The 72,089-nt window shown below is 42.1% G+C and overlaps 1 protein-coding gene across 2 annotated transcripts; it reads right to left on the bottom strand.

Moving 5' to 3' along the window:
• Positions 1-6,422: 6,422 nt before the first annotated feature.
• Positions 6,423-54,995, bottom strand: LOC141119220 (lysine-specific demethylase 3A-A-like). 2 transcript variants are annotated; one of them, XM_073610973.1, is made up of 27 exons: positions 54,325-54,995; positions 51,248-51,426; positions 36,630-36,785; positions 36,246-36,356; positions 34,281-34,383; positions 33,986-34,110; positions 31,292-31,361; positions 31,102-31,184; positions 30,883-31,020; positions 28,270-28,424; positions 26,993-27,525; positions 25,725-25,926; positions 24,136-24,350; positions 23,861-24,013; positions 22,830-22,928; positions 21,061-21,188; positions 20,823-20,985; positions 20,508-20,677; positions 18,226-18,459; positions 16,446-16,617; positions 16,216-16,306; positions 13,225-13,355; positions 12,757-12,876; positions 12,509-12,648; positions 10,853-11,029; positions 10,617-10,751; positions 6,423-7,305 (listed from the first exon to the last, which is right to left on the bottom strand). In XM_073610973.1, the coding sequence occupies exons 2-27, from the start codon at positions 51,416-51,418 to the stop codon at positions 7,225-7,227; spliced, it is 4,056 nt and encodes a 1,351-aa protein (XP_073467074.1). In that variant the 5' UTR covers positions 51,419-51,426; positions 54,325-54,995; the 3' UTR covers positions 6,423-7,224. The 2 variants fall into 2 exon arrangements, with proteins under 2 accessions (XP_073467074.1, XP_073467073.1); XM_073610972.1 differs by having other exon boundaries at positions 18,226-18,462.
• Positions 54,996-72,089: the final 17,094 nt, after the last annotated feature.

Below are 72,089 nucleotides of genomic sequence, written 5' to 3' on the forward strand. Positions count from 1 at the left end.
CCCTGTCCCACTACGTTTGTTGTGGTATCACGCTATATATATTTTTTATGTTTCCCCGCATGATCCCATACATTCATTACAGAGATTATTCAAGCAACACATGGGATATCTTCTCATCAACCATCTTTACCTGTGATCATGCTGTACACCTTACAGCTGTGAGGTGAGCTGTTTGCAGCCACAGAGGTGTCATCACTGAAGATTGCACTTGGCACACGCATCCCTTTTTTGGTGGTGGAATTGTCCTTCCCTTTTTTTGTTTGTTACGGACTCTTTCATTTACATTTATTTTTATTATTTATTTTTTTTCTTTATTACCTCAGGGACTTCTTTGTTCACTAACAGTGTGTTTATATCAGCTAACATCGGACTGGCATTTATTCCATATGTACACCGCACTAATTATTTTATGTATTATGATTTAAAGTAATATTTATTCAATTGCTATGATCACTTATCCAGTTATCTCTTTACCAGCACATTTTTTTGGTAAATACTTCCCTCACCTTCCCTCCAAACACCATTACTATTCTATGGTGCTACCAGAATTACCGGCTTTCTTTCCAGCTTGATCCTGCAAAGAAGTCGTGGCAACTGAATAGGGGGGAATGCATAGATCAGTGAGAACTGATCCCACGGGGTTACCCAGAGTCCCCCATCTTTGGCAAACAGCCCAAAAAACGTCAGGGTGAAGAGACCATTCCCCCGGGAATAACTGCTGGCGACTTAAGTAGTCCGCCTGCCAATTCTCTACTCCCGGAATGAAGAGCTGATAGGCATGGAACATTCTTTTCTGCCCAAGTTAGAATATGGTTCACCTCCCTCTGAGCTGAGAGACTCTTGGTGCCCCCTTGGTGATTGATATAGGCCAAAGCCGTGGCATTGTCGGATTGGATCCTGACAGGACAATTCTTTAACCTGGAGGTGCAGGTTTTCAGAGCCAGACACACTGCCCGAATCTCTAGGATGTTGATGGGCAGGGCTCTTTCAGATCTTGACCACTGTCCCTGGACAGTCGTTTTCTCTAGTACTGCTCCTCAGCCTGAGAGGCTGGCATCTGTCGTTACTACTTTCCAGATAATTAGTCTGAAGGATTTTCCTTTCAGCAGATTCTGGGTTAACCACCAACTGAGGCTTTGGGACACTCTTGGGGACAGCCGCATTGGCAAGTCCAAAGCTTGGATCCTTTTGTTCCAAGCAGACAGGATACTGTTTTGCAACAGTCTCAAATGGAACTGGGCATAGGGGACTGCTTCGAATGAAGCCACCATCTTTCCAAACCACTTCATGCAAAGGCGATTTGAGGGATTTCTTTTCGACCTGACCATCCGCACCAGCTCTCATATGGAGCTGATCTTTGCCGGAGGCAAGAACACCATCTTCTGGGCTGTGACTATAATCAAGCCCAAATACTCCAGCTTTCTTAGCAGCTTTAAGGAAGACTTCTCTAGGTTGAGAATCCAACCCAGACTTTCCAGGTAACTGGTTGTAAAGCGTACACTTTGCTCCAAGCGAGCCACTGACTGGTCTATTAATAGATCGTCTAGGTACGCCAAGACTGTTATGCCCTTAGCCTGGCTAGAGGTGGGGCCAGTACTTTTGTGAACACCCGGGGTGCTGTAGCTAGTCCGAAGGGTAAGGCTACAAACTGAAAGTGCTGTTGTTCTACCTCAAATCGCAGAAACTTTTGGTGAGCAGGAAATATAGGGACATGCAGATATACATCCCTGATATCAATGGACGCCAGAAGTTCTCTTCCTTGTAGGATGAAAACTACTGACCTGATCGACGCCATGTGAAAGAAGTGGATCTTCAGGAACGGATTTAGATTCCTTACATCTAGAATGGGTCTGACATCCCCATTTGGTTAGGTACCATAAACAGGTTTGAATAAAACCCCAAACCTTGCTCTTCTGTGGGGATCTGTATGATTACCCCCTGAGCCAATAATCGATCTAATGCTTGAAACAGAGATTGCCTTTTCCCTGGATCTTTGGGAACGTTTGATCTCAGAAAACTAGACAGTGGACACTCCCAAAATTCTAGTTTGTATCCTAGAGACACCGTGGAGATGACCCATCTGTCCTGAATTTCCCTATGCCAGACTTCTGAGTAATGCAGAAGTCTTCCCCCCACTCTGGTGAGGGGGGACGCCTCTTCATGATAAGGCTTTAGTATTCTGTTTTGCAGATTTCTGGCCCCAGGTCTTCCTTTGAGCCTGAGGTTTTCCTCTAGAGTCTGACAAGCGGAGGCTGTCTCCACTGCCTAGAGGCGGATGCCCCTGGCGCAGGAGAAAAAGTCAGTTTAAATGAAGGACATTTATACTTTTTGACTGGCAAAAGAGTACTTTTCCCACTAGAAATCGCCTGGACGTATTTATCCAAATTATTGCTCCCCATGAAAGGCGCAACTAGCCAGAAGCTTTTTACAAGGTTAGCTTCGGCTGATCAATTTTTTAACCAAAGGGTCCTATGCATGTGTACTAGCACTTGCCATATCTGGTATCTCCGGAGAGGATGACAGTGTGGAGGCATGACTGGAGTTCCCAGCACCGGGGGTGGAACTTTTGGTGCCTTTGTGGTAACTTTGGAAGCCATAGTGCTAAGCACAAAAGGAGAGGCACTCTCAAAAATGTACTATTTGCTGAGCAATAGTAAGAAATAACAATGGCAGCATAAAGATTAGTCTGATGCTAAACAATGTATTTTCCTGTACTGGAAATGCCTGTATACACCCTTCACGTGCTCCAGCGCTCCTGTGTCCTGTGGCAGACTTTTCATTCAGCTGCTCTGTAGCATTTAGTGAAAAGAGCGTCTGCCTAATTGCCCGTGAGCCGCGTGCTTTCACGAGGACGCTGAGTCCGCACATGTTGCCGACTGCCTTAGCCATGCCCCCTCCATCGACCCACCCTCCTCCTCTTTTCAAAAAGAAAATCACAGCCCACACGCTGATGGGCACAGCATTCGGGTCTGAGACACAGACCCAAATGGAGAGAAGGCTGCAGCCGCCATGCGGCGTTTGGGATCTTTTTCTAATACATAAGAGATGGCCTCCTTGCATTAGCCTAAAAGGGCAAGTAAACACAAACATGTTTAGCTAAGAAAGCCACCCCTCGAGGGAGCGGGGGGGCAGGGGGTTCCACTGAGTCAACAGATAGGATGTAATGCACTGTACGTGTGCCCCCAGCCCTTCAGTTTCCCCAATTAGGGGGAGAGGAATAATAAAGAACACCCTCCCGCTGCACACCACGCTGTTATAGCTGGACACAGAGCTTACTCCCTCTAGAGAAGACTTTAAGGCATTACAATGTTACATATGGAAAGAAAGGCATAGGTGGACTTTGCAGTTCCTATGCTTTTCTCCTACCTTATCCTCGCTGCAAGATACTGCTGAAAACAGACAGATCCAAACTTCACCCATCACGGCGGACAGCGTTAGTAAACCTTCAAAGACCATGTCCCTATAAAAGGGGTCCCACTCCTTTGGACCTGTATAGCACCCCTCAGGACAACTTTAGGTAATGTATCAAGAAAAAAAAGAGTCCTGGGGTCCAGCCCTCAAAGAGATGCGTTACGGGCAAAACCTAGTTCTTCTATGGGAAGCCCGGGTACCATCCTGTGGCTACAGTGGTGTGAGAGCACATCTTCACTCGTGACCAACACCTTAGACACTGGCGAAAAAACTCCTGGAAGAAGGAAGGGTTATATAGGGGAGTGAACTTCCTGTATTGGGTATACCAGTGTCAAAACCTGAAGGTGGCCCATAACCCATCAAGTATTTTACTTAAGGCTCCTGGTCCCATGATGTACGATAAAGAAAATATGTTTTTTTATATATTTTTTGGATATGTATTGTAGCAGAAATTAAAAAAAAAATATATACATTTTTTTAATTGTTGGTCTTTTTATGTTTATAGTGCAAAAAAAAAACAAAACAAAAACGCAGAGGTGATCAAACACCACCAAAAGAAAGCTCTATTTGTGGGTAAAAAAGGACATCAATTTTGTTAGGGTACAGCATCCCACGACCGCGCAATTGTCAGTTGAAGTGACGCAGTGCCGTATCGCAAATAATGGCCTGGTTATTAAGGGGAACAATCCTTCTGGGGCTGAAGTGGTTAAGCCTAGGCCGAGATTTCCTGTCTTTTTTGCCAGTGTCCAATCACCTGAAGGTGGCAGCATAAACCTATTAAAATGGATATGAAAATACTGTGTCCTGGGATGTCAGATAAAGAAAAGGAATAGGGGTTTTCCATAGCAGAGCTGAGGAAAAGGTGTCCTATATTCTGAAACACTAGCAAAAAATGAAGCATGAGGGTTACGGGAGGGGCTATACAGTTACCAGCCTTTAACATTTCTTCTGTTTGTCAGTGTCCACATACTAGGCAGTTGCATTGATGCAAAACGTCAGACTTTTCTACAATAGTGTTCCTCAATGGATAATAAATAGCTAGCAACATGAATGTGTGGCTTATATATGCCTGGAGTTCAGCTGTAAGTTTTTCTGTTTTACGCTTTTCTGTCCCAATGCCCATAACAGAAAGGGTGTACCAGACAAATATAAAAACCCAGCTCAACTCACCAACCCGACTCTGCTTACCAACTCGACTAGTCCAACAGTATGCGTTAAAAACAGGGGTTTAGTTAGCACACATTTGCAATTGCATGCGTAAACTGCAAGGCCTCTTCACGGCACCCTGTGTATTGCTTGCGTCCTAACCCTTCTAAATGTTTGAGTCTCCACAATGGAAGCATATACATTCTAATGGATAGATAAGGGGCAGGTGGGTATCCGGTTGGTAAGCAAACTGGTTGGCAAGTTGAGCTGGGAATTTTCTCTCGTTTGCCCTTACATGCGCTCCTTGCTGTAAAGGCCAGATATAGGTGAAAGCAGGGGCCATCTCTTTGTTACTGGTGTAAATTTAGTCAGGGGACACACTAGGCACCTTTGCTGTCATTGTGCTATGTGTCCAATATGCCCATGTGCCTTTGAGGATTGGGTTACTTCCAGGCCCACTTGCCCCCTATCTATCCATTAGAATGCACGTGCTTCCATTGTGGAGACTCAAATTCAGAAGGGTTAGGACAGCAAACAATACAGGGTGCCGTGAAGAGACCTTGCAGCTTACACGTGTTTGCAAAAGTGTGCCAACTAATCCCCTTTTAACGCATACTATTGGACAGGTTAAACTGGTTGGTAAGTGGAATTACTGTGGATGGGCAGCCCGTACGTCTCTGCCTGCTTCCAGGTTTAGGGCACAAGCAAGTGTGCTCCCCCGTCCCGCCGGCACCCGCTGTAACTGTACACAGCAGGAGCCCATCAGCAAGTCCTGGCCAGTGATTCACTGTTAGGACCTGCTGATGGGATGAGTAGAATTACAGTCCAGAGCTTTGTTGAAAAACAACACACAGCTCTGTACAGAGAATGATCTGATTTCTCATCCCTGCAAAAACAGAGATGAGAAACTTAGATCTAGTAGTAAAAGCAGCACACTTTACACATAGTTGGGCACACATTTAACCCCTTGATCGACCTATGCAAAAATTGAACAAAAAAGGTCCGGATGGCCGCACTCAAACGAAAACAATTTCTTTATTGTTATAATAAATCCATGCAGCAAGGATAAAACTGCTAACACGTTTCACACCGTTATAGCAGGTGCCCATTCATAGCCCTTTTTCGACCTACATTGGTAGTATAGAATATTTCTTTTTCTCGCACAAATAGAGAAAAAAAAAAACATGACAAGTTTTGTTTGCGTACAGCGCAACTACCAGTTAAAATAGCGCAGTGATAAATTACCTGGTCAAGAAAGGGGTAAAAAGTTTCTAGAGGTCAAGCGGTTAAAGCAAAACCTCACCCAAAAAGGGGAAGTTCCACTTGTTTGCATCCTCCCCCGCCACATTTGGCACCTTTTTTTGGGGGGGGGGGGGGGGGGGGGGGGGAGTATTACTTTAGATGCACATTCACCTGAAACCAATTGAAGAATCAGCTCCAGTGAGGACATCACTGGATCCCTGGACAGGGGAGTGTCCTTATATTTAAAGTTAAGAGCTACAGTATTTGTAGCTGCGGACTTAATTTTTCTGGGGGAGACTTTTTAATGTGGACCTTTCTGCTGCCAAGCCAGTTCTGGCTAATGACTCCCTCCAGCCCCTTTAGCAAATGTTATCAATTCCCTGACACTTGTCATATGATCAGTTATAGGAAGAATAGGTTGTTCCTCTTCCCCCTACATATACCATTTAGGCGACATTTCCACTACTGCATCAATAGGCTGTGACCTGTCATGTGACCTAATGTGTCCAAAGTCGCATGACAAGTCGCACTAGTGGAAACAGAGCCTTAGATTTTTGAATGTAGGTAGAACCTCATGGAACAGTAAAATAGAAAGCAATTTGAAGATAAAGCAACGCAAAATGTACAAAACACGAACACAAATAACTGTTTTATTTTCCTTGTTTTTAAGTACTGAAGTAATAAAAAAAATTACAAAGTACTCCATGACCTGGTAATGGTCCAGGTCGCTTGCCCATTTCCCCACCCTTCCTTCTTCTGAATTGTCAAAGAAAATAAGCCAAAAGGAAATGTTAATTAAATTAAAAGGAATACATTTGAAAAAAAAAAAATAGGTCTAAATCAATTTAATACACAAATCCAGGCACATCAGTGCTAGTTCTAAATCAATGTAAAATTATAAGAGCCTGCTTATTTACATTTTACTTAGAACACGCATTCTAGCAGAGCGTCATGGCTACAATAGTATTCATTTAAAAAAATTGAGGGAAAAAGAAAAAAAAAAAAAAAAAAAAACCCCTTCTATAAAGTAACTTCCCTATAAGCCCGCAAAATATTAAGAGGGGAAAAAGGATATTTAAATCAAATTTACAGGGTGTCTTTGGAGCGACTCCAAAAACCAGAGGTATATTTTGTACAGTCTAAAAAAAGTGTTTTGGTTTTTCGACTTGTAGGTCTTCTGGTCTCACACCTCAGCTGAGAAGAGTTCTTATCGGCAGTAAGACAATGCAACTCCAAAAAAGTGGAACCTTTATCTAGTGTGTGTCTGTTTTGCAATCTCCAAACTATTCCAGGGATTGTAAACACTTCCTTTAAGCCCGTGCTGGGAACGTGCTGTGACGAGGTAAGCTTCATAGAACTATATATAGGCATAGGTCAGCTGCCACAGGAAGTCCATTCAATATACAGTATGGAGGCCAAAAGGTGTTAAACTTTCCCGATACTGGCTTCATTTGCTTTCAATACTGCCACTGCATCTTTCACTGCGTGGTAGATGACGTTCTTCACCTGCATATGCAAAGGATATAAATTCAATATACAGAAGTATATTTTAAGGCATCAATAATATAATACCTAGAGGGAAGGTACTTTTCTGAACACTCCCAGGTACACCCGAACCCAAGGGCGCTATGGATGTGTAAATATTTCACTTCATGGTGGTTTTGAAGGCTATGGAAATTTGTTCTTTATATACAAAATCACTTGTTTGTTCAACAGCCATGTTGCTATTATAACAATGGGGGAGAAAAAAAAAAAAAAAAAAAAAAAAGAATAGCTTGTCCCACTACATGGTCCTAGGATCTTTTATCTGTTCAACAGCTACGACAGACCTTCGGCAGAATCTATACATCAGACACTTCCTCAGGAGCCATCAAGACAGAATCACAGTGCCCAATGGGGACCAAGAATCACCTCCACATGTCAAATTTTGACGATTCTGTTGGAAGGCCAAATCTCTTTCACACAGAGGATTGAAGAATGGGAGGCAGGGAAAGTTAACACTGCTGCTTGTTTGCAGTTTTTTTTTTCAAACCGCATCAGCGCCACTAAGCGAGCCAACCTCCCCCTGCAGTTTCCTGACCCACCACCAAATAGTTGATATTCGTTGGCATGGGAAACATGTGCCATTATGCAGAACTGTCTGAAGTGTATGGACAGAGTGCTGTTAGGCGGTAAAAGGGGAAATTTGCACAGGCCTGCAAATTTAGACTGGGGAGGTGAGGGGGCACAGGGGAAGTACACATTTCAAGTCCCTCCTGTAAAATGAACCTGTTATACTTTTGGCCATTCTGGGCAAAATTTGATTTTTAAAGCGGAGTTCCACCTACAAATGTTTTTTTTTTTTTTTAATTAGATCTGTTACTATCATATGATGTTTTTGCATTGGTTTGTGTGGTAAATAGCACAGCTTTAGCTAATTTTTTATTTTAAAAAACTCACCTTATATTCCTTATGCTCGGACGTTCCCATCTTGCTTGTGGGCAGGCGAAGCCCGCAGGCATAAACTTCCGGGATTCGGTGCTGCTGAATAACCAGCATGCACCACCCGCTTATGCGCAGTAAGCTCATTTAGAAGTGCAGAAAACTTCTCAGGTTGCCATCACAACGGGTGTCGTCGGAAGTGCCCACCCCGCTGTGATGGCAACCAAGACCACTTCCGGTTTTGAAATACCGCGATTTTAGCCCTTAGCGCTGCCCAATGACTCCTGGGAAATTACACACATCTCCCAGGAGCACTAGCGAACACAGGCGCTGAGGGAAATTACGCCAGGTGCCGTGGAGAGGAAGGGAGCAGATTACAAGGGACCCTATAGCAACAGCCCTGAACATGTATGTAAAAAAAAAGAAAAAATCTCAAATGTTGTTTCTCATGCTTTTTGCAGTTGATTAATGTAAAGTTAATTTTGTGGGTGGAACTCTGCTTTAAGCATAAAAAGTCGGGATGACCACACAAGAGACCCTTCATTACTTAAAGCAGTAGTAAAGTCGGTCACTTTATGACTACCTACAGGTAAACCCAAAACAAGGCTTGCCTGTAGGTACAGTGAATATTCACATTTGTGGCAGCTAGTGACGTCACTGGTACACTGCACTCTCAATGTACAGCATGCTGGAGTATGCCACCCATTGAGAGCGCTTTGCTGTGACCATAACTCCAACGTGCATGTGCGGGAGTGACATAATCGCAGCCTGGCCATTCAATCTGCCACAGCCTCCAAATCCAGAAGGAAGACCAGGTGAGGATGGAAGCCTTGTCAACAGTGAAAGCGTGTCGCTGGAGGGCTTTGTTTTAAGGCAAGTTTGTCATAATGAGCATTACATCGCCAATATGGTCTGTGTGCCAGGGTGACTGACTCCTGTGCTGGAGTTACATCATCCCAAGCCAGCCAATGAAGATGCCTGAACTCTGGCACCCAAAAAGGAGCCACAGAGAAGATGCTGGTGAGGTATCTCTTGTGGACTTTGGACCATTAGGGAAGAGGTTAGTATACCAAGTTTAAGTTTTGAAAATCAAAGATTGACACTGATTAGTTGCCACGCACACCTGCTCCAGTTTTAATAAATTCCTCTCAATGTACATATTTTATCCTGCAACTTGTCTTGTCTTAGTTATCACAACTCAAATGTTGCTGGTATAAAAAAAAGGTAGTGGTGGATCCAATCGCGTCCTCTCCCCCGAGATCCTAAGTGAGGGGAAGATGGCCCCCACTCGGCTCCATAGCATTGACTGGCGGAAGTGACGTTCCGCCCAATGCTCTTAAAAAGGAGATATTTTTTTTTCAAATGACTTTTATTGCATTTTATTGTAAATATGAGATCTGAGGTCTTTTTGACCCCAGATCTTATATTTAAGAGGTCCTGTCATGTTTTTCTATTACAAGGGATGTTAACACATTCCTTGTAATAGGAATAAAAATAACCCAAAAATTTAATTTTTAAAAAGGACAGGGTAAGAAAAAAAATTTTTTAAAGCACCCCCATCCTGGCAAATTTGCGCACAGAAGCGAACGCATAGGTGAGTAGCGCCTGCATATGAAAACTGTGTTCAAACCACACATGTGAGGTATCGCCGTGATCGTTAGAGCAAGCGCAATAATTCTAGCTCTAGACCTCCTCTAACTCAAAACTGGTAACCTGTCGCCTATGGAAATTAAGGGTAAAAGTTGCCATTCCACGAGCGGGTGCAATTTTGAAGCGTGACATGTTGGGTATCGATTTACTCAGCGTAACATCTTTCACAGTATAAAAAAAAAAATTAAAAATTGGGCTAACTTTACAGCTGTTATATATATATTTATTTGGGGTTCTAAATTTTCTAGCAAAAAAAAAAAAAAAAAAAACTGCTTTTAACTTGTAAACGCAGTCTGAAAAAGAGGCCCGGTCCTTAAGTGGTTAACTTGTGACAAGTTTTCCAATCCCATTTTTTTTTTTTAAAGCAACACCAATAAGGCTGCATCAGTGACTTTGTTATTTAACCAGAATATCCTAAATGGCTGATATAAGTGAGCAAACCGTAACTAAAGTGACTTCAACTATCAGTAGATCTTGCAAAAACAAAACAAAAAAACAAAAAAACACCACTTATGGTGTTTCATAGTACAGATCTTCGGGACTGTCACCAGTAGTTTTCAAAAGGAGCATATTATATGGAATTTGAACAAACACTGCCCTAAAAAGTACCTGCCAGAATATGGGGAGTATGCATTAGAAAAACACATTACAAAACCGCACGCGTTTAAAAAAAATGTTTGCCGCTAATTCTAGTTTTGAGGTGTGGAAACCACCGTACAAACAAGGCAATGGAAACCCTTTCATACCTGCAGCTTGTCCTCATGGTTTGTATGTGTGTGGGAAAGATAGCGGAATTCCTGAGTGAGACAAAAACAGTGCTTAACGTGCTCCGGAGATACAAAGTCTTCTGCAACCTTTATACAGCTGTACAAGTTGTGCACCTGAAATTGAGAAAAGCAATAAAAAGGAATCAGAAATCATAATCCCAACATATCAGCATTTCACAGGCAAAGAGAATTGGACCAGCAAAAGACGACATTACCTGATGAGGGGCTCCAGCTGGAATGAAGACTGCATCTCCCAGGAACTGTACAATGGCCCAGCCCTGAACCCCGTGTTCCTGGAGAAGCCTTTTCCTCAAAGTGCTGTCTAGATACCAGCTCTGATCGTGGATTGGATCGTGATCTGGGGGGTTCTCCTGACCTTGCTCCTCTGCCACCTTTAGGAAAAACACAGGTCATCAACTTAACATGGTATCATTTAAGCTAGGAATAAAAGTCCAATTGAAGTCTTTTTTAGTTCTTAATTGTGTAGCTTTACATGCAAGTCCACTAAAATGTATTTATTTTTAATTATTTACTATGTGTTCGTGTTTAACCACTAGCCGACCAGCCACCACAGTTATACTGCGGCAGGTTAGCACGGCTACGCAAATCGGCGTAGCCGTACGCCGCTCCTTTATGATGTCACAGCGGGCGCACAATCGCTTGTGACAGAGTGAGAACCATTATCTAAATATGAACACTGATCGGTCTCCTCCCCTAGTCAGTCCCATCCCCCCTACAGTTAGAACACACATAGGGAACACAGTTAACCTCTTGATCGCCCCCTAGTTTGTAACCCCTTCACTGCCAGTGACATTTATACAGTAATCAGTGGCTATTTTTAGCTCTGATCGCTGTATAAATGTCAATGGTCCCAAAATAGTGTCAAAAGTGCCTGATCTGTCCGCCGCAATGTCGCAGTCCTGATAAAAATCGCAGATCGCCACCATTGCTAGTAAAAAAAAAATAAAAAATTTTTTAAATTACATAAATCTTTCCCCTATTTTGTAGACACTATAACTTTTGCGCAAACCAATCAATATACGCTTATTGCGATTTTTTTTAACCAAAAACATGTAGAAGAATAAATATTGGCCTAAACTGAAGAAATTTGTTTTTTTTTTTGGATATTATAGCTAAAAGTACAAAAATATTACACAATATAACACAAAAAAGTGTTATAAAAATTGGTCGGTATTTTTTTGGTTATAGCACAAAAAACAAACGCAGGGGCGATCATATACCACCAAAAGAAAGCTCTATTTGTGGAGGAAAAAAAAAAAAGGACATAAATTTTCATGGGATAGAATGTTGCACGACCGTGCAATTGTGACACAGTGCCATATTGCGAAGAATGGCCTGGTCAGGAAGGGGGCAAATCCTTCCAGGGCTGAAGTGGTTAAACCTTTCCTGCTGGCCCTATATGAAATTTTAAAACCAGAGTTATATTAGCTTCCTAATCATGCGATTGGCTGTTACAGTGGTCAGCAGCCCATTCCTACCATCTCCTGATCATCACTGTGTGAATGGAAGTTGTAGGTGACAACATTGTCAGAGTGCTGCGTGCACTCCCAACATGGAAGCAGTAGTGCAATATGTAGCAGATGGAATGAGGCTGAGGTCCGTGCAGCCACATATGCATGCGGCCATTGGAAAGAGGTTAACTGTACTAACCAGCATCATCCTAAAGAGTTGGACCTCTGCTCTCTCAGAGCACAACTGCTTGATTAAAATACTGAGGAAGGGGCATGTCAGACCACTGCGCTCTGTTCAAGAGCAGAGGTCCATCTCCCAATCATTCTGGTACTAAACTCTTTTACAGCAGCTATAAACATTAGTCCACTAAAAAGCACCCTGTGTAATAGGCACATTACCTTTTTTAAGAACTGCCGAATCTTCTCAGTGTCCTTTGCTGCATAGATGTGCCATAAGGCTCCAGGCTTCTCTTTGAACTCCACAAATCGCTTAATGGTCAGTTCATCGGCATCTCCGTCTTGAACAGTCTTCAGCACCTCTGTTGCATTAGGAATCGATGATAATAATTAGTGTCCAGCTTTGGAATGCTTCTGAAAGCAGACCAAGCCAAGAAAAAAAAAAAAATAAATAAATAAAACCGACCTACCTTGCTCCTGATCACCCTCGTCCTTTGGGATTCCCACATACACCATAACATTGGCAGCATCAGACACATCAAGGTGGAGGTTGGTTGTCCCATACTTTCGGTCCTCTGGTGTAATTAAACCTATTACAAAGTACATAAGCATTGTAATATCCAAGCAGTGAAAAAAATACACACACAGATGAAAGCTGAAGTCTCAAGGATATACGGCCTTTAAAAATTAGGAATTTAAATTAGAAAGAAGTGGACGTAAACCGCTTTTCAAGAGACCTAATAAAAATATGTCAACAGCTTTCAATCATGTACTGTGGTATACTGTTTGTATAAAAATTATGTTAACAAAGATCACATTAATCCCAGAACAAAAGCATCCACAACTCAACTTCCGGAAGTTATCGAAACAGAGCAGCCTACGTTTTCTGATTAGTATACTAGCTTCTGTAATGGACACAAGATCACGCGGATTCTTACCATAAGCATTGTACATTTTGGGTCCAAGGTCAGGGCGCACAAAGTATGTTGGAAGCCGAGAGGCGAGATTTAGCTTGCCTTCCCTCCTGGTGTATTCTGGCAGTGGGATGTTATTCATGAGATCATCAAACCTGCCATACAAATGAAGATATTTTATAAAACCAATTTGAAAACAGCAAGCCGTATTCAAGATTTCTTTATTACATCTATAATATGAAAGCCTTTGTATTTTAAATTATACTGAGTTACAAATTGACTAAAGCAGATTTACGGATTAACCCTGACTACTCCTAAAACTGCCCCCCCCCACACACACACCTATTGCTTACCTGTGCAATAAAGAGGTGTATACGATGGGAGGGCAGTAAGTTCTTACCCTCACTATGATCTAGATATGCTAGGGATCTGAAATTTTGCAAGTTTACAGGTGGCTCCCTTAGTAATATGCATGCCAATTTTGTGTTTTTGTAGGTTGTGGTGAATTATAGTTAGAGCCAAGGATGGAGTAGGTGTCATGACGGACAAAGTTGAATACCGAGCTGTGATTAATGGATGAATGTTGCACCTTAGCCTTTGTGGGGGTGGGTGATTTAGCATGTTTTACTCATTTCTTTAGTCTCAGGATCATATACATATAGCCAGCTTTCATCCATGGTTCATACACAGCTGACATCTCTTCATGGATTATTTGGGCAGATTTCCCTTGAAGATGGAGGCACCAAAACACAGCTCTGTACTCAACTTTGTCCGGCATGACAACTACTTCATTTCTCTTGGCTCTAACTATAATGCACCACGACCTACAAAAAGTTGGCATGCATATTACCAAGATATCCACCTATTAACCGGCAAAATCTCAGATCTCTAGCACATCTAGATCATGGCGAGGGCAAGAACTTATTAACCTCCCCTCGTACTTCACTATTTTCAGGCCGCTCCAGTCACGCGATTCCCTGTGTCAGAGCGGTGGCTTCAAAAAGGGAAGAGCGAGCACTTCCAACAGAAGCTGGTTATGCCTGGAGCAGTGAGGTCACCCATCGGTTTCAATGGCACATACGTTGTGGTTTCTCATCTCCAGCTGCCACTGGATGAGATGGGGATCTCACATGACCGGATAGGTAGGATTATTCAAGCCACCATTGCTAATGATTTTATATGATGGATATATACCTACATTTGGATTCACATAACTACTGGTTCTCATCGTCAGGCCATAAACTGAAAATATTGAACAATGTTTGAGGAAATCATCAGCTGTAAACTGCTCTCCCATGGTAATTCAGCCTCCACTACCATTATGATTGGCAAACTACAAAAGTTAAACAGTAGCATATTGAAAACCGCAGTGTTTAACCCTTTTTCCAATTATGCACAATTCCGAGGCACTTTTAATTAGTGGTGCACCTAAATTTCTGTCGCCAAAAATTATCGGTCGAAAACTGTTTTCCGTATCGGCCGGGAAAAAACAAATGCTGATAATGGAAGCAAAAAAAGGGGACGTGGTCTGCCACCCATTGCAGGGGTATCATCCTGGTGCGCCCCAGTCCTCCCCTCCCAGCGATCTCAGTGTGTCACGGAGCTGAATTGCACGGACAGCAGTAGCAATGTCCCGCCTCCTGTGATAGACGGAACACTAATCCAATTGCGGGACATTGAATCAGTGTGACGTGATCACAGAAGGTGGGACATTGTTACTGCGGCCCGGGCGATTCAAATCCAGCTCCACGACACACGGGAGATCGCAGCTCTGATCCGGGCACATGCGGGCTGCATCCACAGGCACTGGTGAGGCTGCATTGATCTTTTGTATCATGTCTGCACAGTCTCTGACCATCTCCTGTATCATGTCTGCTAGAAGTGCACTGAATGGAAATTTTGCTAATACTATTAGCAGTGTGTTTAAGTTTAAGAGACTGAGGACAAGATACAAGAGATGGTTAAAAAATGCAATAGAGACTGCATTTTTCTTGACATTTCTTGCACTAAAGGTGCCAATAATGGCCAAAAATAAAATTCATATAAATTTAATCTGATATTAATTAAAAAGTCGAATGTTATACAATTAGATATAAAAATATAAATATTTTTTAAAAACGGTCATTTTTTGTTTCCGGCAAAGTGCATCCTCCTTATTTGGTTTCGGGAACCAAAACGTCCATTTGGTGCACCCCTACTGCTTAGACCCCTTTCACACTGGGGCGGTTTTCAGGCGGTATTGCGCTAAAAATACCGCCTGAAAACCGCCCCTAAACAGCCGCCGCTGTTCAGTGTGAAAGCCCGAGGGCTTTCACACTGAAGCGGTGCGGTGGCAGGACGGTGAAAAAAGTCCTGCAAACTGCTCCTTTGGAGCGGTGTATTCACCGCTCCTGCCCATTGAAATCAATGGGACAGCGCGGCTATACCGCGCTGTATGAGGTTTTAAACCCTTTTTCAGCCGCCAGCGGGGGGGTTAAAACCGCACCGCTAGCGGCCGAATACCACTGCAAGAACGACGGTACAGCAGCGCTAAAAATAGCGCTGTTGTACCGCCGACGCCCCCACCGCCCCAGTGTGAAAGGGGCCTAATAGTTTTACATAATGCAGCAGCATCAACACATGTAAAACACCAAACATTGGAGATGACTTATTCTTGCAAAACAAATACACTTTTGCACACTAGAACTGAGGGTTCTCCCTCATTTTCTCTTCACCACGCAGCTAACGTGAGGCTATTGATGACAGAAGGTGTCAGGGTGTGAAACAAGGATGCTGTGCAGGTACTAGACATCCTCCATACTGACTGATTACTTCAGCAGTGGTTAGGATTGCTCGTGACTGGCCCAGTGCCCAAGGTTGTAATATAGCACAATGAAAACCTGAGGCCCTGTGTAACCCAAAAAAGCAGACTTGATCCTCTCCACTGGCTTGTACTCAATTTTAAGGCATTTTGCTAATGCACCCCTGACTAATTGGGAAGGCGCACCCAGGTTCACAAAGGCTGGATTAACCTACCAAGAGGGCATCATATCTCTGAAATCATCACCAGGAGGCCAATCTTTTAACTTCAGCACCATTGCCTCCCCTTGGTCATTTTTAAGGCGTTCTGTAAATAAATAAAAAAAAAATATACATATATATATATATATATATATATAAAACAGGGCACAGATTGTTATAACTGAAAAGCCAATCAAATTTGTTGACATTGTGTTCCAAATAGCAAGTGACAAAATCCTACATACTAGATATATCTTCAAAGCCATCCCAGAAATCGCCAACAGTGGCTCCTGTGATGATGTCGTTGGTTCTGCAGTTCACCAGGTCAGCCTCCTGCTCACCAAACTCTATCCTGAAAGATTCCGGCCTCCAAAGCTCTCTGTTCAATTTGTTGTGGATCCCGGATACCATTACAGGCTAAAAGAGAACAAAACAATGTTAAAAAAAAAAATGTTTTCGAAAGAAGCATTACACCTGTCACTGAAGGTAAAATGTTGATTGTTGTATTGTTGTGAACACACAAATCTGCTGCGCTAGGTACAAAACAAAATTACACAATATCTAGAAATTAAGCTACCAGTACAGTATTGCTGGACAACAAAAATAAGGCAATAATATTGCAGCGCTAAATTTAACCACTTCAATACAGGGCACTTTCCCCCCTTCCTGCCCAAGCCAATTTTCAGCGCTGTCGCTTTTAAAATGACAATTGAGCAGTCGTGCTACACTGTACCCAAATAACATTTTTATAATTTTGTTCCCACAAATAGAGCTTTTTTTTGGCGGTATTTGATCATCTCTGGGATTTTTATTTTCTGCTAAATAAAATAAAAGACCAAAATTTTTTTTTTTTTTTTCAAAAAAGGTTTTTCTTGGTTTTTGTTACAAAAAGCCGGGCACCCATAGGCGGCACAGATTGGCATCACTGATTAGGAGGTACTGCCAGGTATTGGCATCATGTGTGAGCATACATTGCCATCAGGGATGCCATACCTGGTGGTCATCAGTGGTGGCCATCCCTGGTGGTCCGCGCTACCCGTCAGGAGAGCCGCTGATCGGCTCTCCTCTACTCGCGTCTGTCAGATGCGAGTGAGGAAAAGCCGATCAACGGCTCTTCCCATTTACATCGTAATCAGCCATGATTGGACACGGCTGATCACATTGTAAAGAGTCTCCGTCAGAGACTTATTATTACCTAGATCGGAGTTGCGGTGTTTCAGACTGACCCGCCGCAACAACGATAGTCGCGATGTGCGCTCCCAGGGGCGCGCAGCGGCTTGTTATCCTGACCACATCATATGATGTCCGGCCAGGATATCGCAACCACTTTGCCGGCGTCATGTGGTTAATCACCTGTGTAGCCATATAGTCTTAGGTTGCCTGAAGGGCTCACTGAACTCTACAGAAATCACATAGTCATCGCTGGATGACAGCCGATGCAACAGAACAGCAAAAACATGCATATTCATTCCCTTGTACATGGTGGGTGAATTGTTTGTTCCTTATACCATTCAAAATGGCCAGGGCTCCAGTCTGAATCCTTTCATAACCAACATTGATATGGTAGGTTATCACACCACAAGTATCCATCTATGCAACCAAACAGCTGTTTCACATAACCCATGGAAGCCAGATTTAATCCAGCAATGTGATGACCCATTTGCATCTGTCTGCTGTGAATTGTCAGAACTTTTCCCTCAAGCAGTTTAATAAATAAGATCCAATATTTGCACAAAGCAAAGGCAGTTCCCTCATGGGCACAAAAGAACAAATCTGTGCTAGACAACTCAGATGCCGCATACAATCTTTTTTGCACCCAGCACTGGGCAAACTGGTCTAATGTCCCCTATTTTCTTCTAGTCTCGAAACTCGCAACTGTCCAGGAGTATAACAGCCACTAGGCATCAGTTAAGAAAACTACAAGCCAATTTAAACTACAAACTATTAAAAACAGAACAATCAACAGATTACTAACAGAGCAAGTGTGACTTCACTGATCTATAGCCATGAAGATATGACACTTACCTGGCCTTGTTTCCAGCACTCCCTAAAAACGTTCCAGTTGCTTTTATTGCTGGGGTCCTGTAGACAGAGCAATCTGTTGTCGCACAACCAATAGTGCGGTGTATTGAATCCCATGAGGCTGGGTTGGACTGCAAGCCCTTGTGGCCTTCTGATGGGTTCAGTCATAGGTTTTGTTTGTACCAGAGATGCAAAGATGTCATCAAGAAGCTTCGGAGTGCTCTTCTCACTGTTTTCCTGCTACAGAACAAACCATATTTCAAAGTAAGGCAGAAGACCACAGACCCGTCTTCACAAAATCAAACATCTATATTTGTGGTGTTCAAACTGCGGCCAGAGGCCAGATGTGGCCCTTTGCTTGATTTTTGAAGAAAATAGGAAATACCTATAAGCCGCGCACCTTGAAACCAATTAACGTGAATTAAATGTAAATTGTGCCAAAACCCTCTAAGGAGCAGCTGGTAGTGAAACCAAAGGTCTAATGATGTATTAAAGATATCAAATAAATTTCATACTGCACTCTAATTGAGAATCCTTTATGAACTGGGTGAGATAACGTCTTCCACAACTACCAGGCAAACAATCTACTCACCAGAATTGACTGACACCCATTACAGGTAGTCAGACCAAGCGCGGATACCAATAGGAGTGTGCCTTCTGAAGGGAGACTGGTCCACGGCCCGATAAACTCCAACAATTGATCATATATTAAGAGATAATGAGGAGCTCCTCATTGTGTAGTATAGAAAAAAAAAATCCCTTTATTCCATAGGAGGCATCGGCATAAAACATGGTAAAAACAATTTGCCCATTCTTTAGAAATTATATGTGGACATCTACCATTAGTGCTTTGGCACGCATGTTTTATGAATTCACTTATTTCAGCACTATTATTGTTTATGGATGTTTATATGATTTAGAGTGCGGTATGAAATTTGATTAATTTAATACTTCACTTAATTTTATCTGGCCCTGGGGAAAATATTTTCATCCACCGATAACAATGGGTTCATAACCTCCCCCCCCCAAACACCAACGAAGGGGCGGAATTCCTCCCAGTGACACCAAAAGGGCCCAATTCCTCCCAATGACACCGATAGGGTGCTATTTTGCCCACCAACACCAAAGATGGGGCATTGTTTATTCCCACTGACATTGGGATCTTTTCTACCCTCAATGGCCACAGTCCGGCCCTCCTTAAGTCTAAAGGACAGTAAACTGGCCCTTTGTTTAGAACCTTTGGAGACCCCTGATCTGTATAAATTATCTGTCATTAAACCACAGAATCAGAATACTACAGATGCAGTCAGCAGGCTCAGTAGCTTTATACAATAATCTAATATGATACAATCTATAAACAAAGATAAACTGTATCCAGATTTCAAATTTTGACACCTCAAATTTTAAGGCCCATCAAACATAGGCCGGGCACTTAAATTTAGCTCCAAGAAATTGGGCAGAACTGTAAGGGAGCAAGGGAAATGCCAGAATATACTGCTAGGTATGGGGCAAGTTAAATGACCATATTGCTTTTCTCTGCATGGATAAAGCAAAGCATGGTATCCCTTATGAATAAAAGTAGCAATTTGGCAATGAAGATATGTGCCCTATTGATTCATTAAAGATCAGATCTACCGCTACAATGCTCAAATCAGCTGCATGGCTTCTAAATATTTGGCTGCCCCAACGGAAGAATGAAAGGGGTTGTAAAGGCAGAAGGTTTTTTACCTTAATACATTATATGCATTAAGATAAAAGGCCTTCTGTGCGCAGCAGCCACCCCCCCCCCCCATACTAACCTGAGCCTCATCTCTATCCAGCGATGTCCACGAGTTCCTCGGCCGTTCAGAACTCTCCCTCCTGATGGGCTGAGACACAGCAGCGGTGCCATTGGCTCCTGCTGTCAAACTCAGTTAGCCAATCAGGAGAGGGGACAGGGCCGAACTGCAGCTCTGTGTCTAAATGGATACCCGGAGCTGCAGCTTGGCTTGGGTGTCCACATAACACGCTGCTAGCTGTGGGGGCACTCAACAGGAGGGAGGGGCCAGGAGCACCAGCCAGGGACCCGGGCTGCCCTGTGCAAAACAATTACACAGGCAAGTATGTTTTTTTTTTTTCCCCCTACACAGGAGACTTTATAATCATTTGAATTTAGAGGGACAGCAGTAAGCACATCTAGAACAGTGTGTGTCAAACCTTGCCTCCTATATTTCATATTTTTAACTCGCATATCTATCAGGTCTCCACATATAAACAATTAGTAAAACGTGAACACAGGCCCTTACCTTGATGCTGGAAGAATTGAGGAGATTCCGTAAAAAGCCAGAGCTATTACTGCTCATAGGAGAGAGAATGGAGGTGCTGAATGGCTGTAGAGAGGCAGCTGGCTTCCCAAAACTAGCAAAAGAGGGTAGTGTTTTACTTTCTGTCTTCACTATAGATGTGAATGGGTTATCTGTAGAAATCAAAGCACTTGTTAAAAGTAGAGCCAAGCTTATAGCGCCTATAATCGAGATTTGTTTGTTCCTTTTGCACACTGGCAAAATTACACATGTACCGCCCTAGGTCAAAGAAAAACAGCAAAGAACACCACTTCCTACCTTTGTTTTCTTTGTTGACATTTGTGTTGGGAAGGTTTGTCAGCCAACTTAAAGGACCAGAGCCTGAAGATGAAGGCGGTTTACTACTAGGGGGTAAAGGATCTTGTGTGGAAGGCTTACTTTGCTCAGGTAGAGTTCCATTTGTGGTTTCAGTGCTAGAACTCTGCAATTAGATACACAGTGGTAAGAAAGGGCAGAAAGCAGAAATAAGGTACATAACAAATATAGGACTGCATACCTGTTTCACCTCTTCTTTCACAGTTGGTTTAGGTAAAGGCTTTTGGTTCCTATTGGAACACGGGCAATTTGACTTTATTCCCCACTTCCCTCTGACAGAGTGAACTACATCACCCACATCGTACAGTGCTGAAAAATCAAAAACACTGGTCACTAAAGACAGGGAATATGAACTGAAATCACTACAGTGCAAACATTGGCAACCACTAGTGGGCGCAAGTGCTAAAGACCTTATCACATGATAGAGAGGCAACCTGTATTTTTACAAGCTGTCATCAATGGCAGCCCCTGAATTTTCTCAGTATGTGTTTTCGTGAATGTGAACCCCATGAGCAGCAATTGGTTACTGGATTTTTAAGGCGCAAGGTCGGTTTTTCTGACCCTGCCTTTACTCCCAAACAATACCAATGACTCTTGAACAAGTAGAAGTCAATGGAAAAAAAGAGTAAAGAGCCCAGGCGCTTGCATCCTTATAAAACAAGTCTGTAACAGCAGCTTTCCTAGTGTTATCCCCACATAAGCACTTTAAAGTATAAGGTCATCACCCTGCAAAGGGTTACACAAAATGAGGCAGTTTTTTTTTTTTATAAAGGTGAACTGACCCTTTAACTAAAATACTGTAAATAGTTCTTAACTTTTTAAGCTCATTTTCAGCTGTTGCAAGTTAGAAACCTCTCTGTTCTTGGATCGATGGAAAGAATACACCTTGCAAGACTGAAGAAAGTAGTTCAAGCTCCATTTTTCAGGAAGAGCACCCGTTGTGAACCCCCTCTGCCCAGTGGTATGGCACACATTGGCCCTCCTTTCTCAGTCAGCTAAATCAATTGCTGTCAGCAACCAGTGATTTGTGGACTGCCTATCACCTTTAATTCTGCAGCACTTTGGTATTGGAAAATTTTTCCAGGCCAGACTACATATGCTAGCCTGGACATGAGTGGGTCCTAAATAGGTGGCGTCCTCCAAAGTCCACTGAAGCATAAACAAAGCCTTCATTAAATGGGCTACTAAGCCAGCAATTAAATATCTGTAAGTAAAGCTCATACACATGTATATAACCTCAAATACACACTATTAAAAGGGGTTGTAGAGTCAGTTTTTTATCTTAATGCATTCTATGCATCAAGATAAAAAGCCTTCTGTAATCAGCAGCCCCCCTAATACTTACCCTGTGCCCCCTCTCTATCCAGATATGTCCACAAGTGCCTTGGCTGTCCCAGGACTCTCCCTCCTGATTGGCTGAGACACAGCAGAGGGAGCCAATAAGGGAACCGCAGCTCCATGTCTGAATGGACACACAGAGCTGTGACTTGGCTCAGGTGCCCCCATAGCAAGCTGCTTGTTGTGGGGGCACTCAACAGGAGGGAGGGGCCAGGAGAGTCGAAGAGAGAAGAGGAGGATTCGGGCTGCTCTGTGCAAAACCATTGCACAGAGCAGGTAAGTAAAAAGAGTTTTTTTTTTTTTTTTAAAGAAAAACAAAAACACACCACACACACACACAAGACTTTACAATCACTTCAACTAAACAAACTCATGAAAAAAAACTGCAGTTAATGCACCTTGAATGCATCCTAACTTGATTGAAATTGACAGCCATGTACAGCACAGCTGAAAGGAACTTCAAACCAGCAACCGGAATCAGAAACACAACATAGTGTGGATACACAGGCGATAAAATCATGAGCTCATTTTAAAAAGTACAGTTTATATCAAAATACATAGAAAACAAATCAACTTTTCTTTCGAACATTTTGGCACATGCAATAAAATTACCTTTTCCTGGAACAATTTGTGTTGGCATTAGATTTTCCGGTTCATGTAACTGACCCTTCACACATTTTAACCAAGAGAATGTTTCAATGCCATCATTGCCTGCATTAAGAGAAGAATGGCAAACCATTAGTCAATCTTGTTCTAGTCACAAACTGTTCCATTTAAAATTAATATTTTAGTTATAGATGAAGTCTGCTGGGCCATCTCTTGGGCACTGCCAGTGGTTAGATATTCCCACCACTGCTCTGGACTGTATTAACAGACATGTTCCAAAGGTGAACCAGAAGGGGCTATATACTTACCTTTCCAACAGTTTGTGTGTTTAAACATTGCACTGCTGTTCACCAACTGCTTTAGGTACTCTACACTTCTGGGCGAGTCTATATCTGCTCCCTCTGCCAGCTTTAGGTCACTACAGGATGCACAAGTCGGCAGCAGTAACCACAGCACACAGTAGGTATTGCACCCACCTAAGTGTCAAATACCTGCAGAGGCCAGGGATCAGCAATGCAATTCACCCCCTGAAAAGGTTAAGTACATATACTCCATTACAGGTATTTTGTGTGAGATTTGAGTCTGTAGTGACAGGGTCACTGTCAAGCCCCGTACACACGATCAGAAAATCATATGAAAAATACAGATTTTGGAGCGATCGTACGTTAATCTGATCGTTAGTACAGAGCTTTCGAGAGTCGATCAGGACAGTTCATCCAATATTAATCGGACATGCACGGAAAAAAAAAAATTTGCGCGATGCCAGATCGTACGATTTCCGTTTAATCAGTACAGTTGTTGTTCGAAAATGCAATACAAATACACATAAACTTCCAAATTTTTATTATGTCGTACGAAAATTTTTCATGACTTTAGTAAACTCTTCAGGATCGATCTGACATTGGCGTTTTAAAAAAAAAAAAAAAAGAAAAAAGGACAATCATTTGTCTGATGATCTCATTATGTGTACCAGGCATTAGACTTATCTGATGTCACCAAGTCCAAACTGATAATCTGTGGATGGTATTAACACGTACCTTCACTCATACTCTTCTTTTTCATTCTGTAACAGTCCATGCACACTCCAAATCCACATTTAGGACAGACCCAGTGCAGATTAAAGATAGTTGTGTCGCAAACATCGCACATTTCTCGTACACCGCGTACGGCACGTTTCCAGGCTACTGGTTCTGTAAAGAAAAAAATTTAAAAAAATTAAAAAAAAAAAAAAAAGGGGAAGCAATCAACATGTCCCTAATAAACCAAGAATTTTTTTTTTCCCCCTGAACAATAAAAGACAAAAAACACTTACTTTTGGGGTCTACAGATGCCATCACTTCTTTCTCAGACATGACAAGTTTGCAGAAATGGTCCCCGGTATTGGCCAAGATGTATTTGGCTGTGTCTAGGTCCAAGTCTACAACATTGCTGATTAATGGAAGCCACAAGTTTATTGCTTCAGCATCAAACTTATTAGGAGTCAGGAAGCCTCCTTCCCGCAGCATCCCGTGCTTGTTGAAGTGTAACCTACAGGAGAGTGTAAGGAAATGCTCATACCTTTAATTCCAGTGCCAACTTTCTATTTTTTCCAAGATATTACAGTTTAAAGTGTTACTAAACCCAGGACCCGGCATTCACTATATCTGGTCTCCCACAGTACACGGAAAATGCAAGTTTTAGTAAATATAAACTGCTAAATACCTTTTCTCAATAGAAGTATATAGCAGTTTTGTGACTTCTATCAGTGTCTGGTTAAAGCTTGCAGGAGTTTTAATTCTGCTCTCACTGTCCTATAAGGCTACAGGACCCCTGACCCTCTGTCTGGTCATGCGATTTGCCATGCAATTTGACCTTTAAATGTTAAGTTCCCATTCACATTGGAGCACCTTGTCATGCGATTTTACAGGTCAGATCGCACCCTATTGTCAGGCAATGGAACGGTTCAAATCGATGCGATGCTGGCTTTACGGTGCCACATCTATTTGAAAAAAGTGGTTGCAGCTCTACTTTTGGCAATTTCGGGAGCGACTTGCATAAACATCTGTGCAAGAAGCCGCACAGATGCCTACCAATTCGCACTCTTGCGGCTTTGAAAGTGTGCGATTTCAGATGAAGTCGCACAATTTCAAAGCCGCATTCAATGTGAACAAGGGCTAAAATATAACAATAATGTATTCAAATAATAATAAAAAAAAATATCTTATACTAAATACGTTTTTTTTTTTATTAACCACTTCCCTACCGCCCATTGTCATATGACGTCTGCAGGAACACTCTGTCCCGGCGGGCATCATATGACATCCTTGGCTTCCCGGCGGTATAGGGGGCGCCCGCCACTCGGGAGCAGAGGCGCGTGCTCGGCGGCCATGATGTCCGCCAGGCACCTGCGATTGCTGGTGACAGAACAGGAACGTGGATCTGTGTGTGTAAACACACAAATCCACATCCCGTCAGGGGAGAGGAGACTGATTGTGTGTTCCTAGTATATAGGAACACCGATCAGTCTCCTCCCCTCATCAGTCCCATCCCCCCACAGCTAGAATCACTCCCTAGGTAAGTTATAACCCCTTGATCGCCCCCAGTGTTAACTCCTTCCCTGACATTTATACAGTAATCAGTGCATATTTATAGCACTGATCGCTGTATAAGCATCACCGATCCCAAAATTGTCTCAAAAGTGTCCCCGCCGCAATCACGATAAAAATCGCAGATAGCCATTACTAGTATAAAAAAAAAAAATTCTCTCTCTCATATATATCTATATATCTCTATATCTATCATAAATCCCCTATTTTGTAGGTGCTATAACTTTTGCGCAAATATACATGTTTGTACAAGGGTTTCCAGAGTAGAGGCCACTGCGCATTTGAAATGATAAAATAAAGCCACAAGGGATCTTACCTTCGAAAGTGAAAGAAGCGGCAGAAAACAGCAGCATCTCTCTGTTCCTTACTTCTCCCAAATCTGTCCAGGCGGCACTCCCTGCACTTGTGAAGATGAGGTGCAATGTCATTACAAGAACCATCCTGCACGAAGCAGTCCCCATTTGACATGAGTCTCTTCAGCTTTTGTGGGTCCATTAGTATAGATCTTGGATAGGTCACTGAAAATAAATAAAATCATAAAAAAATATTCCTCAAAGTGGACCTTTACCTATAGCAACTTGCTATATATATATATATATATATATATATATATATATATATATATATATATATATATATATATATATATATATATATATATAAAAAAAATTAATTTATAGATGGTTCTTTAGCAAGGAATATACATTCCACATTGGAATTATGCTACGAAAAATGAATGTGCTAAAATCTGCCTACAGCATTGTTCCTGTTTGCCCAGAGCCCCCGAGCAGCAGCAAATCTTTCGGCTGCCAGCAGATCAGCCACTTGTGGCTCTGATTTTCGGCACAATGCCAAAAAATAGAAAGCAACTGAGCAGCTGCAGAGCAGGGCAAGACAGATTTCAAACAGTACGAGCAATTATTTTTAATGTTTAACATAGCTATACCTGCAAAATGGGCCAACCTGAAGTGACCTAGCAGGACTTCATGTTCTGACTAAAGTTCCAAGTTCCGCAGAGCTCCGACACAACCAGAAAGTGTAGGGCTTTTTCTCATCAGAACTGGCTACTATTTCAACACACCAAGAACGATGAATGCTGTTCCTGGCAAAAGCATACCAGGCCCTTAAAAAGGAAAAATCACTAAACTTTCTAAAATGCTGCCTGCAAACCAATTCAGCTACTTACCCAGCTGACTGTTCTTTAGTTTCCAAGTCCCTAGTTTTTCCTGCAGTATCCCCTCCAAACCCTCTTGGAATACTGTCAGAAGTTCATACTACTCAAAGGGGGTTATTTACGAAAGGAAAATCCACTTTGCATTACAAGTGCAAAGTGCACTTGAAATTGCAGTCGCTGTAGATCTGAGGGGAAGATCTGAAATGAGGGGAAGCTCTGCCGATTTTATTATCCAATCATGTGCAAGCTAAAATGCTGTTTATTTTCCTTGCATGTCCCCCTCAGATCTACAGCGACTGTACTACCGAGTGCACTTTCAATTGAACTTTGCACTTGTAGTGCAAAGTGTAATTGCTTTTAGTAAATAACCCCCAAAGTGTGTTTACAATTGTAAGAATCTATAAACTTACCCCCTTCATTTTTACTAGGGCTCTTGGAAAGTGAAGATTCAACTTTTTTTGGCATCACAAGAGTAATATTTTGTGGCTTGATTTTGATATCAGGTGCAACAGTTGATACAGCCGATAAAGCAGGGGCAGGCTTGGATTCCGTTGACGGAAGTTTAGTGCCAAACAGACGCTGATTACTATCCAGTTTCCATGCCATGTTCTTGCAAGCCTCGGAGCTTCCCAACCGTGGAGAATCGGTCACCGACAGGGTGTTCTTCTCTGGAAATCGCTCAACTGAAAACTCAAATCCTTTAGGGAAAACGGTTGATGGTTTTGTAAATGCAGCAAAGAGGTTTTCAGATTTCAGTCCGTTTTCCCCATTTGCTTTGCTTGCCCAGGAAGAGAAACCTCCGCCCGAGGAGAAGGGCCCAGCTGACGTGTCCAATCCAAATCCAAGACCCTTATTGCCTTGAGAAGCTGCAACACTTAGGAACAAGTTGTTCTCCTCCCCGTTCAGTACAGAAGTTTCAGCTGGTAAATTCTGGGTACATTTCCTGCAAAAAGATAAGGAAAATGAGCATGCGGGAGACACCAAAAAACCACCCTCTCCCCAAACAAGACGGGAGCAGCCTTAACCAACATTTTTAATATAAATACTGGAGGAACTCGTGAAGACTGTATCAAATTCACCAATGCCTACTCAAAAAAGGCTTGAATTCAGATTTAACAACAAAATGGCTTTCTGAATGGGTACACGATAGAAAGCCCTGATAACCTCTGCATGAATACTGAGCCTAATCAGAAATTGCATCAATAAGTTTAGCAAGATTACATAGTTACATAGTAGGTGAGGTTGAAAAAAGACACACGTCCATCAAGTCCAACCTATGAAAAGATAAACTGATAGAGCATGTTCCCCAAGAGTCATTATACCTACACAAAAGAGGCTTTATGTAAATATGCCCAAAATACATTAAATGGGCATACAACAGTGCCCCATCACTGGTGTCAGCAGGAGCAACAGTGCCCCATCACTAGTGTAGAAGGAATAGTTCCTTGTATCAGTGGGAGGAATAGTGTCCCAAGGGCCAGATTAATGAGCAAAAGGGCCAGCCCCCGGGATGCAGTTTGGAAAAGACTAACTTACTTGGAAGAGTGCTGTTGAAATAAACTGTGAAAGGATCTATCATCTAAATTTGGGATTACATTTTTATACCAAAATGTAAACATGTAACTTTTCTGTTGGCAAACCAAGTGAACTAATCCCTACTAGTATGTACAGGCAGACAGTTGCTTACCCTGGAGGTGTGGCAGCACCAAAGTTTGGTGGAGAATTGGCTTGTGGTGGAGTAGCACGGGATGTCTGCGTTTGGCTTGCAGGAGTTGTAGCTGTACATCCTAGTAATGCTTCTCCAAATCCCACTGGAACAGACTGCTTGGAGACCACCGTTTTCTATATTAAAAAGAAATTTGATAATTACAGCCAAGTAAAAAAAATATTTGGTCAGTATCCAAAAACACACCGAATGTCGTCCAATACTGCCTACCCCATTTATGTTCCCCAATGTACAGTAGACACAAACTGCACATTTACAAGTTAACACAACTATTCAATGATTTTATATATCACATACAAGGCCAAAAGGTTTCTTTTAACCTCTTCTCATCCAATCCCATCTCTATATACACACAGAAGAGAAGGGTGAGTGCCGGTTCACACAGGGGTGGCACGACTTGCAGGTCGCCTCACCGGCGACTTGCAAAACGACTTCTGTATAGAAGTCAATGCAAGTCGGCCACAAAATATATCAGGAACCTTTTTCTAAGTCGGAGCGACTTGCGTTGCTCCTATTAGAGCGGTTCCGTAGTACAGCGACTTGTCAGGCGGCTAGGTCGCCTGACAAGTTGCCCCTGTGTGAACCGGCACTGATAGCTTGATCATCGCTGCAGCAATAATAAAGATATTTTGTTCTGCCAGCAATTTCCTACAAAATACAAGCGATAGGAGCAGCTCTACAGCCACTCAAATCACTTTACAGGCAGCGCTGCCTTTACCAGGTTCTCCCGTCCCCACCGAGGAGCCTGGTACAGATCTCTCGCCAGATCCATAAAGAGGACCTGTCATGCTATCACAAGGGATGTTGTTCATCCCTTGTAAAAGCATTCAAGTTCAGTGGAAAAAAAACAAACTAAATGTACTGTGGTCAGAAATGGTATCATCATGAACATCAGTGTGAGACCTTCTGTGTAACTATAAATTGGTAACCTGTAATGGCTTTTAAAGTGTCAGCTATGGAGACTTTTAGGTAAAGCAGTTTGTCCCCTTTTCACGGGAGTACACAATTCAGCTTGACGTATCATCTTTTACATTTTACCAAAAAAAATTGGGTATTATATTGTGTTTGTGTGTACTAAAATTCAAAGTGTAATTCTGTGTGTTTAAAAAAAAAAAAAAAGAAAGAAAAACCACCACGAAGAGCTGTAACAATAACCATTTTATTTTCCAGGACCTCTGCTTAACCACTTCCATACCAGAGCTATTCTGGCACTCCTCTCCTACATGTAAAAAAAAAAAATCATAATTTTTTGCTAGAAAATTACTCAGAACCCCCAAACATTATGTATGTTTTAGCAGAGACCCTAGGGAATAAAATGGCAGTTGTTGCAACTTTTTATGTCACACGGAATTTGCAAAACAATTTTTTAAACGCTAAAAAAAAAAAAAAAAAAGTTTCATGAATGAAAAAAACAAAACAGTAAAGTTAGCCCAATGATTTTGTATAATGTGAAAGAGGTTATGCCGAGTAGATAGATACCAAACAGGTCTTGCTTAAAATTGCACACACTTGTGGAATGGCACCAAACTTTGGTACTTAAAGCGGAAGTCCGGCGACCAATTTTTTTTTTAGGTCATTGAGATACTTTGCTAATCACAAAATAATACTCACAGTTTGGGTGTAATATTTCCGCCTGTCTGTTTTCGTACTGAAGAATAACTTAAAAAAATGTGATGCTGGCTGTTTCCATCTTGCTTGTGAAGCCCACAAGCATTGATTTGCTGTATGCGGTGAATACTGTTCATTCACAGCTTGTTCACGCGCATGATCATTGTTTCCGCACTGAATCTTGGGAAGCCTGACACTAAGCTCCCAGGAGACAGTGCGGCTCCGGGGAAAGGCAATAAACACGCCTACTCCCATGGGAGGAGAGACAGGAAGTGCCACAATAAAGTACAATATAAAGGTAATTACAGCGATAAAAATGTTTCTCGTGTGGCATTTGAACATTTATGCAATTAACTGAAGGGGGTAAGATTAAGTTAAAAATTTGAGTGGAACCCCGCTTTAAAAACCTCCATAGGCGACGCTTTAAATTTTTTTTACAGGTCACCAGTTTAGAGTTAAAGAGGTCTAGTGCTAGAATTGTTGCCCTAATGCACGCGACAATACCTCACATGTGTGATTTGAACGCAATTTACATATGCGGGTGTGACTCACGTGTGCGTTCGCTTCTGTGCACGAGCACACTTTAAAAAAATTTTTTTTTTGATCACCTATTCCTATTACAAGGAATGTAAACATCCCTTGTAATAGGGATGTTTACATTCCTTGTAATAGAGATCCCCCCCCCCCTCAAAGTCTATGACATCATATGACGTGATTGAGCTAGAAGTGGTTAAAAAAATATATATATGTATAATTTTGGGGGTTCTAAGTAAATTTCTAGCAGAAAAAAAAAAAAAAAAAAAACTGATTTTTTTACATGCATGAGAGAAATATCAGAATTGGCACAGATTGGAAGAGGTCAGCGACTTTAAAGCAGCGTTAAAAAAAAAAAAAACACACACACACACACACACACACACCAGTAGTTATTACAATTAGGAACTCGCTGCAATTAGGCTCACTTACTCCTTGGTCAGCTGTTTTTATGAGGCTCAGAAGAGAATTTCCTGAAGACTTTGGGTTGTCCACCACTACCAATGTCTTCCCATCATCTCTGGAATAAGTGATGAAACTTGGCTTCTGGGCAGGCTCCTTTACAGGTGCCTAAAAGGAAAGAGTACACATATTGTACACAAATTCTTGGGGTTACAAATGCATGTACTGGCCATCAAATACTTCACTTACTGGTTCAACACAGGTCTGCTTCGCTTTAGGCTTTACTGGAGGTGTTTCTGAAGTTGGCCTTTTATGAGGTCTCTTGATTTTCACTAAAACAAATTGCAAAGGTTTGTAAGCCAAGAAGCACACGTGCATATATAGTCTACATTTCTAGGAACATGACAAACATACAAAAATATTAGAGATCAAGGCATACCTTTATCCACATAGTTGTGCATAATCTCCACATGAATTAATGCTGGGTCAATATTAGTTAAACTGGGAACCTAGAAGTAAATGAAAAAAATATTTTCACATTACAAAAATAGGACGAAAAAAATAAAATAAAAAAAGGGCACTAGCCAAGGGTAGAATCTACGATCCCCAAGCAACGGGGATCTTTAACCTCTCCCCAACCACCCTATAGCAGATTTACTGCTACAGGGCAGTGGCTCCAGTCTGCCTATGTAAACAAGGCAGACTATCATTGTGCAAGTACAGAAGACATGGATCCTGTGAAGCAGGAACACCGATCCATGTCTTCAAACAATCAAAGCACCCCCCCCCCCCCCCCCACAGTTAAACACTCCCTAGGCATACATTTCACCCTTTGATTACCCCCGATTTTAACTCCTTCCCTGACGCTGTCATTAGTGCAGTGACAGTGTATATTTTTTAGAATTGATCACTGTAAATGTCACCGGTCCGCAAAAAAGTGTCAAAGGAGTCCAATTTGTCTTCCGCAATCCCACTATAAAGTAGCTGATCGCCATCATTACTAGTAAAAAAATAAATAAAAAATATCCCAGTTTGTAGACACTATAACTTTGGCACAAACCAATCAATATACACTTACTGGGATTTTTTACCAAATATATGTAGCAGAATACATATTGGCCTAAATTTATGATTTGATTTTTTACATGTTTTTATTGGATAGGTTTCATAGCAAAAAAGCAAGAAATTTATTTTAATTTTTTTTCTTCAAAATTTTTCTCTTTTTTTTTTTTTTGTTTATAGGCCAAAAAATAAAACCGCAGAGGTGATCAAATTCCACCAAAAGAAATCTCTATTTGTGGGAAAAATAAACATACATGTTATTCGGGTACAATGTCGCACAGCCGTGCAATTGTCAGTTAAATTAATGCAGTGCAGTATCCCAAAAAATGGCCAGGTTATGAAGGGGGTAAACCTTCAAGAGTTCAAGTGGCTAACCAGAATTCTGAAATGTCCTTATCCAATCTTTATTCTTCGGGGATTTCCAGGTCTGCCTAGTGACAGGTCTAACCTAATGTTTTGCCCGCTCTAGCGAGTCTCTCTCTCAGATCAGCATTATTCCTAAAAATAGACCTTTCATTAAAACTCAGATCATATGAATCAGTAGGGCACTCATCAGCATTATCATATCTTACAGATTGGCGCTTAAAGTGACACCATCACTATAGAATGTAAGACCGCCCCTCAGATACTAACCTTTAAATGTGACCCCCCTCCCTGCAGATGGTACTAAAAATATGTCAGGTATAGGCTTGTTAGAGCCTTGGTGAAGCAGTGACAGCCCCTTCATCAGGTCACAGTAATTGGCTGCTAGACCCAAGAACTGTCATATGTTACATGCGCCCCCATATCCAAAGCCACTCACCTAGGGTGAAGAAAGAGCAGCAAAGTTTCTGCAGCTTTGGAAAGGTGGGCAGACAAGTTCTCAAAGATTGTTCCTGAATGGGCAAAGCATCAGTGGGGTTGATTTATTAAAACTGGAGTGCGTAAAATCTGGTGCAGCTCTGCATGGTAGCCAATCAGCTTCTAACTTCAGCTTGTTCAATTAATCTTCGACAAAAAACCAGGAAGATGATTCATTTCTCTGCAGAGGTGCGCCAGATTTCGCAGTTTTTGCTAATCAACCCCAGTGGCCCTTTAAAATTAAAAATTTCCAGTAATCGTAAAAAAAAAATAAAAATAAATAAAAATTAAAGAGTTATCTCCATTTTGTAACCTACAGCCTAGATTACATGGTCTGTGGCTACCAGAAGCGCTGTTGGCATTTAACATAACAAACAGCAGAGATTTTTTTTTATTCAGCACAAGTCCAGCAGACTTACAGCAAGACAAGAAGATCCTAGCAAGGCACTACAATGTGCAGCATGTCTAAGCAGGGCCTGCACTGGAAATAAGTCATAAAGGCTGCTCTATGAACATATCTACTTACAAATAAGGCCCCTTTCACACGACAAGCCCTCTCGGATTGGCCTGTCCATTTTTCAGGTGGATCCGAGTGGGCCATCTATTGACTCCCTTGGGCAGGCGGATGTCAGCAGAGATGTGTCCGCTGACACCCGTCTGCCAACCGAATCCGCCAACATCAGACGTATGGCGATATGTTCAGCCATCCGTCTGACGGATCGGATGATCGTCCTATCCGCCCATAAGAATCAGCGGGGCTCTGACAGGCCCCTCCCTACTCAGTGCGCAGAGACAGACCTATTATCCACTGGCTCAGCGGAGAACAACAGAGCGATCTTCTGCTGAGCTGGTGGACTCCGCTAAACGTATTGGCTCTGTGTGGAAGGGACCTTATACATAAACATTAAATAGATTTTAAAAAGGGATCACGAAGATTCCTCTACACGTATAGCCAACCTACTACAGCTCCCTTCCTATTTCTAGTGCATAAAAAAAAAAATAAAAATAAAAAATCAAGACCAAGTGATAGGGCTAATTCCAGCAACTAGAAATCTGGTTATTACTTCCACTACAAAGCACCTCATATTCAGGGATGTCCGGTGCAGTATGAGGAAACCATGAGGAACCTTCTACTCATAGTAAGCAAAATAAAAAAAAATAAAAATGTGTGCATGCAAGAACAGTTGTGGATAAACCAGGAAGACCATATTAAGTTCTAATGGATATTTACCTGTTCACATTTAATCTGCAGAGTGCGAGAATTTCCGTTGGCATTCACCACTGTGGCAGTGAACCACTGGATTCCTTCACTCATGCTGTAAACCTTTATAGATGTCCCAACTAAATTCTTGGCACCTTCAGAAGTAAAACATTATTATTATTATTATTATTATTATTATTACACACTGCACACTTAAAGCTACACAACTGCTGATTCTATCTGAAAAGAGAAGACCACTACTAAACAGGCTAATACTGATCGCTCACTAATAGTTTTTTTCAAACACAGTAGAGTGTGACCTCACCTTGTAATATGCGGCTCTCATCCACATTTTTTCTTATCAGCTCCTGAAAAGCCTTGTTAAAAGTCCGGTTTCCTTGCATAAACTGCTTCAAGCTGTCCCGATCCTAGAATAAGCAGTTTGTAAAAATCAATAAACAGTTCTGCACAGGGTAGATGATTCTTAGGGAGGCAATGTATAGTCAAGAAACGTAAATTTTTTTTTTCTTCTTTCTTCATTCCAAAAAAAAGAATTCATAATGATTAGGCACCACTAGGTGTGGCATATCCGGTTATCTTGTAAAAACAATTTAATGATTTACGATTGGTCGTCTTCTTAAATAAAGTTGTAACATGTGGGGGCACAGGCCTGTGAACAGCTGAAACAAATAATGAGGTCCACCACCAGGTTAGCTGTGGACCTAACAGAGCTTAAAATTCAGAAAACAAAAATACAAGTCACAATACTGCCAGCCAGTGTCTCTACTTTGGCATAATCAACAGCCAGAGACTGCACCATTGCCATAATCTTTTGTAAGAAAAAAAAAATGTTCTAGATGGTTTCTTAAAGTGGTTCAAAAGGCAGTTTTTTGTTTTTTTTTATTATTAAACCACCGCTGATGTCAGTCGGGAGAAGAGAGCCAGCCATGTGATCACTGAGGCATAAATCGGCTTTGTTTTATAAATCACTCACACAGGGACACAGCGCTGATAGTGTGACAATATCAATATTATTTGAGCAGCAGGAGTTGGAGGAGGAGAGCAGAGCGCAAGCTGCAGATGACAGAGGCACGGTAAACTGACCACGGTGTCAGGGCTCAGCAGCCATGATCTACCGTGTGGTCAGTTTACAGAGGGGAGGGCAGAACCAGGCAGTATCATCCAGGTATTTCAGGTGTTACAGGAGGCCAAATGACAGCACAAACACTGTGCTGAATAACATGCTTTAAAGTAACAAGATTTTTTTTTGGGGGGGGGGGGGGGAGGGGTTAAACGCTTTAAGTCATAAAGCTTAATATTCTTCTATGGGCTTAAACATTACCAAAAGGATTTAAACCATAACAAAAACCACGAAGTCCCCTTTCACACGGGACTGTCCATGTACAGACTTCCGTTTGCTCAGCAGGGATCGCTTGGTTGATCCCCGCTGAGCCGGCGGATGACAGGTCCATCTTCGCTCACTGTGCAGGGATGGACCTGTCAGATCTCCGCTCTCCTTGATGGGGGATCGGATGAAAAGGAACCGCCTGTCAGTTTTCATCCGACCTGCCAGACGGATGGAAAAATAGGGTTTCCATCCGTCTAGATTCAGTGTATCGGATGGGATGTCAGTGGACATCCGCCGCACCATAGACCCGCATGGCTTGCCTGTTCAGGTGCGCCTAAAAAAAACTGACAGGTGGACCTTAATGGTCCGCCGGTGTGAAAGGGACCTTAAGGCTAAAATAGCCATTAATTGCAGGCGGCCAATGAAATATAAATTTATAAATACCTTATCCAACAAAACGTATATAACCAAATAAGCCTTTTGGAGCCTTCTGATAAGCAACACTGGCATGTGATCTAGCAACAAAAGTACTTCTACATTTTAAAGACCACAACATTCATAAGTTAGGAAACTCCAATAAAGTATTCATGGCCACTAGCCAGTTTTTAGTAATGCTGCTCAGCAAAAAAGAGTATTCCAGGTTGTCAGCTTTTGGCCATGACATTAGTAGAGATCACACAAGTAGTAAAATCCTTCCAGTGCTACATCTTCCATTGTTATCTGAGAACATAAAGGACTCAAAACTCAGGAAGCTGTCGATGCAAAAAAAAAAAAAAAAAAAAAAAAAAAAAGGGATATTGGATTGCTGGACAAGATGTAATTTAACATTCGAATGATGACCGACTCATGTGCCGGAACCTTAATGTAGACCTAAAGTCAAAATTTGACTATACTGTTTCACCTAGCTGCTCTCTGAACGAGAATAATGAAGTCAACAATTACCCGCACAGGCTTCACAACTTCTGTATGCATGTAGACTTTGTTCTTGTCCCCGAGAAACTGTATGCAGGTCATCGGATCCATAGACACTTTGGCCACCAACGCCTTATATTGCTGTTTTACCCCAAAAAAAAAAAAAAAAAAAAATGTAATTCAGAAAGCATGCAAACACTACACAAAAAAGGAAAAAAAAAAAAATGTATCTGCCACTTCTAATGTCACAAACTATAGTTGTTACATTTAAAAAAGTAATACACAACATTTCTAGAAGATAAAGATATACTAATCAGCCATTTGTTGAAATAGCTTTAATTAAAGTCAGTGGCATATAAGGATGGGTCTGCCATTTCTTTACATCCCGAGGTCACTGCTTGAGTTGATACTCACCATTGCTGGGCACAACACAGATACCGAGGGGTTACTTGGACACTGGCGATCAGCCACTGCCAGGCTGTGCTCAACCAAGAACAACTGGACTTGGGGTCCATATATATCAATCCACGATCTGCTCTCCCAGGATTCATCTTCAAACTCCACACAAACCTTAGGGGAAGAAAAAAAAAAAAAAAAAAAAAAAGAAGAAGGATTAAGAAATGATGCAGCAGACACAAAATCAATGTGACACTAAACTATATTTAGTAGCAGACATGCAGAACTTCCGTCAGTATGACGCTGCACAACACCGACCATAGCTCCACCCACACACACACACACAACTGAACCACAGATACCCAGATAAATGACTAATGTATGTCCCAAAGCCTGCTGTTCCATCTAGATTGGACTCAATGCAAGTCAGCATGACTAAAAAAAATAAATGTTCTGTCAAGACAGCAGTTAGCAGCACTTCAATTCTGTACACGCAACCAACGTCCTCCGCAGACCAAAACACAAAGGAGGCTCAAAAAATAAAAATTCTTGTAGGTATTACAAAAGTTTACAATGACAAAATATGTAAAATAGAGTCGCTCTAATAATATGAGCTACCATCTGTTATTCTTAAGACCCCTTTCACACTGAGGCGCTTTAAGGGCGATATACTGCCAAAAATAGCGCCTATAAAGCGCCTCTACTGTCACTCCAATGTGAAAGCCTGAGTGCTTTCACACTGGAGCGGTGCGCTGGCGGGACGCTCAAAAAAGTCCTGCAAGCAGCATCCTTGAGGCGTTGTAGGACACCGCTCCTAAAGCGCCCCTGCCCATTGAAACCAATGTGCAGCTGCGCTTCTAACCCTTTTTCGGCCATTAGTGGGGGTTAAAAGCGCAGCGCTAGTGGCCAAAAAGCTCTGCAAAAACAACGGTAAATCGCCGCTAAAAATAGTGGCGCTTTACAGCCGACGCTGCTAGGTGTGAAAGTGCTATAAAGGTTCCTATTTAATCTTGCAATGAGGACCATTCTGGAGCTGTGCTCGGCATTCAAAAGCACGCTTTAACACAGCGCTGAACTCAGCCGCAAAATGCAGGGTTCATAAACAAAGCCGGTTTTCACGAACCTTCAACACTCCTCAGCACACCACGCCTAGCAACAGCTGCTTCTTGCAAATGCCAAACTATTTTTAACGTTCATAAATTTCAGTTTGAACGGCATAAAATGTCCATATGTGCTTAGAGGAGAAAAAAAAAACACTGAAGAGCTGCAACTGTAATTCCCTTTTTAAATGACATCAAAACAGATTCAATAGAAAAAGCCTCAAAATAGGTAGTTTTAGGTTTCAGGCAACCAACACTTCTTAAAGTGGAACTAAATCTACAAACAAAAAAATTATGAGTGGTAGTACCTTATTGCAGAAGAGATATGCCAGGTCTCTTCTGTATAATACACACATGCCTGCTTTCCAATGAATGAACACCGAGATGTGCACATCCGCATACATTCCTGGCTGTGTTGGAATGACTGGCTCCCATGTACATGCACCTCCTGCTGACCAATCTAGAGCCCAAAAACCTGGCACCCAGCATTAGCCCAAAGGAGAAGACAATAATGGCCAGCAAGGGATGCAAAGCTAGCCATACATAATCCAATTCCCTTTAGATATACCTTCAACTATGTAGTGCAAGGGCCTCCCTGATTGCATACGAATTGAAAATGCTTAGGTTTGACCTCATATTATATGGCTTTGGTAAATCCAAAGGAAAGAAATTGTATGTGTGGCCAGCCTAAATGTCCCATTGGTGGAGGGGAGTATTTTGTGGAATTTAGGGGGGACCAAAACAACACGGTTTTCAAGGAAATTAAGCAAAAAGGGTCCAGTATTATCTACACTTTGTTTTAGTGATCCACCAAAAATTATGGGCCGAAAAAGAAAAAGGACGCCGATAATGGCTGCCAAATACACCCGCGGTTTTGCTGTGCTTATGGTGGGTTTTTCCATAGGTCATGACTCTTATTATAAATAAAAAAACGCAACACGGGTGCATTTTTGAAGCATTCTTGCTGCATTTTCAATACATTTCAATAGGGAAGTGCATTTTTTTTTTTTTTTTTTTAATTGCCCAAATATGCAGCAAGCAGGATTTTTAACACACTTTCAAAGATGCCTATAATTGCTGACAATGAATTCATTTAAATTCATGATAATGAAAAAAAAATAAAAATCTAATCTCTCTCTATAAATTTTTTTTTTTTTTTTTTTAAACCATCGATTTTGGTACCAGAATTTTCCATTTTGATGCACCATTCTACGTAGGTGTCTAGAGTAACATTTTACAAAAAGCAGTCCTCAATACAGATTTAAAACCAATCCAAAAAAAGAACATAATGGGTTAATTTAAAAGAAAAATAAAAATCAGATGGGGATGTATCACGGTGCTTCTGTAACTTCCAGCACCAAATGAGATTGCATTCTTACATCTATTATAGCAGTCTTATTACACAATCAAATCCCGTAATGTTTGAAATGTATACTGTTCTACCGGCAGTACAGCTGGAGAGAATAGGATCTGCTGTAAACTGCAATTATTGTATTTAAGTAGTGAATGGAAATCTTGGTAATATACACGGCACATGGATGTGTCAGAGATGAAGTGACCTCCCCGGGGAGGGCGGGGTTTATCTCCACACCCACTTCCAGTGATGGGAGGGGTTGATCACCATGTGGCTGTTTGTTTACATGAAATTGTCTAACCAGCAGGGGGAAGGGATGAGTAATCACTAGAAAAAGGGTTTCTTTTTCTAAGATTACCCAGCAAAAACATAACTGGTGGCATTGCTTCTTATTTTATTGGGATAAGATCTAACCACAACCTCAAATTCTACAGGGACACGTGAGAGTTAAAGCTGAAAATCCTCCTGCAACGTTATCAAACTGAATGTTTCTCACTGTTCAAATCCTTCCCTACTAGGTCATCTGAAATCGGTACAAGCAGAACCCTACAAAATGCACGGACATAAACCAGTGGTATCAGAATGGTCACTGGGGCAGGGTGACCCTAAAGGATTAACGGCTTATAAAAAGCTAAAAACAGTTTGAAAGACACATAAAAATGGGAGCTTGGTGTTCAAAAACTAGGAGGGAAAAGCTCTGATTTTCTCCCACCTGAGACCATTACCCAACCAAATTTTGCTTTTCCAGTTTTCAAAGATTAGCAGAAAAACAACTCTCATGAAAGAAAATGTCAAAATTTTACACCCATCTTAACACAATGAATTAACGCACAGGCATTAACCATTCAACTGCAAAAGCGATAAGGTTAAATAAAAAGGAATTTTTTTTTTTTAACCATTTCTTACATCATGCTTTGCAACACCCCCTTTAATCATCACAGATCCCTGCAAGACCGGATACATTTATACCCACTCAGCCCATGTAATGAGTATTACCACAGACTCTGGGAGCCAAACATTTTAGGAACATGCCAGTGGGTTTTTCTTTAAGCATCTCCAAGCAAATAATCTTCACCTGCCATGCCCCAGGAAGCCAAGGGCAAATGAGATAACGGCTCCCTGGAAAGCGTCCCTCTTCTGCAGGTCCCTGCCCAGCTGTCCTCTTCAGTTCATACATTCAGCTCAGGATAAGTTGAATGGAGATGTGGAAATCCTCTCTAGATCAGCCTCTCAACACAGAGGAACCCTTTAAATAAAATTTCCAGTCTCAGGGAGCCCCTTCTAAAAAGGACTATAGCTACAACTCATGATACGTTAGTGCAATGGTCCGTGGGAAGAATGCTCCTTTACAATTGCAGTCAATGAATTACCCACTTACAGATAGATAAAAAGATCAATGGTGTCAGTGGAACCTACGAGAAGCAGAAGTTGCTCAAGGAACCCCTAGCAACCTCTGGAGGAACCCTAGAGTTTAATAGAAACCTGGTTCACACTTGGAAATTTGGAATCACCGTAATGCTGCCTGCGAGTCGAAATTGTGGTAAAATGCTCACTTGGGTGCCAGAACTCTTAATGGCACCCCAAACGTGGGGCAATTTTGCTGCGATTGTCAGGCAACACAATAAAAGGAAAACACGACTTTAAACAAATTGTATGAAGCTCATCCCCCAAAGGAACAGGAGATTCTTTTGGGTAACAAACGTGCCATAGGGGAAGCCCACTGAAATGAATGGGCTTCACTACGGCGCAACACAAACATGTAAATCGTGCGCGCAAAAAAAAAGAAAAAGAAAAAACCCCGACACGTGAAAATGTTTGTTATTGCTACACAAAAATATGAACAGAGCCAAGGTAGACTTGTGTCCATAATATAATTTCCACTGATTAAAAAAAAAAAAATCTAAGAGGTGTCCCATGCTCATATCCAGTGCTATTCCAAGCTACATCCAACCCAGCATGAGGAAAACTGTTGGAATCGGATTCCTCCCACCCCATCAATGATTATTTGTTCACCAAACCACTGACTTGAATACAATGAATACATTCACTTGCAGTCAATTCACTAATCACACTTCCTGCTCTCAAACGGCTTGAACTGATTTGTTTTGAAACGTTACGCAATGAACACAATAAAAAAAAAAAAAAAAAAAAAAAAAAAAATCGACAATGCCAGATGGGCTACAGATAGGGTTGCCACCTCATCCCTTTAACCCCGAACACATATGAATTACACAGGTTCTGAGGCGAATTCAATGCAGAAAAGGCACCACGTTTAATTACCACCTTAATCAGCCACAGAACCTGTGTAATTAAATATTGGTTTAGGTTTAAAAAAAAAAAAAAAAAAGGGATGTGGTGGCAACCCTAGGTACAGAAGTCTCGCACAACCAGGGTGCCGGGAAACCCTAGGATTCCTCCAGAGATGGCTAGATGATCCTTCGGCAGTCAGCAATTTCTGGCTCTCTGATAAGTAACCACTGATATTTTTCACCGTCTTTAAGGATGGACTTTTTTCACTAACACAGAATGTAAGAGTCTTCATACTGACCATCAAACTAACTCCATATACTATAATCATTAGTAGAGGTTCCTTAAGACATTAAGTTTCTTTGTTAAAAAGGTTGGGCTATAGCTTTGACCACCATCCAGCAAAAAGGCAATATATACCAAGTCATTTCTCAGAGAATTTTGTCATGACACGCAGAGATAATGCAAAATACAGACCTAAACTCACAAGCCACATGTATATTTTATCATTTTAAGAACATCTCTGTGCAATATTTAAATCTATTCAAGTGCACAGCTGCCAGACTAATCCGCTCTCACACATCCTCTGCTCCTCCAACAGCCTGCACAAAACCCCAGCAAATTCCTTTTATAGTATGCAATTTGCAATGCAAGCACCCTCCCGTCTATTCTCTACTCATTTCTGCAAAAGGGAAATGGAGGCAGCCAAGAAAAAAATAATTGTAAAAAAGGGCCCAACTTGAAGATGGTTGACCAGGAGCCTGCACTTCCATGCCTTTCCACTGATAAGGCAACAATGGAGCAACATAGATTTAGCTAATTTAATAGCAAAACTGCAGGAGTGAATTGACTGCAAGCATGCATGGCCCACATGCATGCAGTCTAATTCTACAAAGTTACAGTCATTCATTCAGACTTTTCTTATGAAAGAGCTTGCATCATTTCCTGATTTGCCCGTCAACCTATAAGAGCAGGCCTGAAACTGAAAGTCTGGCATTTACTGGCTGGTGGGAGGAGTCAGCAAGAGTAAACAGCTGACAGACGTCAGGGAAAAGCTGCTTGCTGTTTTGATATTCCAACCAAAGCATTGCAAGAATCTTCAATCAGATAAAAAGCAAAGCATGATTTAATGTCATGGCAGCTTTGGGGCTCTGATTGAGCATCCAGCAAGCCATTTGTTAGCATTGCAAATGAAACCTTTTTATCATCAGGGGCGGTCAAGTTATTATGGAATTCTAGAGCCAGCCTGTCCATTCCAGGAACCAGCTCAACAACTAGAGGAAACCTCAGAATTTTGGTGCCAACTGTAATTTTTAAGGAACAATGGCTACCTGGATCAAAGTATAACAATTGCAGTCGTGACCCAACACTGGCCCCGAGCTCAGAAAAGGACATAGAAAGGATTTACATGTTCTGCTTTGGTTTACTCCCAGAGTAAACACTGGTTAAATCAATGACCCCAACTGATTCCATGGCCAACATTAGGGACCCCAGACTGGATGCAGTGAAGGGCTGAATAAAAAATAAGCAGGTAAAAGACACTCGCAGTCTTGTGACTTCTATCAGTGTCTGTTTAAAGCTTCTACAAGGAGTTTTCATTCTGCTCTGACTGTCCTATGAGGCTGCAGGACCCCTGACCCCCTGTCTGGACAGTGCTGATGTCATGTGATCACAGGGCCGCTTTCCCCAAGAGGAAAGAACAAAAAAAAAAAAAAAAAAAACAAAACAAAACCAAAAACACACTCTAGCAATACACCAAACTGAGCATGTGCACAGGATCGGAGAAGACAGGATCAAACAACCTTTTTACACAATGTGAAAAACTAACCCTTTAGGTTCCACAGTGAGTATAACAAGCATGATTTACTGCATATACAGACTGATATCACGGTTGTGGGTTTGGTAACATTTTAAGAGTAATCAGGGCAGTCTATATAAGAGAAAGTTAAAGTGTAAGTAAACCCTCCTATTGTTTTCAACCAAGGAAGCTGCCATCTTTACCTGTGTTTAATCTACAACTGTCATGATGCTGCCATTGGATGGTTTGACAGTTTGGTTGAGAGCACAACCAACGGGAGCGTTTCATTTCTGGCATGTGCCGGAAATGAAACTGTTTTATGGGTGTGTTTACTTCCGCTTTAAGCTAATGCAAACTAATTTCACCTAAAGTAAATCACTGAGGCCACCATTGCCGACCTTCTTGCTTTCAATCCAAGATCAAAATTACCAATGGCCACATGTGCTGAAGCAGGCAAACCCAATGCAAGATATAATTTACATCAACTATTATTTTGCCTTTCCGTGTTTTTTTTTTGTAATACCCCAGAGGCATTTTGCAGATGAACAAAATAAAACCAAAAAAAAAAAAAAAAGAAGAATGCACACAATACACGAGGCCATAGCAATATTTCAAGCACTGTTATAAATGAATGAACAGGAAAAGAAAACCTTAAACACTCATTTCATAAAGCTGCATATTGCAATGTAATAAAAAGGAAAAATAAATAAAAAATGCTTGCTCGTCGATTTTCATGGAGCACGATAATGTCACGTTTGGCAGGGCTACACCCCTCGCATGACTCACGAGATCAACAAGCTAGCCTGGCGCTCCCCTCCCCAACTGTATGCTGAAGAATCTGCTCGTCCCAAGTTTACACACGATACCAACCCCCTCCTCAGCAAGGCAGACAGCACGTACACAGAGGAACTTGCAAACCCACAGCAGCTGGGGGGTGGGGGAAGAGAAGCAAAGCAGCAGCACACCATTGCAAAGGACATTCACTAGAAAACAATGGCTCTCTCACTGCTTGGGCTGGGTCACATGGCTTCTTACACACACACAAAAAAAAAAATATATATATAAAAATTATATGATTAGCCAAGAAGGCATGCAACAAAGGACATGCCATTAATCACTAAACTGTAGACAAACCACATAGTTAACTTTACAGTGTGAAGAACGTTTTATAGCAAAATGTACTGTTCTAATTCTCCATATTCTGCTTACTATACTGATCACGCTAGCTCCCAGAGAGCTCAGCACTATTTTGCTCAACTCTGCCTGGTAACAGATCAAGAACATACTACGTGGAAGAACAAGTTCTCCGCGGCTGACACGGCACATACACACACCTCTCCGGGGACACACAGCCCCCCGGCACTGCCATACAAGGAGCGTCAGATGGTAAAAACCATAATAAGTTCACCATCAGGCAATCACAATGTCCAAAACAACCTTAAATAAATAAAATGTATTCACGACTTACATACTGCACTTAGTCTATAAATACCAATATTCATTTTTAAGCAACACCAAGTTACATATTTACATCCAGCACAAACAATAATGCAACCATGTACTCTAGATCAGTCCTCCAAAACCAATAGTTGTGGACAAGCATTTGTTCTCCACATTACTCAAAGACCAATAGCCGGTCCTAATTTTTGGATCCTTTTACAAAACTACTGGTGAAGTGGCCTGTTGATGTTTGGACCTGTCCTGATGCAGGGATAACATGACCCATGTTCTTTGAGGACTCCAAACAGTCGTGTTCACCATACCATCCATACAAAATAGACAACACCCTGTTAAAAAGTGGCCTCCAAGCCCAAAACCACCCATGATGATAACCTTACGCATGATTATTTGCTTTTAGAACCATACTTAGTAAAAAGGTTTGACAAAAATAAAAAATGGAGCACTTAGCTAATGGTATACTACCCTCATCTACTCTTCCAGACATTTCTATATGTTACAATGTTGTATTTTCTCCTAATGTCCTCACTGTACACAGCATAAAGCAATGACATAACCAAGCAGAAAAAAACAAAAAACACAGTATACGGACATAGTTTATGATGCCAGCTTCTGAAACTAATCAGATTGTAGAGGCAGCCATATTGTGGGCAGAACCAAGCTTCCAGTGTAGCCTATCAGGTTCATACTGTCAGTGGTGTCCCAGCCCACAAGATGGCTGCCTCCAGCTGTCAGCTACAGGTTTGTAGAATGATCTGAAAGGAGCATAGTTTCCCATCTGGCTAGATTACAAGAACTCTTAATGCCTCCTTTACTCAGTGGCAAGCTGCTTGCGGTTCACTTTGCAGCACCAAGCATTCACTTCTGGCCCATTCATTAACCCATCAGTGTGATCAAGACTTATTATGGAAACTACAAGACAACTGTCAATTTTCTAAACAAAACTCCACAAGAGTATCAAGCACTTGTACATGTCCTGTCTGAACATTTGAGTATTCTTACTCTACTGGACTGTTTGAAATGGGACACAATGGACACGTTTCTTTGTGCTCCAATTAACTATGTAACTACTTGGCTCAAGGAAGCAGCAAAGAGATGGCTCTAAGTGGCATTTCCAAAACAATGCCAATGGCAGCTGGCATATGCAGAAGCATTCATACAGGGTTGGGCACAGAAAGAAAGGCTCATTAGGATCAGCACACCATACTGATTACTTATACAATGAAAAAAAAAAAAAAAAAAAAAAAAAAGTTATTAACCCAATCAATCTTTCAATAAAAACCTTTGAACGAGGAGAAAAAAAAAAACTATTAACCCAATACTGTTGTAAGGGTCCAGAATGGACCTATGAGAACATCTCCTCAACATTCTTCCAGATCAGGTCTGGAAATGAAAGCAATAATTTGAAGGGTGGTCAAGGGCAATTCTAAACATCTTTGCTATATTTTAGACATTGAAAGATATTAATGTATGAAAGGCAACAGAAAAAAAAATTAAAAAAAGGTAAAATATTATAACTGCCTCTGAATGTGCAACTAGATCTAACTAACTGTGTCATAACGTAAGCACTCATTTTGCCATTGGAGGTATCCATAAATGTAAGGTTGCCATAAAGATTTGCGATATCAATGGGTTAAAATACAGTGCATTCGAGATTAGCACGGTGATCTCAATGTTCTGTTCCTGGCTAATATTCACAACAGCACCCCATGTGCCCAGAGGTTATATGCTCCTCCACATGAGGAGATTCCTTTTCAGCTGCTCTGGTTTCCGTCAAAATTTTCCAAAAAACATACTGGACTTTTGACTGGCTTCCATAAAAACTCATGCTACTAACGGTTGGCTCTAAAGTTTTGAAAATGTCAACAGTACATAATGAATGATAATCTCATGGTCATATTTAAAAGAATAAAGAGGCATTCTAAATCTCTCTTGCACAAAGAACCAGCAAGCTCAGAGGTTTGACAAGGACATCTACACACGTGTCTACAATACTTCCTGGCAAACAGTAGTTTACACTTTACCAGATAAAGAATGCAACATACAAGAGAGTTTCATTACATGGCTAAGCCATTATGAATCATTCAGATTTACAACACAACAGTCTTGCATATCAAAACATGGAAATAATGGACCTACGACAATGCCTGTGCCTCCCCCCCCCAAACGCCTACGCAAACAATGACTCTCAAAAGACAATGCTTCTCAACAGATTTGCCCCAAAATAAGAACGGCCATGCTTGCTGATCAGTTTCCCAGGCTCCATTCATTTAACTATGGGATAGGAGCAGAGGATACCACCCAACCGCGAGCAAGGGGGCAGCTTTGGCTGGCAACTACAAAAAAATGACACTATACTTACAAAGTCAAATTTTGCTTCAAGTCTAAAAGTCAATCCAAGCTGAAAAGTCAGCACACACTCTAAAGCAGGGGTTAGGCAACCTCAGCACTCCAGCTGTGGCAAAACTACAAATCCCATCATGCCTCTAAGAGTCATGCCAGTCATAGTCCTACATTGTCTCATGGGACTTGTAGGTTCACCACAGCTGGAGCACCAAAGTTGCCCACCCCTGCTCTAAAGCAACTGAAAGCCAGGTGCTTCCATGGACATTAACCAAAAAAGTTATGACCCTGCTGTTTCCCTAACATTTGGTTCCTTCACTCCCAAGATTTTCCAGATAAATCCATAACCGATCAAAAACAATCACCCTCCCATTACATCTCTAGATTTAGAACTACAGAACAAATCTAACTATGCATACAAATGCAGAGACACGCATCTCTTTTAGACAACTCACTCGATAGCCAACCAAATTCAAAAGTATAGGCTCACAAAAAAAAAAAAAAAAAAATGGACTCATGGGAATAAAGCTCATGTCTAGCTAAACTTTTTTTGTTTTGTTTTGGACAGTGTCACCAAAGTTTGATCATCTATAGAACATCCTCAAAGAGGCAATGGGAACTTTTAGGCTTGCAAGTGTAGCCAGATAAAGGAAAACATTTAGGCTCGGTTCACACTGCCACAACCTGAAAGTCATGCAACTTTGCCCAGAGACTTCCTGGCGATTTGAGTACTTCAAGGAACAAGTCAGACAGAAGTTGCCTTGAAGCAGTACAGGAACAATTTCTAATATAGAAGAAGTGATTTCAGTAGTGCTAATTAAGACAGCTCTCATTGACTAAGATGGGATTTCACATGTCACGCGGCTTGGGGTCTCACGTTAGATCCCAAGCATGGCAGTATGAACCGAGCCTAAATAAGCTTAATAGCTCCAGCAATGTGGCTCCCACACAGCAAGGCTTCCCTCGATGGGCACCCAACAGTAGCTCAAACCAAACATTGATCATCTGCCAGTTCTTACAGCTCTCTGCCCAAGTTCAAAAGATTTTCCCTCACTTTTTGTCTTGGTGGTGGATACCACCTGGCACCGGAGGTGATGAGAAACATTCCAAACAAAGACTGACCACAATAAAGGTTTGTTCTTATGAGAAGTCAGAATGAGACTGCAGTTTGTGTATCAATGGTGACATTTGGGATAATTAGTGAAGCTGAAATCTCCCAAGCAGGGATGCAGGCAAAAATAAAAACCTGAAAGGATTCACAATAATTTAGGGCAGGGTTCCTCAACTAGGGTTCCCCCAGAGGTTGCTAGGAGTTCCTTAAGCAATTTCTGCCTCTCACATAGGTTCCCACTGACAACTTTAGTCTTCTTAGCTATATGTAAGGGGAAAATTCTTCTCAATGACCACAAGTGTAAGCAACATTTTTCCCACTGACCATCACACTAAATGTATCAAGAGTTGTAGATATAGTAATTTTTAGCAGAGGTTCCCCGAGACCAGAAAGTCATTTCAAGGGTTCCTCTGTATTGAAATGGTTGATTTAGGTTAAGAACTTTTTATTTTCCCCATGTATCCCAACTACAACTGAAGAACACATGGGCTAAGCTGGCATTCCTGACACTAATAAAGTTCTGAAAATGACCCCCCCCCCCCCAAATACATTCTAGTTGTCTACATGTCTTGTCCAGAGCGGGTCAGCTGACAGTTGCTGGATGGTTTCACAAAAAAGACCTAGCAGAAACTGTCCAGTTGCACAGATGTGGAATTCCTGCTCTGGGTTCACCATGGAGGGTAAACTCTCTCATGCCAGCTTTGTGATTAAAGCGTACTGCCAATCAATACTCCCCACATTCACAGAAAAAGTCAAGAGGAGCAGTGGCAGATCTTACACATGCAGAGACAGATCTGTCGTCATGTCTGTTTACATGTTCAACGAATGCTGCCCAAGATAGGTGAAGTCGATATCCCAGGAGGCATTACTAACCTCCAGTCACAGAACAATTTATAAACAAGAGACACAATGGCATCTGTCTGCATAGAAGCAAGATCTGGGCACCATGTCATTGGTGGGGGGCAACTGCAAGAACTGTAAGGAAGCAGCCTGTTCCCTGTGATGTTAAGAGTGGTGAGGGACAAGATCTTAAGTAGGAGGGCATTTGGAGAAGAGGACACTGCTGGAGCCACAGCATTTGTAAGCATCTTAATACAGCACCAAAAAGGTAAAAGGTAAAATGGAGTAAGGGGAAAGAATGGGGGAAAAAAAAAAAATCCATGGGACCATCTCTGAGAATGCTGAATCTCACCATTCAAGGCTGAAGCACAGAAAATGCCATAGCGGCATCCTGGGGACACACTGGAAAGCCACAAATTTCAAACAAATATGACCATGCTTCAAATTCCCTATAGGTATACGCTGAACCTTCTTTGGAACTTGAAGTAGGTACACAATAGTTCCTAATGCAAAAAGAGCACAAAGATAGAGGACTACTGAATTAAAGGAGACTGACAGACTAAACACAGCGAAAGAATGAACAGTTACAGGTCAACAGCAGACCCTGCAGCTACAGACCATGGTGTTTACAGGGTAACAGTGGTCTAGGGCAGACATTCTCAACCAGGGTTCCTTCAGAGGTTGACAGGGGTTCCTTGAGAAATGAACAGTGGCAGACTGATCTCCTGCCTACATCCACCACCTATGTATTTAAGGGGGGGCCTGAGTCACGTCTACACCCACCACCTACGGAAAGCCTCACTTCTACACCCAAACGCCATAACACACTTCACTGTCTATGCTTTTTCTGTCCATCATGAGTTTCAGTTCTTGAATAAGTAACCCCCCCCCCCCCCCCCTTCTTTAAACGTAAAAGTCTATACAACTTACTGATCACACTAATGTACCATACAGCTATAGCTCTAATACTTTTAGCAGGAGCTCCCCGAGACAAAAAATATTTCAAGGTTTCCGCCCCAAAGTAAAAACGGTTAAAAAAGGTTTCTCTAGGATCATGAATCCCTACAAAGCCTAGATCAACGTTTCTCAACCTTTGTGCAGAGCTTTAAAGGGTGCCCTGACTGAAAAATCTCAAGGCACCCCATTGTAAAAAGTTAAAAAAAAAACCTCAACTAACATCCACAGAACTCCCAAAGTTAGAGGCGATTTATTCTTCTAAAGCAAATATAAAACTTTGCACACTGGTACTAATATTCCAAGGTTCTCCCTCAGTCAGCTAATGTGACCCCCAGTGCTGATGGAGGGGGGCTGGGGAGGTCAAACAAGAATGCTGTGTAGGTGCCCAATGCCCCCCTTATCAACCAATGATATTGTTGGCTGTTAGGATCCTGGTGGCTAGAAGGCAATGGTGCACAATTAACACCTTTGACTGAGTAACTAAAAGGCAGGCTTCATCCACCCACTGGCTTGTATAGAATTTCTGGGACAGTTTTAGGCATTATGCCAAGGCACCCCTGGAGAAACCTGAAGGTACCCTGGTTGAAAAAGGCTGGCCTAGAGGATGCTTTGACTACCAAGAAGGAAGCATAGATTGGGCAACTGGTGATACAACACAATGCAACCCATACTTGATAACTTTAAAACTTATGCATGTTCCAACTAGTCATACTCTCTAAAGGGTTACGTTAAAGCACCCACCCCACCACTAGAAAAACGTCACAATGAAAAATGCAAAAAAAAAAAAAAAAAGGTAAGATCTACAGTATTTCAACAAATACCACAACATGACATGCAGTATTGAAAATATATGTCAAGGTAAAATGAGGGAAACAAAACAAAAACCACACGCTGTACATCTCTGAATGGACGCTTCTCTGTGCTTTAACTCTTTAGTGACGTGTTAAAAAACAAAAACCAAACTAATCTATCCAAATCTATTGATCTGCCAGAAATGCGCTCTGCTCCTAAGCCCCAATGTGGGCTGGCAACAAACCATTTTTTATGGACTGAGTGGTGTCATCCTCGCCCAATGTCTAAGGATAAACTACTCTATCGCTACCACGCTCCGATCCCTAACATAAAACGGTAAATCGTTCTCTGTAGTCTATGATAAGAACTAGGAGGGCTCTTTGAGGCAACACAGGTGGAGTAACAGGACAGCTTTGAATTTCTGACATGATCAATAGGTTTTTTTTTGCACTTATCAAACAGATATCTCAAAACACTTTTCAATGGTAAAAGTAAATTGTGAAAGACCAAAAAGGGAGCAAATAAAGACATTTATTATTTACATACAACAGATGAGTACACAGTCTTTATCAAGCAGCTGCCAAACATTTCCACATGATGAGAAGAATAACGTAGACTTCACAAGCACCCAATTACCTTCAACTCTTCACAGTTCACTTCTTTATGGGAGGCAGCCCGAATGATGCCGCTCTTCCACGGCCAGTCTGCTACATCATAAGCATCAAGTTTTAGATCGTTCCCCAACACACAGGCAAACTTCTGTCCCACCAGGACATTCATACTGTCTTGGTGCACGAGCACCATCATGGAGGTTTCTAGAAATCAAACAGAATGAAACACGTTAGAGGATGACCTTACCCAAACTCAGAACAATTACATAAAAAGTACTTTCCTAATTAAAAAAAACAAATGATGGGGTGTCAGCGTGCAGCCACTCTACCTTTAACACCACTGCCTAGTTTATGGCCAGGGTCACGCATGCAGCAGCACAAGTTCCCGCCCCTTCATTGCATACCAATGACAGCATGTGACCAGGGGGGCAGGTGGCTAAATATTTACATCCAGGAGGTGACACATGGCCAGGAAGATAGGGGTCACCTAGAATTGTCACCCTAAAAATACAACCCCTTTTTCTTGTAAAAAAAATATATACAACCCCCAGTTCCTTTTAGATTTATAAAAAGGCAGATGTGATCTGACACATCGAACCAGGATGGGATCTAAAATATCCTATAGAGGCAGGGTTCAGCACGTGACTAGGGAGCAGGTGGCAACACATGGCCAGGAAGATGGGGGTCAGCTGGACTTGTCACCCCAAAAGCTCAAACACAGTTCCTTACAGATTCATACCAGAATGGGATCTTACATATCTAATAAGGACCAGGTGGCTAAATATTTACATTTAGGACATGGCCAAGAAGATGGGGGTGACCTGGATTTGTCACCCCAAAAACACAACCCCAGTTCCTTACAGATACATAATAGATAGGATGTAATCAAATATGACACATCCAACCAAGAGGAGGGGGTCCTTCCTTAACAAAAGACACACTATGAAGGGTGTCTTCCACTCTACATTAGACACCAATGTCAAGTCTATGACCAGGGTCATACATGTCCCGCCCCTTCATTGCATACCAATGACAGCACGTGACCAAGGAGTTGGCAGCTACATATTTACATCATGTGGTGACACATGGCCAGGAAGATTCGGGGGGGGGGGCCACGACTTGGCCTTGTCACCCCCCAAAAAAACACAACCCCAGTTCCTGAGAGTCATAAAAGGCAGATGTGATCAATCTGACACATCGAACCAGGATGGGATCTAACATATCCTACCGAGACAGGGTTCAGCACGTGACTAGAGAGCAGGTGGCAACACATGGCCAGGAAGATGGGGGTCAGCTGGAGTTGTCACCGCAAAAGCTCAAACAGTTCCTTACAGATTCATACCAGAATGGGATTCAACATATCCAATAAGGACCGGGTCCCACACATGAACAGGTGGCTAAATATTTACATTAAGGAAATGGCCAAGAAGATGGGGGTCACCAGGAATTGTCACCCCAAAAACTCAAACCCAGCTCCTTACAGGTTCATAAAAGGCAGGATGTAATCAATATGAGACATCCAACCAGGCCAGAGTTCTTCCTTAACAAAAAACACACTATGAAGTGTGTCTGCCACTCTACGTTAGACACCAACCACAAGTTTACAGCCAGGGTCATACATGCAGTAGCACAAGTCCCCGCCCCTACATTGCATACCAATGACAGCACGTGACCAGATGGCTAAATATTTACATCCAGATGTGACACATGGCCACGGAGATAGGGGGTCACCTGGACTTGTCATCCCAAAATCGCAAGCCCAGTTTCTTTCAGATTCATAAGAGGCAGACGTGATAAATCTGACACATCCAACCAAATGGGATCTAACATATCCTGCCGAGACAGGGTCCAGCAGGTGTCTAGGGAGCAGGTGGCAACACATGGTCAGGAAGATAGGGGGTCACCTAGACTTGTCACTAAATACTCGAATCCAGTTCCTTACAGGTTCATAAAAGGCAGGATGTAATCAATGAGACATCCAACCAGGTTGGGGTCCTTCCTTAACAAAAAACACTATGAAGTGCGTCTGCCACTCTACATTAGACACCAACGTCAAGTTTACGGCCAGGGTCATACATGCAGCAGTCCCCGCCCCTTCATTGCATACCAATGACAGCACGTGACCAGGAAGCAGGTGGCTAAATATTTACATCCAGATGTGACACATGGCCAGGAAGATTGGGGGGGGGGTGTCACCTGGACTTGTCACCTCAAAAACACAACCCCAGCTCCTTCCAGGTTCAAAAAAGGCAGACGTGATCAATCTGACACATCCAACCAAAATGGGATCTAACATATCCTACCGAGACAGGGTTCAGCACACGGAATAGGGAGCAAGTGGCTGAATATTTACATTCGGGGGTAACATGGTCAGGAAGATTGGGGGTCACCTGGACTTGTCACCGCAGAAACGCAACCCCTGTCCCTTCCAGATTCATAAAAAAGGCAGATATGATCAATCTGATATATCCAACCAGGATGGGGGGTCTCGGCAATCTGCCCAACCAGGATGAGATCCAACCAGGATGAGATCCAACCAGGAGACAAGTCCGATGTGCTCCACCAATGATGGGATCCCGACCAGGATGAGATCCAACCGCGAAGAAGTCCACCACACCAAGGATGGGCTCCCGACCAGGATGAGATCCAACCAGGTCAGGGTCCAATCATGATGGGGTTCAACATAACCAACTAGGATGCGCTCCTAACCAGCATGAGATCCAACCAGAAATAGGATCCAACTTATCCAACCAGGCTGAGGACACTGATCTAACTCATCAATGGTGGGCAATGCCAAGGTGATGGCCAGGGTAGGGGTCTACAAATCCATGTACATGACCACCCATGTTCTTTTCTGCTAGGTGACCCCCATATCCTACCAAAACACCCCCCATACTTTCATTCCTGGGGGGTATACAATGTGGCAATATTTACATATTGATACATTGTTGCCAGGTGCCCCTCCAAGGCTTTGTATCATGTAATGGAAGCTGGAAAGGTGACAAGCATTGCAGGGCACAGCCCGCAGTCCTCCAGTAAATAAAGCAGATGATGGTGCAGACTGGTGACTACAGCAGAGTGCTCTCCTATGGCGGTACTCACCGTTTATAGCCACTTTCTCATCCAGCGGTTGTCACCTTCCACAGGAAAAAAAGGCCTCTTCTCTCTCCCCCCCGTCACCGTCTATTGTACTCAGCCCGCCCGGGAACCTTCCTCACCCAGCTCCGTGCAGTAGGACACTACTATGCTGGGAGGAGGAGGCGGAACAACGCTGCACGCGCACCTTGCAAACCGCGCCTCCTAACTTGCCATTGGCCAACACAGTGCGGAAGGCGTGGCCGGGCAGACAGCTCCCATCTCCGATTGGGAAAACGGCAACGTCGATCAAGCTCGAGTTGCTAAGCTACCCAAGCGACGCTCCGCCCTCCCCTCTCAAGTTATAAAGCGATTCCCTTACAGCGCTGGGGGAATCCAGTGACGGCTCCCACTGAAAAAAAAAAAAAAAAAAAAAAAAAGCGTATCCCTCCGCCGCCTATGGAATAGACGTGGGCACGTCACTCAACAAAAATAGTCCACATAGGAATGTGTTATTGTATCTCCATATGCCGAGTACGGCTACTAGCGGGCGGCGAACACTTCGTTCAGAGGCGCTTTGTTGTCGGCTTTACACCTAGTAACCAGCGAGGCGGAAGGGAAAATAGTGCCGGGCGGCGGAAGGAGCTCTCGCGGTTCTAGGGCTCTGGTCTACGTGCAGCTCCGTGCATCCGCAGCGGGGATAGCAGAGTCAGTTGGTGGGGGTGGGGTAGGAAGGCAGCTGTGGAGTTTAGGGGAGGGGCTCCCTCCCCGCACGCGCCTATTAGTCACGTCAGACCCAGAACGAGGCTGCGCCCTGCGCCTTCCCTCACACGTCTGCCATCTTGTTTTCACACGACGGTCTTGGTGAAGTAGACCGAGATACGTCGTGTGAAGGCGGCGGGGAGTCGGTTTGACCGCCCGGGGTTAGTCCTTGGGCGGTAACACATGGGGGCGGCCAACAGCCCGGCGCTGGGCGAGGCTCCCGCCTTGGGGAAAAGTCATGAATTGTCCCGGCGGCCATTTTGTGTCCTCGTGTTGTGTGGTGGACGTGAAATGGAGGATGGGCAGAGCCCCGAGATGGCGGGGAGGAGAGTGTGACTGGAAACCGCCATGACACCTCTCCATGTCCAACATTACCCATCATTATCCAATATTATCCAATGTACACACCCAATGTTAGGTCTACATAGTGTGATAGAACCACCATGGAGGGACATTCCACTCACACATCATCACAATGGGAGGAACCATTATTACATCACTCATGGCAATGGGAGGAACCATTATTACATCACTCATGGCAATGGGAGGAACCATTACCAACCATGACCATAATGGGAGGAACCATTACCAACCATGTCCATAATGGGAGGAACCATTACCAAACACAATGTCATCACCACACCAACACCTTCTACACAATGTCACAAGAAAGTCATTATTTTAGTCTCCATAGAGTTGGTGGAATGGAATTCATGTCAAATGATAACATTGGAATAGAAATCCCATTCTACCAACTCTATAGAGCATGTACACTATATATACACACACAATAATATATTTATAGGTTCTATGGAGTCAATGTAATGGGGGTCCAATTCAAGAATGTTTTGTTATATATAAAATAATATTTTGAAGATTCCTTAGGGTTGTTGGAATTGGGTTCTTATCCAATTATTTCAATTAATTTGGATGTTGCCTGTATTCAAGGAATACACTCTACATAACATAATATTATATATATTTGTTTATTAAATGTTTATGTTTTATAGAATTAGTTTAATGGGGTTGCCATCCAATTAAGATTATATATATCTATATATATAGATATATATATACTGTTTACAAATATTTTTTTTATAGGTTCTTAAGGGTTGTTGGAATGGGTTTCCCATCCAATTTATATAATATATATATATATATATATATATATATATATATATATATATATATATATATATATATATTATCACTATAGGAAGGTACACCTAGATCAGTATATTAATGGTAATAATTGGGTGGGAACCCCATTCTATCAACTCTATAAAGCTTATAAAAATATGAACTATATACTGTATAATATAATAATATATTTATAGGTTCGTTGGGGTTGATGAAATGGAGTTTTTATCCAATTCTTTCATTTAATTTGGATGTACTTTTTATTCAATAAATATATATATATATATATATATATATATATATATATATATATATATATATATATATAAAATTTATTTGATGTTTATGTTCTATAGAGTTAGTAGAATGGGGTTCCTACCCAATTAAGATTATATATGTGTGTATATATATATATATATATATATATATATATATATATATATATATATATAATATTATAGGTTCATTAGGGTTGATGGAATGGTGGAGTACCCATCCAATTATTTCATTTCATTTGGAAATTTGGATGTACCCTTTATTCAAGAAATACAATATATATATACATTATACAAATACTATATATATATTGTATATTTCATGTTTATGATCTACATAGTTAGTAGAATGGGGTTGCCATCCAATTAATATTATATATATATATATATATATATATATATATATATATATATATATATACACACTATGTATGAATAATATATTTTATAAGTTCTTTAGGGTTGATGGAATGGGGTTCCTATCCAATTATTTTCATTTGTAGATACATTTAATTCAAGAATGTTTTGTATATATACTGTGTGTATATGTATATATATATCGTACATGAATAAATTATTCTACATATCAACTAATAGGATGAGAACCATATCCTATAAACTCTACAGAACATGTACAAATATTAACACACAAAATAAGATTTTATATATATATATATATATATATATATATATATATATATATATATATACAGTACTTCTAGATTGTAAGCTCTAACGAGCAGGGCCCTCTGATTCCTCCTGTATTGATTTGTATTGTAAATGTACTGTCTGCCCTCATGTTGTAAAGCGCTGCACAAACTGTTGGCGCTACATAAATCCTGTATAATAATAATTATATATATATATATATATATATATATATATATATATTTTTTTTTTTTTTTACTATGTTCAATAGATATAATTGAATGGTGTTACTAGTGTTCCCATTCAATTCAAGAATGTTTTATATATATTTATAAAATTATGATATGGGGTTTCCATTCAATTATTTTTATTTGTCTGTATTTAAACTCCTAGTTTTTCAATAAAATTAGATTGAACAGGTCATGTTTTCAGGATTCCCATTATTTTGCACAGGTGATTTGATCAGTTTCACCGCCTTAGTATTTACCACAGACATTTCATCTAAGGGAAATCTTGAAAACATGACCTGTTGGGGCGCCCTGAGAACTGGAGTTGAGAAACACTTTATCTATCTATCTATCTATCTATCTATCTATCTATCTATCTATCTATCTATCTATCTATCTATCTATCTATCTATCTATCTATCTATCTATCTATCTATCTCTCTTTTAATATGTTCCATGGACATGATGTAATGGTGTTCCCATTCAATTCAATAACATTTTTTTTATATATTTATAAAATTATTATATTTTTATAAGCTCTGTCAAGTTTATTACATGGGGTTGCCATGCAATTATTTTCATTTGTAAATTAATTTAGATGTATCTTTTATTATAAAAAATGCCTTAGGTCCCTTGTTCAAACTTTATAAAGCTTAAACAAGGGACCTGGCTTTATAAAGTTAAGCAGTTAGGGTATTACTCCAAAATGTGTGCGTTAGGCGATGGCTAATACAGTACAATATTGTACCACTTCATTAATTTATGAATTCAGTGACAAGTCTAAGGTCTCTTGCACCCTGCAGCTTGAAAAAACTCAGGTCAGCTTTTTTTTTTTTTTTTTTTACTGAGCTAAAATACAGCCCATTAATTGTAATGTGCCTATGCACACAAGCGCGTAAACAAGCGGTGTGCATTCTTCAGTTAAAAAATGTAGAAAAGTTTGCTTTTTTGGTCAGTAATTTATGTCTTATGCGCGCAAACACGCGCAAATGCCCACTTACATATTGTGCAGTACAAGAACGTGAGAATAAGTCTCCGCGCATTTGCACAAACGCATATACGTGAAAATGTGCATAAATACATACAAAAAAAAAAAAGTCTGAAAAAGTAGATTCTCAGACAGGAGTATCATGTGCAAGAGGCCTAACATGGATTCGATTTTTAGGGATTAACATTATGAAAATGGCTTCATGGGCCAAACTTGACAGATGAGTTCTGAGATGAAAAGTGTTTATTATATTTGTCCAAAACATGAATTGTTCTCATATTTTATTATAATATACTTTACAGTAAAACTTTATACAAAATCTGACTTTCGATTGATGAATTCAGGTTTGGTAATTATCTCACTGGCAGCTGTAAAATGTATTCTGCCAAAATGCATATATTGTATAAATGTTGCTGTTAAGATTAAGCAGAGCAATCAAGTTGTCCAAATTAATTATTATGATTACATTGCACACAAAATTGTTACAAATATCAATTTACATAACACAAGAGAATAAGTTAAGGTTTTAATTAATCATTTTTTGTGTATAATGAATATAGCTGCTGAATGGTTTTGAATGTGGTTTCCTTATTGTTTACATCTGATTTTAATTTTGTTTTGTTTTGTTTTTTAAATGAACTGTTTTACAAACATGTCAGAGGTAATAATATAAAATAAAGTGATATTGTAGTTTTGAAACCTTTCTGTTCTTTCAGTAAAGATGCTCTGCGATGGGTTGCTGGCTAGAATCACATTTGCATTGTATGTACTGTATATATTATTGTTATTATTATAATACAGGGTTTATATAGCGCAAATAGTTTGCGCAGCCCTTTACAACATGGAGGTAGAGACAGTACAGTTACAATACAAATCAATACAGGAGGGATCAGAGGGCCCTTCTCTTTAGAGCTTACAATCTAGAAGGGAGGGTCAAGTGAAACAAAAGGTAATAATTGTGGAGGATGAGATGCGTAAACTGTCGGCGCTATATAAATCGTGTATAATAATAATAATAATGGAGAAAATTAAAATACAGTTGTTAGGTGTGGGTAGGGTAGGCTTCTCTGGGACCAGTGTGGATAAGGTGGGGCCAGACACACGCCCACTTCCTTTCTGGATTTCTGTGGCGTTTTTGCGTACTTACCTCCGAGACCTTGACAGTGAGCCTCCTTTTCTGAATATACTTGGGTATGTGTATCATCTCTCTTATATATTTTTTTATTTTATTTTATTTTTTTTTATTGTTTTTTCTGTTTTTTGATGTCATGCTGTACAGAATGGTTTGAGATACAGGCAATATGTACTATACATATGATCTCTAATTACGTCAATTTATATTTCATTATGTAGTGTAATTCCTCCTACAAGTTGCCCTTGATGAAGGGACTCTATGGGCAGTCCCGAAACGCGTAGGCCCAGGTGGAAGACTACACGAATATACATTCGATCTCTACATCAGTATATTCCTCATCTTACTACTTTTTTGTATATTCAATGTTATTGCTTTAGCCTCATTCTTATGTGTATTGTATATTTGTACTAATAAAATTGTTTTTATTACTTTGTTGCCTTCAAAGTCCCATCAATTTTTGAGGGGTTATTTCTTTTTCTCCTTCACAAGGGATGGTGGCAACCTATATGACCTAGTTGGATGGTACTCCCCTTTTTATATCTCTGAAGAGAAGGGTTTTTTAGGGATCGTCTAAAAGCTAATAGAGTAGGAGATAATCGGACAGATTGGGGTAAGGAGTTCCATAGGCGTTCCATATAATGTATGTATTCAGTTAGAAATGCCTTTGTAAGGGTAGATGCGTCTGCCATAAGACTTTCCAAGCCTGTTAATAATATCCCAAACTATGTACTGTAAAATGTATGGTTTTCACGTGGATGCAGTGCTATAAACTTGTTATACGAGGGGGTGCTGATAAGTACTGAGCCTTACCCAGAAAAAATTGAGCGAGGAAGCTGTAAATTGCAGGGTGTACTGGCTAATTTGCCTATATTCAAGGGTGCAAAAAATCAACTACCTATGATTTTAACTTATCTTTCTTTTTCAGGTCCAAATTGAACATGGCAGCACCTCCAGAAAAATCCAATGTGGAAGAGCATAGGACCATAATCAAGTTCCTGTTTCTCCAAAGGGAAAGGTTCGAAGCAGATCCATGATGAAATGTCACAAACTTTGGGTGACAGTGGCCCTTCATATGCAACAGTTAGACTGCTTTCACACCGAGGGCGTTTTGCAGGCGCTATAGCTTTAAAAATAGCGCCTGCAATCCGCCCTCAAAAAGCTGCAGCATTGTCTCCAGTGTGAAAGACTGAGGGCTTTCACACCGGAGCACTGGCAGGACGTCAGGAAAAGTCCTGCCAGCAGCTTCTTTGGAGCGGTGAAGGAGCGGTGTATTTACCGCTCCTCCACCGCTGCTCCCCATTGAAATCAATGGGGCAGCGCTGGGATACGCTATTGCGGCGCATTGCAGGCGGTTTTAACCCTTTCTCAGCCCCTAGCGGGGGTAAAAGCGCCCCGCTAGTGGCCGAAATGCGCCGCAAATCCGACGGTAAAACGCCGCTATAAATAGCAGCGTTTTACCGCCGACGATATAGGCGGCTCGGTGTGAAAGGGGTCTTAAACGTTGGGTTGTCAAATTTAAAACTGGCCATTTTGGTATTAAAAGCGAGAAACCCAGTGGAAGGCCTGTTTCTGTCTCTGTGCCTGCCAAATGTGAAAGCCATCCATGACATGATCATGGAGGACCACCGAATATCAGCCAAAAGTATTGCTACATATTTGGGAATATCACATGAGAGAGTTGGTGCCATTATCCACAACGACTTGGAAATGAGAAAGCTTGCAGCAAAGTGGATCCCAAAACTTTTGACTTTTGCAGGCACAGAGACAGAAACAGGCCTTCCACTGGGTTTTCTCACTTTCAACAACGAAAATGGGCAGTTTTAAAGTTGACGACCCAATGTTGCATATGAAGGGCCACTGTCACCCAAAGTTTGTGACATTTCATCATGGATCTGCTGCACACCTTTCCCTTGGAGAAACAGGAACTTCATTATGGTCCTATGCTCTTCCACATTGAATTTTTCTGGAGGTGCTGCCATTTGGACCTGAAAAAGAAAGATAAGTTAAAATCACAGGTAGTTGATTTTTGCACCATTGAATATAGACAAATTGGCCAGTACACCCTTACAGCTTCTTGGCTCAATTTGTTCTGGGTAAGGCTCAGTACTTATCAGCACCCCCTCGTAATATAGATGTTTAAAACATCTGTGAAATGTATATCTTTAGTTGAAAAGACAAGTAACCTAAAGACTATTATTGGAAGGCGGGGACATATTTTGACTATCAATTAGAAACATAATGTAGGAAATCGTTAACAACTTAGACATATTTGGACAGAATTGGTTAATAAATGTTTATTCAGTTGAGAAGTTAGTTTTTTTTTAAATACCGTATATACTTTTTGCATGTAAACAAATTTACATTAACCCATTATGACTAAGAACCTGACATTTCTTGCCTCTCATTATTGGTGTCATTCACGGTAAAAATTACAATTCACATGCTCAGAGATTCAGTAACAGAATTCGCTTAAGGTTTCGTCCAAGGAACTTTCGTACGATTTTCGTATAGTGTGTACACAACTTTCTACAGCCAATTCCGACCTTCTGAATGAAAATTTCCAAAGGAACAAGCTCCAAAATGTTTCCCGTATGGAAAAAGAATGAACGATTTTCGTTTAATGTGTACCGTTTTCGTACGATTTTCGTAAAGTAAAAACAGAAACTAAAGACTGCGCATGATCAGAAACAATAAACAACAACAAAAAAAGCCTTTGTCGTACGGGAATCTTCGTACGAATTTTCTTTAATTGATTCCGATTTGCTGTGAAACAATGAGGAAAATAATTTATTATAGTGTGTACCCAAAAAGGGGAGCTCTAGTCTCCCCCAGAAAAATGAAAAGTCAGTAGCTACAAATACTGTAGCTGCTGACTTTTAATATAAGGACACTTACCCGTCCAGGGATCCAGCGCTGTCCTCACCTAAGCCAAGTCTTCAACGGGCTTCGGGTCCAGTCGCCGGCATTTTATCTAAGGATAAATGGCTGTGAAGCAAGTGTGAGCCGTGCTGCATTTCGTGAATGGTCCCACAGTCTTTTGGGACCTGTGATGTGTCCCAGAAGGCTGCGGGTGAAGGGTGGGCAAACTTCCTGCAATCCAGGCTGAAGTGGGAGTGGGTACCCGTCAAAACACCCCCCTAAAAAAGTGCCAATTGTTAAAGAGGAGGGGGAAGGAGGCAAACAAGCAAAACTCCCCCTTTTTGAGTGAACTTCCACTTTGAAGTACATTCTAAACCAACAATGTCACAAACATTTTAAAGCAAGTCTGGAATAGAGGAGGTGGAAGCAAGCCATGGGCTTCAGATACAATCAAATGATTCCAGATAACCCCTATAGTTTTATATAGGGGTAATTCTAAGTAATTTTGTTTCATCCATTCTCCCAATGAAGAGGAGGTAGATATCTTCCATACCAACAGGATCCCCACTTAGAGAGAAATAATAAAATTCTCAAAAAGTGATAACATGGGAGTCTAGTTGAAGGTCTTCCAAGAAACCCGGAATGCAGACAGTGGGGTTGCAGATATTTGATAAACCCAAGGATATGCCAAGGAAGTCTGTAATTTTTTAACCAAATCTCAAGTATTTGGTTAAATACACCTAAAATAAATTAAATACACATGTATCTGCTCACTCGCCACATTCCTTGAAGCAAAGAATTGGGACATTGTAATCCAATATAAGGCATGGTGCCTCTTGTTGGAATTTCTTTTTTGGTTTGTTCTGTAGCATTGTTGTTCTAAGAAGAGTTCTGGGAGACCTTAGCATTAAGAGGCTATTCACGAAACATTTAGGAACATTATGGACACTTTTTCTTTTAACATCATGTTTACTGATTACATCAGGATGTGAGGACGGCAAAAGTTTTCAACTATTTTCATCCATTCAGAGGACTATCTAGCCCAGTGGTTCTCAACCTTGGGTTCGGGACCCCCTCAGGGGTCGAATGAAAATTTGCCAGGGGTCACTGAATCCTGGGCTGTTCCTGAAGCCCGCCCCGCACTCCCGGCATTTATGCGGCCGCCCAGCAGGGCTCTTCCTGGAGCCTGCGGCTGCCCATTCAGCCTCTTCGCAGCCACCCATTCAGTTCACAGCATGGCTTGGGGGCAGAGACTAGAGGTCAGCTGACTGGTGAGGAATGTTAAGTGGGAGGGGCTGGAGGAGACCCTAGCTCCTGTTTTCAGCATAGGTGTCACTGCTGCGAGACACCACAGAGCTGGAGACACCGTGAAGCCGGAGACACAGTGAGTAACACTACCTGTGATTATAGTTGCCATTAAAAGTCCCCACTACAGTGGGAAAGAACAAGAAAGACAGCTAGCGAGAGGGATGGGGAAAAAAAACAAGAAATTAGGATAGAGAGAGATAAAAGGGAACGAAAGGAGAACAAAGAGAGAGAGCGGTTCATCCTAAAATGTACCATAAGGGGTTTTAATACTATACGAGTGGAAGGGACTCGGGGAGTGCTAAATGTCCAGGGGTTAGAGGAGCAGATTACTTGTCTTGCCTTGAGTGCTGACAACCCACGCTACAAAAATTTTACTGTTAGGGGTCCCCACAACTTGGGAAATTTTATCAAGGGGTAACGGCACTAGAAAGGTTGAGAACCACTGATCTAGCCTCACTATTTATTAATTTATATGTTTCTTTGATTTGGGACGCATTTTATTTCACATTAATTCAGGAACATTTTTGATACTTTATTGCTATTTTGCACATCTGCAATTATTATTTGCACATTTTGGTCACTTGCAAAGTAATAGTATATATAAACAATATAGGTAAACATACACTACAAACAGCGCTATTGTTGAGCAAGAAAATATAAAAAACATGCGGCCAACTACGCACAAAAGTAATTAAACAGAGAGGTATAGAGTCTGTGAAGTGATCAGGAAAATGTCCATAGGTGATAATAAAGCTGAATCACAGTGTGCGCCTTCCACCGGTCAGTAGGACTTCACCCTGTGTTAACACTCTCCCCCTAGGGGGTCAAACTCACCAAACATGTAAGTTAAAAAGGCCTCCAAGAAAAAAAGGATCTCCTTAACACATCTCACTCAGTACCACTCCAGGGGGTTCAGGGGGGGGTCGCAACTCCAAACAGATAGATGACAAAGAAAAAAAAAAAGTGTGCACATAGCGTAATTCTGTTTATTAAGATGAACCCCACAATCTTCACAAAACACTCCTCAACCAATATACGTACAAAATAAAAAGCAGTCAATCAAGCAAAAAGGAGTAATGCGTGTCACCATTCAGAAGATCAGCCGGCTCGGTATCCAGGGGAACAGATCACTTCCTGGTTTGTGGATCAGGCTGAGCTGGAACGCATACCTCACTTCCGGCGTCGTGTAAGCCACGCCCTGACGCGTTTCGTCATATCCTGACTTCGACAGAGGGCGTGGCTACACGGCGTAGTGAGAGGTTTATATCGCCCACCCCGCTCCAAGCCACCAATCACAGAGCGTCCAGCCCGACGTCAGGCGCACGACGTCAGACAGGAACCTAAGTAGCGGCTCAGCACAAGAAGAAGAGGGGGGCGTACTCGACCTCACTGCACATATCAAATGACAGTGCCAATGTGTCAGGATCTATGAGCGATCACTCGTCCCACAATCCCACACAAGGCACACGCCTTTAGAGTTATCAGCCGGCATACATGATATTCAACAAACGGATGCCGCTGCAATTAATTAAAATAAACAAAGTTACATACACTGTAAAAACATGATAAAATCTTAATCGTGCAATAAACGCTTGCAACCTATAATTACATAGATATTATCAAGCATAAATCATTGGGCAATATGCATTGTAGAACACACCCTCATGACAGGGTATGTAAGTCAGATATACAGCACACCCTCATGAAGGGGTATGTAAGCCAAATATATAAACTAGTAATAAACTAACAAACATTTAAAAATATGCATAAGTACTATCTTAGCAAAATACCACACATATAAATAAGTGTTGAGCACCATATTGGGGATCATAATAAATAATTGACATTATAAATAAATAAATGACATAAGTTAAAAAACTCTATTCAAGAGATACTACTTGCTCATATAATAGACACTGTCATCATGATTACCACAAAAAATAATTAAAAAAAAAAATTTATTTTTTAGAAAATTAATTTAAAAGTCACTGATAAAACAATTGATGTCTAGGTCAACATTTAACCCCTTTGGCGATAAGGAGTCCACCAAAAATATCCACTGAGTCTCTCTTTGTGAGAGATCACGGACCAGGTTGGAACCCCTCCATTTCGGCTTGAGGTGGTCGATACCCCAAAACTTAAGACCTGACGGGTCCTGATTGTGCATAAGCTTAAAGTGGAGAGACACGTTGTGGTCTTTAAAGCCCAGTTTGATGTTGGCTATATGCTCTGCAATTCTTATTCTCAGAAGCCTTTTTGTGCGCCCAATATAAATCAGACCGCACGGACATTGCAGAGCATAGACCACATGTGAGGTGTTGCATGTAATGAATTCGCCAATAGCGAATTCCCTACCATTAGAAGTCGACACGAAATTTTCAACAGCCCTAAGGGGCCTGTTGACCTCTCTACATGCCCTACATCTTCTGCAACTAAAAAAACCTTTTCTATCCCAGAAAGTGGGCAACCTAGACGGAGGGTCAAGTACTTTCTGCACTATTTTGTCAGCAAAGCTAAGCGACCTTCTATAAATAAATTTAGGTCTATGTGGCAAGACAGAATGGAGAACCTTATCCATCAGTAAAACATGCCAGTGGGCCGCAATGATGCCCTCTACCTCCCTATACTGGGAATGGAATTCTGAAATAAAGCTCCATTCATGACTCTCTCTAGCCGCTGGACGTGGGGCTTCATCCAGTAAAGAAGATCTTGGTTGTAGAGCTAATTCATCAATAATGGAGTCCAACACCATCTCCTGATACCCCTTCTCCATGAATTTTTTCTTTATAACTTGAGCTTGCATCAAAAAATCGGTATCTTCCGAACAGTTCCTTTTTACTCTTGTGAGTTGTCCCTTAGGGATGTTCTTAAGCCACATTGGGTGATGACCACTAGTGGTGGGTAAGTAGCTGTTGGAATCCGTGGGCTTAAAATAAACTTTAGTTGCTAAACGATTCCCTTTCCTGAAAATGGTGACATCAAGAAAGTGTATGTCACTCTGACTAGCCTCACTGGTCAATACAATATTGTTCATATTAGAATTGAGTTCTCTCAGAAAATCCTGGAGACTCTCGCTAGTACCGTCCCAGATAAAAAATAAATCGTCAATATACCTCCTGTATAGCAGTAGTTGGTGACGGGCGACCGAGAAAATAGTTTTGTCCTCCCACTCACTCATGAACAAGTTTGCTATACTAGGGGCAAATTTTGCTCCCATAGCTACGCCTCTACGTTGGGAGTAGAACTGGTCATTAAACCAAAAAAAGTTGTGACCTAAACAAAAGTCTAAAGCATTTCTAATAAAAACTTTATGACCGTGTGGCAAGTCATCACGCTGGGACAAAGCCCAATTCAGGGCTAAAAGAGCATCATCATGCTGGATCACTGAATACAGTGATGCAACATCTGCAGTTACTAAATAAACTTCTTGTTTCCCTGTTAAGTCTATCTGCTGAAGAATTTGCAGAAGACTTTTAGTGTCTCTAATGCCGCGTACACACGGTCGGACTTTCTATCCTACTTGGTCCGGCACACTTTCCGACGGACTTTGTCCGCCAGGTGCGCCGGACTTTAAAACGGACGGACTTGCCCACACACGACCGGACTTTCCGGCGGGCTAAGTCCGCCCGTCCGACGGACTTTCGCCGGAGTTACGGCGGACTTTCAGAATGAATGGACTTGCCCACACACGGACAAGTCCGTTCATTTTGAACGTGACTCAGGTGCGACGGGACTAGAAAAGGATGTCAATCTTGCCGCTTTTATCGGCGAGATTGACACCTTGCGAGCCCCGTCGCGGGGCATACCAGGCCCTTAGGTCTGGTATGGATTATAAAGGGAACCCCCTACGCCGAAAAAACGGCGTGGGGTCCCCCCTAAAATCCATACCAGACCCCGATCCGAGCACGCAGCCTGGCCGGTCAGGAAAGGAGGTGGGGACGAGCGAGCGCCCCCCCCCCTCCTGAACCGTACCAGGCCGCATGCCCTCAACATGGGGGGGTGGGTGCTTTGGGGGAGGGGGGCGCCCTGCGGTGCCCCCCACCCCAAAGCACCTTGTCCCCATGTTGATGAGGACAAGGGCCTCTTCCCGACAACCCTGGCCGTTGGTTGTCGGGGTCTGCGGGCGGGGGCTTATCGGAATCTAGGAGCCCCCTTTAATAAGGGGGCCCCCAGATCCCGGCCCCCCACCCTATGTGAATGAGTATGGGGTACATGGTACCCCTACCCATTCACCTAGGGAAAAAGTGTAATAAAACACACTACACAGGTTTTTAAAATATTTTATTAAACAGCTCCGGGGGGGGGAGATCTTCCTCCGGCTTCGGGGGTCTTCTTCCAGCTTCGGGGGTCCCTGCGCTTCATCTTCTCCCGGCGTCCAGTTGGTTCTTCTCCCGGTGTTCCAGTTCTTCGGCCGGCTCCTCTGCTGTCTTCAGGTAGCTCTCTTGCCAGCAGAGGTCCGGACTCCTGGGCTTCTGGGCTTCTGGGCTTCTGGGCTTCTTCTCTTCTCTTCTCTTCTCCAGATGTTGACACGACGCTCTCTCCGGCTGGACTGCTCTCCGAGGGCTGCGTTGTGACTTATATAGGTGGAGACCCCGCCCCCTTTTGATGTCACAGTCCCTGGGCATGCTGGGACTGTGACGTTTTAGGGGGCGTGGTCACTGGGTGATGTTGACCACGCCCCCTAAAACGTCACAGTCCCAGCATGCCCAGGGACTGTGACATCAAAAGGGGGCGGGGTCTCCGCCTATATAAGTCACAACGCAGCCCTCGGAGAGCAGTCCAGCCGGAGAGAGCGTCGTGTCAACATCTGGAGAAGAGAAGAGAAGAAGCCCAGAAGCCCAGGAGTCCGGACCTCTGCTGGCAAGAGAGCTACCTGAAGACAGCAGAGGAGCCGGCCAAAGAACTGGAACACCGGGAGAAGAACCAACCGGACGCCGGGAGAAGATGAAGCGCAGGGACCCCCGAAGCCGGAAGAAGACCCCCGAAGCCGGAGGAAGATCTCCCCCCCCGGAGCTGTTTAATAAAATATTTTAAAAACCTGTGTAGTGTGTTTTATTACACTTTTTCCCTAGGTGAATGGGTAGGGGTACCATGTACCCCATACTCATTCACATAGGGTGGGGGCCGGGATCTGGGGGCCCCCTTATTAAAGGGGGCTCCTAGATTCCGATAAGCCCCCGCCCGCAGACCCCGACAACCAACGGCCAGGGTTGTCGGGAAGAGGCCCTTGTCCTCATCAACATGGGGACAAGGTGCTTTGGGGTGGGGGGCCCCGCATGGCGCCCCCCCCTCCCCCAAAGCACCCACTCCCCCATGTTGAGGGCATGTGGCCTGGTACGGTTCAGGAGGGGGGGGGGCGCTCGCTCGTCCCCACCCCCTTTCCTGACCGGCCAGGCTGCGTGCTCGGATCGGGGTCTGGTATGGATTTTAGGGGGGACCCCACGCCGTTTTTTCGGCGTAGGGGGTTCCCTTTATAATCCATACCAGACCTAAGGGCCTGGTATGCCCCGCGCTCGCCGCAATAGGAAAATGTGTTTTTCCTATTGCAGCGAGCGCGAGTTGCAATACCCTGCCCTCGTGTCGTATCTGGTCCGTCGGACCAGCATACACACGAGCGGGCTTTCCGTCGGACCAGCACACACACGAGCGGACTTTCCGCCCGAAACTGAGTCCGGCGGAAAGATTTAAAACTTTTTTCAAATCTAGTCCGCCGGCGCCTACACACGGGCGGATTGTCCAGCACACTCTGGTCCGCCGGACCAAGTATGCCGGAAAGTCCGACCGTGTGTACGCGGCATCAGATATGCCTTAGTGCATATAACGCTATCTTGCAGGAAATGATCCAGGTATTGGCCCATACGAGATGTAATTGAGCCAATGCCATTCACGATTGGCCTGCCTGGGGGGTTGTTCAGATCTTTATGAATCTTCGGTAGAGTGTAGATCGTGGGAATCCTACTACTACTTGGCACAAGATACTTTTTCTCACGACTAGATAATACTCCTAAAGCATAACCACTATCAACCAGGTTTCTTAAATCCCTCTCATATTGTACGGAAGGGTCTTTTGCCAATTTCACGTAAGTATTGCTGTCGTTTAGCATTTCTGTAAGCTGATTGTGATAAAACTGCTTATCTAAAATAACAACCCCTCCTCCCTTATCGGCAGGTCTAATAACAATTTCCTTCCTTTTTTCCAACATAGTAATCCCATCTAATATATACTGAGGGTTTACATTCTTTTTCGGTACTATACGCTCTAGGTCACGCGTCACTAGTCCTTTAAACACATCAATATTCTGGTTCGCACTATTCAAGGGATTAAATAGGGACTTATTCCTTAGTCCACTATCAATTGGCGCCGAGGCCATAGCTGTAGCACTCACAGGTTGGGAATTTTTATTCAAAAAATATTTTTTAATATTTATCTTTCTGATGTACTTGTGTACATCAATAAAAACATTAAATTTATTGATCGGCCTTTTAAGGCCGCATTTTAAACCCAAATGCAAGATATTCGTTTCCTTGTGTGATAAAACTGCACTGCTCAAATTAAAGATACCGGCTAATCCTGCTCTCGCCTTCTTTTTCTGGACCCTTCGTCCTGCCCTGCAGCCCCTTGTTCTCCTCTCCATGAATTGGGATGTCGGACATAGTCCCTCTCCCATTGGGGGTACTCCCTCCACTGTGGTTCCACATATGTCTGTCTCGGTTGTGGATGGGAGGGGGGCCTCCCCCTGCGTTGAGGGTATCCCCGACCACGTTTCTGCCAACCCCTCCCCCTCCCTAAAAAAGGACGAGGGGAATGGTAATTAGTTCTTTCACCATTATCCCTCAAAGGTTCATATCTGTTATACACAGGGACTTGATACTGACTGTTAGGGGGTGCAGGGTGATGGGGATTACTAGGTACATTTCTCCTATCATCTGATCCCCCATATCCCATACCCCCCCTAACTGGGGTAGAATAAGTATGGGGGGGACGATTAGATATGTCATCCCTTCCTCCATCCACCCCAGATGGTAAGGTGCTTGGTACATTGTTTGAGGGGTGTACTGTTTGTACAGACCCTCTCCTAAAATTCGCCTTCTCATTATTCTTATCTTGTTGCCAAAGATACACAGAGCCCGACCTGAAGTCAGCCAAATCTCTCTGGAACTTCTTGGCTTTCTTTTTCTGTGTATCCTTATCAACCTTTTCAAGTTTCTTTTTAATACGGATATTGAAATCCACCACTTGTTGCAAGTCTTTAATTGGATCTAATTGTAAACGAAAATCATTGATTTTACTCTCTAGGATAGACATCTTCTTACGCTTACGTGCAAGGACCAAATCTTGCAACTTATATCCCATACCCGTAAAAAAGTCATACCACTCTTTCATGGACTCTGGATCATCCAGACCATCTTGGGGAACTACATTCCACCTAAGGCTCCTAACTATAATTTTTTCCTTGACATACTGTTCAAACGCACAGATGTCCCACCATGTGCGGACCTGTTTGTCTAATGCATTTCCCAAAGAAGTAAGTAAACCGTTAATGTTAGTCTGTGCAGTAGTCTGCTCATTGACTGCAAACACATTTCCGATATCTATAGTTCTACTACTCAAGAACATCAACGCATCCATGGCCGCCAAGAAAGGGCAATAAAGATATAAAGGAAGGTTTGCTCAGGCCTGCAGCACACCGCTCAGCGCCAGATGGATAAATTAATGTCCAAAGGTAAGAGAGTAGAACTAGAGAATGGAGGAGGTATAAACACTTAGTTTCTACACCAAATGTTCCAAAAAGCAGCAGCCGTTTTAAAAACAAATAAAATTGCAAAGTAATAGTATATATAAACAATATAGGTAAACATACACTACAAACAGCGCTATTGTTGAGCAAGAAAATATAAAAAACATGCGGCCAACTACGCACAAAAGTAATTAAACAGAGAGGTATAGAGTCTGTGAAGTGATCAGGAAAATGTCCATAGGTGATAATAAAGCTGAATCACAGTGTGCGCCTTCCACCGGTCAGTAGGACTTCACCCTGTGTTAACACTCTCCCCCTAGGGGGTCAAACTCACCAAACATGTAAGTTAAAAAGGCCTCCAAGAAAAAAAGGATCTCCTTAACACATCTCACTCAGTACCACTCCAGGGGGTTCAGGGGGGGGTCGCAACTCCAAACAGATAGATGACAAAGAAAAAAAAAAGTGTGCACATAGCGTAATTCTGTTTATTAAGATGAACCCCACAATCTTCACAAAACACCCCTCAACCAATATACGTACAAAATAAAAAGCAGTCAATCAAGCAAAAAGGAGTAATGCGTGTCACCATTCAGAAGATCAGCCGGCTCGGTATCCAGGGGAACAGATCCACTGATCCACTGGTTTGTGGATCAGGCTGAGCTGGAAAGCATACCTCACTTCCGGCGCCGTGTAAACGTAGTGAGAGGTTTA

This window comes from Aquarana catesbeiana, linkage group LG01, assembly GCF_042186555.1.
Source record: "Aquarana catesbeiana isolate 2022-GZ linkage group LG01, ASM4218655v1, whole genome shotgun sequence".
NCBI lineage: Eukaryota > Metazoa > Chordata > Amphibia > Anura > Ranidae > Aquarana > Aquarana catesbeiana.

Excerpts from the sequence above, each read along its gene's own strand:
- LOC141119220 (XM_073610972.1), bottom strand. The coding sequence starts at position 51,418 with ATGATGGTGCTCGTGCACCAAGACAGTATGAATGTCCTGGTGGGACAG. Across the intron at positions 34,384-36,245 it reads AAGTTGTGAAGCCTGTGCGG|GATCGGGACAGCTTGAAGCA; the intron begins GTAATTGTTGAC and ends TGCTTATTCTAG. Across the intron at positions 34,111-34,280 it reads TGAGAGCCGCATATTACAAG|GTGCCAAGAATTTAGTTGGG; the intron begins GTGAGGTCACAC and ends TTACTTCTGAAG.